The sequence below is a fragment of the Pteronotus mesoamericanus genome, unplaced genomic scaffold (genome assembly GCF_021234165.1).
Source record: "Pteronotus mesoamericanus isolate MK-2021 breed Mesoamerican mustached bat unplaced genomic scaffold, CSHL_Meso_final contig_221, whole genome shotgun sequence".
NCBI lineage: Eukaryota > Metazoa > Chordata > Mammalia > Chiroptera > Mormoopidae > Pteronotus > Pteronotus mesoamericanus.
This window is the reverse complement of record NW_026555092.1, coordinates 5,287,688-5,343,399: the sequence shown is the minus strand read 5'-3', so window position 1 is coordinate 5,343,399 and position 55,712 is coordinate 5,287,688. Positions and strand designations below refer to the sequence as shown.

Sequence of the window (55,712 nt, the reverse complement as noted above, 5' to 3'; positions counted from 1 at the left end):
CCACCATGATCTTAGAACATCTTCATCACACTAAAGGCAGATACTCCCCATTTTCCCCAGAACCCCAAGCCCTCGGCAACCACTAATCTATTTTCTGTCTCCAAAGATATACCTATTCTGACCATTTTATATGATATTGTACAATATGTCACTTTTTGACTGACTTCTTATTTAACATGTTTTCAACATTCTTATTGTAGCATGTGTCAGCACTTCATTAATTTTTATGGATGAAGAATATCCCACTGTATGAATATACCCACATTTTGTTTATCCATTTATCAATTGATTGACATTTGGGTTGTTTCCACATTTTATCTATTATAACTAATATTGTTATGGACATTTGTGTACAAGTTTGTGTATGAACATGTGTCTTCAATTCTCTTGGAGAGAGATATATATGTAGAATTGCTGGGTCATATGGTAACTCTCTGTTTATTTTTTTGAAGAATTGCCAAACTTTTCCAAAGTGGCTGCACCACCTTTCATTCCCACCAGCAATGTATAAGGGTTCCAATTTCTCCACATTGTCATCAACACTTGTGCTTTATCATATTTTTAAAAAAATTATAACCATCCTAGTAGGTGTGAAATGGTAATTCATTGTGGTTTTGATTTGCATTTCCCTACTGACTTATATGGAACATTTTTTATGTGTTATCAGACATTTGTGTATCTTCTTTGGAGAAATGTCTGTTCATATACCTGACTTGTTTCTTCTTTGTTTAAAATAACTTTAATAGACTTTTTAGGAATTGGTGTGTAGAATAATTTTTTAACGTGTTAAAGTTATTATAAATGGAATGTGTGTATAATGTTAAAGGGCAGAGAAGACTAAAATAAAAAGTAAAATGACAAAGTAGAAATTGTTTTCTTCTCTTTATCCCCCAGCCTTACTTCCAGAAACAACCACTATTAACAGTTTCTTATGTATCCTTCTAGGATTTCTCTTTTTTGTTAAAGTATAGTTGACATACAATATTAGTTTCAGGTATATGACACAGTGATTCTACCTTTTGCCTGTTTTTATTATTTATTTTTCTGTTAAATATATTATTTATTTTTAGATAGAGGAGAAGGGAAGGAGAGAGCGAGCTAGAGAAACATCCATTGGCTGTTTCTATGACCAGGGCCCACACCTGCAACCCAGGCATGTGCCCTGATTGAGAATTGAACCAGCAACCTTTCAGTTTACAGGCCGGCACTCATTCTACTAAGCCACACCAGCCGGGACTACTTTGCTTGTTTTTAAGTTGGGTTATTTGTCCACCATTATTGAGTTGTAAGAGTTGTTTTATATATTCTGGATATAAGTCCTTTGTGAGATATATGATTTAAAAATATTTTCTCCCATTTTGTGCGTCATCTTTTCACTTTTCTTAAAATAAAATTATTGAGATGAAATTCACATAACATAAAACCAACTATTTAAAGTGAACTATTCACTGGCATTTAGAATATTCATAACATTGTGAAACTACCACCTGTATCTAGTTCCAAAACATTTCCATATCTTTTCTAATCTGGATGCCTTTTATTTGTTTTTCCTGGCTAATTTCCCTGGATAGAAAACCCAGGCAATATTGAATAGAAGTGGTGGGAGTGGGAGAACTTCCAGTTTAAGATAACGGCAAGGCCCACGTGTTTTCCCTCTTCACACAACCACGTCAAAATTACAACTAAAATATAGAACAACTATCACTCAGAACCATCAGAAATTGAGTTGAATGGGAGTCTGACAACTACAGAATTAAAGAAACCACATCCATCCAGACTGGTAAGAGGGGCATATATGTGGAATGGGCTGGTCCCTCACTCACATGTAGTGGATAAAAATTTGGGAGGGATATCTTAGGAGCGAGGAGTTCCATCCCCACATCAGGCCCCCCCAGCCCAGGGTTCCAGTGCCAGGGAGATATGTCCCCACAACTTCTGGCTATAAAAGCCAGCAGGGATTGAGTCAGTGGAAGAAACTTTTAGAGCCCCAGGCAATTTCTCTTAAAGAACCCACACATGGATTCACCTACTCAGACTCATTCCCTCTGAGCTCCAGCACTAGGAAAGCAGTTTGAAAGGCACCAGTGGCATAAAGGGAGAAACTGAAGTGTCCGGAATCAAAGTGAGCAGAGGCCATTGTCCCTTTTCTAAGCCCTCCCCCCACAGAGTTGGCAAGCCGGAGCCATATCTGAAACTCCATTAACCTGGCTAACACTCTTTGACCTGCCTTGGAGGTCCCCATAGACTTCACCCCACCCAACTTACTGGCCCACCCAAACTGCTTTTCTATATGAATGGCTGGTCTTGGTTCATGCATCACAACTTCCTAAATCCTATCAAACAAACAACAGCTGGCCTCAGTGAGCCCCAGACCCAGTGATAGCAGCGGCCAGCCTAGATATACAGCTTGGCTTCACCTGGGAATCTCCAAGCCCAGCACAAGTAGCAGCTGTCTCAGATTGCTTTATAGCTCAGGCAGGGTGGCCCTGGGCAAAACACAGGTAGGGGTTGACCTTGACCTGCATCACCCGGGAAACTTCAGGGCCAGCGCACCTAGTGGACAGCTACAGACCATGTTGTAGCACCATCACCCTGCCCCTGTACAGCTGATAATCCACAGAGGGTGGAGGTTGGTGGTCAGTGATCACAGCCAGTTCTTGCAGCTAACTTATTGGGGACCACTTTGTGTGGTATCAGGAATTGTAGCCCCTCATGAACCAGGCCCTGAGAGGGGTTTGTAAGCCTCAACTGGAAAGCCAGGAATGCTGGGAGGCAGAAATGCCCCGATGCTAACACTGAGGGTTCCTGTGAGAAATATGTCCTAAGAAATACATTATATCCACTAGAATTTGCTCTGCTTTTCACCACCCTGATAAGGAAAAACCAGGTGCATAACTTCAAGGCAGGAGAGAATTCCTGAGTCCTTGGACCATGCCTTACTGACCATCTGGTGTCGATGTGTCTAGCAGACCTTAACCTAAGGCTGACCTTTATGTTTCTTCTATTGTTATCTGTGATCAATGTGTACTTTGCATCAGCTGTATCCCTCTGACTCTAATTGATGAGTTATGCATGTATGCTGTATAGCCCTGTGCAAATCTCCTCAATAAAAGCCATTTCAGGGAGGGTCTCAGGGCATTCTCCACTAGAGGGAATTGCCACCCCTTTCTCCTGGCAGACCAAGTGTCTGGAATGACTTATTTCTTGATCTGCAATTGCCAGGTGGACTCCGTGGGACGGGGTACCCCCTCGCTGACTGGCTTGGGTAAATCCCTCCCATTGATCTGCCAACAGCAACCAAGTCTCAACTACAAGAAGAGGGTGTACTCAGCCCACACAAAGGGCACACTTGAAGTACTCAGCTTGGGTGATAGGGGAAACTGCACCACTGGACCCTAAAGGACACCTAACTACATTAGGCCATACTACAAATATACAGAGTCAAAGCAGCTCTACCTGATACATAGAAACAAACATAGGGAGGTTGCCAGAATGAGGAGACAAAGAAATATGGCACAAATGAATAATCAAAACTCCAGAGAAAGAGCTAAACAAAATAGAGATAAGCAATCTATCAGATGCAGAGTTCAAAACACTGATTATATGGATGCTCAGTGAACCTAGTGAGGACCTCGATGGCATAAAAAAGATCCAGTCGTAAATGAAGTATACACTAATTGAAATAAAGAACAATGTATAGGGAAACAACAGTAGAGTGGATGAAGCCAAGAATCAAATCAATGATTTGGAACATAAGGCAGCAAAAAACAGCCAATGAGAACAATAGGAAGAAAAAAGAATCCAAAAAAATCAGGTTAGTATAAGCAGCCTCTGAAACAGCTACAAGAGGTTTGACATTCACATCATAGGGGTGCCAGAAGGAGAAGAGAAATAGCAAGAAATTGGAAATCTGTTTGAAAAAATAATGAAAGAAAACTTCCCTAATTTGGTGAAGAAAATTGACATGCAAGTCCAGAAAGCACAGAGTCCCAAATAAGATGCACACAAAGAGGCCCACGTCAAGACACATTATAATTAAAATGCCAAATGTTAAAGATAAAGAATCTTAAAAGCAGCAAGAGAAAAGAAGTTGGTTACCTACAGGGGTGTCCCCATAAGACTGTCAGCTGATTTCTCAAAAGAAACTTTGCAGGCTAGAAGAGACTGGAAAGAAATATTCAAAGTCATGAAAAGCAGAGACCTAGAGCCAAGATTGCTCTACCCAACAAAGCTATCATTTAGAATTGAAGGGCAGATAAAGAGTTTCCCAGACAAGAAAAAACTCAAGGAGTTCATCATCACCAAACCGTTATTATATTAAATGTTAAAGGGACTTATTTAAGAGAAAGAAGATCACAACTATGAAAAATAAAATAGTAAAAAAATGCATATCTATCAACAATTGAATCTAAAAAACAAACTAAGGAAACAAGGGGAACAGAAATAGAATCATGGATACAGAGAGCGTTTTCATGGTCACCAGGTGGGAGGGGGTGTGAGGGAAAGGGTGAAGAGGTGAGGGGATTAGGAGTACAAATAAGTAGTTACACAATAGCCATGGGGATGTAAAGTACAGTGTAGGAAGTGGAGTTGACAATGAACAATGATGGGCAAATTGCTTGAGGAAGTGGGGGTGCTGGGTGGAGGGGAGCAAAGGGGGAAGAAAAATCAGGACAACTGTAACAGCATAGTAAATAAATATTATTTTTTAAAAAAGAAGTGGTGGGAGTGGATAGCCTAGTCTTGTTCTTACTCTAAGAGTGAAAGCAACAAAGTTTTCACCATTAAGCACAATGCTGGTGGTGCATTTTTTGTTGATGCCCTTCTCAGGATGAGGAGTTTTCCTCCCCTAGTTGGGTAAGTGTTCTTTACTATGAAACAGGGTTAAATTTCGTCTGTCACATTACAGACAGGTACATTACCTTAAAACATTTGGACAAACTTTGAAAAAATATCTAGAGATTTTACATTAAAATCCTGATTTTTAAATCTCTAGAAAAGTCTGAATGTGGCAACACTGGTACCTAATTACACTCAGTCGTGGCAAATGGCCCCTGGTTCTCTGGTTTGCCTCGGTTCCCATCCTTCCCTGTTAATCCTGACACCAAGGTTAACTGTCAGGTACTAGCTGTATCTTATTTATTCCTGGACAGCGTTATGTTAACTGCATGGCTACTGTAAGTGTATGAGTTAATACTACCTGGTTACCTTTATTAAGTGTTTGTTTGCTCATCTATAAAATGGGGACATTAATAATTCTTACCTCGGAAGATTCTGAGGAAGAGTAGATGAGATGATTGTGAAGAGATTTGGCATATAAGATGCACTCAATAAATTTATTCTTTGCTTTTTCCTGGCTGCATAGTATTCTGTTGCATGGCCATACATAATATGTAGCATTCTTCTAATGGTGGGCATATAGGTGGACTTCAATTTTTCCATTTCACACAAGGCTGGAAAGGGCATCCATGTACGTGGTATGTAGCATTGCATAGTAGTTAAGAGTATATTAGCTCCAGTGGATTTGAAACCCAGGTATGTGACCTCTTTTTTACCTTCTACCCTCTTAGGATGGTAGAGATGAGAGGATTGGTGAAATGATTTCAGAACTAATTTGAAGGCATATCTGCAAATTTTTCCACAGAAGGACTGGAAAGTCACAGGGGTGTGCAGGGGAAGATGTAAGAGTCTCGAGGCTCCTGCTGCAAGTGTGAAAGCAGGCATGCCCTATCTCAAGATCTCTCTACCCCCAGGTGTGAAGCCAAAGGCCAACTCATTGCATCTGATAGACTGACAGCTGGGCTGTCCGGTGAGATGAGATAAGTGGGTGTCAGGCAGAGGGAAGGAGGTGTCAACCGCAGAGCAAAGTGAAATGAGAGCACTGAGCACTGGGCTGAGCTCCCCACCCTCAGCCCTATCCTCACAGTCACATTCCGCACACAGCTGCTTAACCCGCTGGACCAATGTTGGGCCCAGACCCACCCTCCCTGCCCCCGCCGGATCCCTTCCTTGGTGCTCTTCAACAGTATCCATGCAAGAGAGCTCCAGGTCCCATGCACTGAGCTAACCGGGAGCTCAGCTGGCTGTCTTCAAGGTGGGAGGTGGCAGTGGTTATGGATTGGAGAGTCTCTGAGGTTTTTAAAGAGGAAGTAGAGCTCCTGCCTGTAGTCCCATTTCTTCTGTTACTGCGCAAGCCAACCTAACACCCCTGGCTCTTCTTTGTTTCCTGAAGCCCCACCCTAAAATAATAAGCCCTGGTGGTTGCATACTGTTTTCTATTTCAGCAACACCCCGCAAGCCTTCTGATAACTGGATTGTAAATTCCAAGGTCTGGGTTATGTTCCTATGGGGTGTATTCCAAGCAACTAGTCCAACGCCTGATACACAGTTGGCAGTCAAGAAATATGTGAATGAATAAATGAATAAAAGGTTCTTGTAGGGTGCCAGATGCTAGTACTGCACTCGTTTCCCCTGTCCTTAACTTGGGCCTCTGTCAGTTTTCGTTTTTCGGGGGCCCTTTGGCTCCTGACGGGAATCCAGACTCCACTATACCACATTTGTGGTCCTTTTTACTTCTTCCTAGGTGCCCCTGTAGCAATTTTTCTCTGAGCTCACCCTTCCCCTCTGGAGATGTCACTGCCCCAACTGGGGTCGTGTGACCTTGAGTCAGTCACTTTCCTTCTCTGAGTGTCAGTTTCCTTGCCTCTAAAACAGGAATAATTGCACCCGTTGTTTAAAACAAAATTTAAAATTCCATCTACCTGTCTGTGGGTTCATAGATAAAGATCTGGAAGGATAGCCCTCACCTGTGTGACTCAATTGGTTGGACATTGTCCTGCAAAGAGAAAGGTCGCCGGTTCAATTCCCAGTCCAGACACATGCTTGGGTTGTGGGTTCAGTCCTTGGAGAAGAAACCAGTCAGAGTTTCTCCCTCTCTTCACCTCTCTCTAAAAATAAATAAGTAAAATCTTTAAAATAAATAAATAAATAAGTAGCTGGAAGCATAAACACCAAATAATTTGCATTGATCCCTGGAAAATTGTGAAGGAGGGGAGCTTCCACTTTTTTGTCTATATTCTATGTTGTTTGAAATGTTTAACACTAGTATGTATTATTTTGTAATTGTTAATTACATTGGTTATTTAATAATACTTAAATGTGCAGTAACCCAGAAGCTTGAGGACCCCTGTCCACACCTCCAGCTCTTGTCCCCCACTCCAGATGCAGCTCTTCTTCAAAGGCCTCCCTAGTGACTCCCACTCACTCCTGAAGGCCCCTCAACCCTCCTTCCCATCCATGAGCACTTCCCAAGCCCCCCTGGTCACCGAGGATTTGCCTTAGCCTGGGTCTCTCATCTGAGTCCAGGAAACTCCCAGGTTCCCGGCTAGGAGGCCATGGCTCTATCCCTGTGCTAACCCCCAGGGGATGCGGGACATGGTAACATCACAGTTAAGCCAATGACACCACAGGACCTGAAGACTGACAGGACAGAGGATGTGGCAGGGCCCAGAAGATGGGAGCAAAGAAAGTGTTGGCAGGTAAAGGCTGTTTCAGGTGGAACCCCCGGGGGCTGTTTTTAGCCCGCCTCCTAGGCTTCCTGCCCAGGCATTCAGGAATGAGAGACCTGGAAAACTCCGAGGCCATGTGCCTTTTTTTCTAACCAAGAAGTTGTACAGACTTTTCTAAGAGTTGGGAGCTAACTGTGATGCCGAGAGAGAGTGGCATTGGTAGAGAGAAGCCAAGGTATGTGTGAACCCTCCTCTGAGGTTGGGGGGCTCCCATGGTTGCCCAGCAAGGCTCTTGCCACCTATGATTCCAAAAAGGCTTCAGGGATGCAGGCTTGTGGCCTGGGAGGCTGGGCGGGCTCCAGCTCTTGAGAAGTAGAGGTTTGGTGGTTTGCAAGAGGTACTGTGGGAGGAGCCCCTCCAAAATATGAAGAATATGAGAGGGCAACTGGGAAAAAGGAGGAAGGCTGGGGAGGGTGGTGTGGGCAATGGGAACAGTATGTCGAACAAGGGAGCATGAAGTGTGGTGGAGGGATGGGGTGACATTGCTAAGGGACAGTGGCATTTGAGGGTTGATAATAGAGAGCTCTTGGCTACTTGCTGTGTTACTCTGGGTGAGTTACTTATCTTTCTGAGCTTCTGTTCCTTTATCATATGGATGATAAAATCAACCACAAAGTCTTATTGTGGAAATAAAATAAGATAAAGCTTATGAAGCCCCTAGCACAATGCCAGGCACAGAGTAAGCTGTTTGCAAAGGTAGCGATCTACTCTGATCCTTGGAATATTCCAGCCTGAACCCTGGTGCTTTATCTTCTGTTCTTGGCATGGACTCATATAATACAGGCTTCTTGGTTGTAAGCTATAGAAACCATTTTATGAGGACTTAAGGAGAAAAGGAATTCATTTAAAAGATGCTGGGGAAGCTCACAGAGCCAGGCTTGGATAATAGGCTTCACCAAGGGAGGATGGGAGCCCCAGGACCACACACCCCAGGGCCGGCCCAGAGAGGGTGCTGCAACCCACCCGTAACCCCCTTTTTCTTTTGCTTCCCAGAAGCTGGTGTGACATCATTTACAGAATGGAATCTTCATTGAACTGCCACCTGAGGACCACCGACTTCTGCTCCATACTGTGGATGGGGGCATCCAAATGACCCAGTCCATGTAGTCTACCTGCACTGTGGGATGGGGCAAGGAGTTCAGAACTAAGCATGTGGTCATTTTGGCTTTTATAGTGGGAGGAGCCTTCTGCCTCCCTTCAGACTCATATTGGGGGGAAAGTTCCAAATGTTGGACACCTAGAAAATGTGATACCTGTCTACACAAGAAACGGAAGTGAGTAGATAGGGATCCCTGTCAAGTCACATAGGGGACAATTATGTAGGCAAATAATTATGATAGGAAATGATGGAGGCCACAGTGGAGGTGAGTGCAGACCAGGGGCTGAGCTGGCAGAGAAAACACCAATAACAAGCCCCCGGCCTACAGCGGAGTCTGAGATGCCCCTGTGTGTTTCAGGCTGCCTGGGTGGCGCGGCTGGGGAGGAGTTGGATGACTGGTTGGGGCTGTGTCACATTGGGCTAGACACTGCGCAATGAAGACGCACTGACTGGGCAGGATTTGTGTGAGGCCCCGAGGGGATGCACCTTCTGTTCACAAGAATAATGACATTGCTTGGCCTAAAAAGCTGCTTCCTGGCAACCTTTTTTATTTTTATTTTTTTTTTATACCTAGTTACATCTTACGGGTATTTTTCTGTGTCTTTGGATTGTCTCTTGCCCTGTTGGGTCCTCAGCACTCTATCTGGATTAGCGAAAGGATTCCCAGGATAGGGAGGTCAGAGATGGAACAGGAGGAGGAAGACGCGTTTGCTGTCTCCTGCCCTCTCCTGCGTGAGATCAGATTCCTGCTCTCTTCTCTGTCTCACCCCAGATCCTTCTATGTTGCCTGCTCTTGTCTCTGCCTGTTCCTGTCCCTGCTGTACCCTGTCCTCCCTGTCAGCATCACAGCCCATCTCTGTTTCAGCTGGACCCTCATCCCCAGAAGGACCCCAGCTCCAGCCCTTGAACCCTCTCAGTCCCTCTTCTGCTCAGAGTTCTCCAAGAACCAGAGAGAGCAGCCTCCCACTCCTTCTCACCCCCACACACTCACATTCCAGTGGCTCGCCAGTTCACGATGGTTCAAAAACCAGCATGTTTAATTAATGACAAACACATACATTTGGACATAGTACATCTCTATGCCAGTCATTTTATTATTCGGTCTATAGAAAGTGTTCGATGCACATAAAGCAGCTCTGACCCCTTGTAGTAACTTGGTGTCCCTGAGGGGATATTCAGCCACCGATTGGGAAGGACTGAATTAGAGTTGAAACATGATGTGAAAAGAGGAAGGGATGCTCGACAATCTTTAAAGTGTTTCCAACCGCCCCCCTCCGCCCCCATATCAGCATGTTGTCCGGAAGAGTTGCCACAGGTAGGTCAAGACCGGTGGGTGGCTCCCTTTGTCGGGTTTCACAGAGTCCCCCGCCTGCCCTTTTCCTATTTGTGGCAAAGTAAAACATAGTGCCTTCCTGTCATCTCTCTGCACTCACTGGGGCCTCAGCCACAGGCAGTGGCTGCTTGCCTGCCTACCTCCTTCCTTTTCCAGCCAGAGGGGACTTCAGCGGAGCCAGGTGAAGAGCCTCAAGCAGAAGGCCCCTCCTTTTGGGGTATTTGTTTTGAGACCTGGGACAAGATTGGGAGGAGTCAGGGGAAAAAGGAAAGGAGTCTGGGTTTTGGAGGGTGCCAGGATCCCCAGGGGTACTTGGGTAAATCGGGAAGGCAGTTACTGAGGGGGAGGGGAAGAGCCTTGGGTTATTCACTGAGCTGAGGTGATCCCCGTGCTTGGAGGCTTTCAGTGAAAGATGACAGAGACGCGAGGTGCTAACTGAGCAGACAGCTGAGCACTCAGGGCATCTTCCCAGCAGGCCATTCAGGGACCTGAAGGACTCTTGACCTGTTCTCTTAGACTGACCCTGGTGAGAGAGCTGAGCCGGGGCAGTCTGGGTGGCAGGGCACTGGGGCTTCTTTAGCTGCCCAGAAAAGCTATGTGGGTGAAGTAGAATGCAGGAGCTCTCCTTGGAGAGTTCCCCTTGGCGGGGAGCCTGTGGCTGGTAGAGTCATAGAGTCATGGGCCCCTCCCAGCATGGAGGAGTGTGTCTTCTCAATTACCTGTGTCCCCGAGGAGTCTGGAATATTCCCTCAGATCTCTGAGCTTACTTGGAGCTTCACGAAGGTCCTCCATGAGGCTCCTTCATGAAGACCTTTGTCTCCCCTCTCTTCCTCAGGGATGGGAATCAGACCAACTCTGTCCTCGCCTCTGATTGGCTAGTCTCCATTCAGTCCTCTTCCTGCACCGACTGGGAGCACACAATTGGCTCCTAAATGTCAGCACTGAGAGAGTCCTTACGCATCAGCCAGTCCAACCATCCCATTTCGCAGATAAGGAAACTGAGACCAGGAGACCAGTGACTGCTCGAGGTCACATGATGGTTTAATAGGGAGTCTGCCTTTGAAGCTATGCAATTTCGAGGACCTTTACTGCTCACCTGTGACTGATTTGTCTTCCCAGCAGTAACAGGGGCATGAAGGGGGAACCTGCTCCAGAATTGGGTTCTTGCCACAAGACCAAGCCCCTGAGCAGCACAGGAAGCACCCTGTCCTCCAGCCTGGACTTCCAGCCTTACCAAGGCGGTCAGGTAAGGTAGAATCGCAGCCCAAACTTTGAGGCCAGTCAGCTATGGAGGGAGGGGACATTAGAAGGAAGTGGGGGAAAACTGAAGGGGCCTGGATTCCCATCATCCACTGGTCTTGAGCACCCCTACCTCAGCACATCATGGGGATGGGCCCTTGAGGTGCCAGAGACCCTCTCCCATGCCCTAGGGGCCAGGCTCTCCTGTGGGCCATGAGAAAGGGACAGGGCCATTCAGGGGGCTGGGTTGTATGATCCTGCCCTTGGCCTTAGGGCCCATCTTGTCGGGTTTACAGCCTTGATGAGGATTTTCTCCAAGTTCACCTTGAGTCCATTCAAGACAGAGTAGGTGGTCTGAGACGCACTGGGATCAGGGTGGTCAGGAAGAGAAGTGGGAAGGAGAATGCTAGGTAAGGGTTCTAGGAACGGAGGAAAGGTAATCCGGGGGGAGGTATGGAAGTCTGTGGGGAAAGAAATCTGGATGAGGGAAAGGGACGCCATTTGAGGGACAGGTATGGTGGGGGTGAGTGGTTCTTAGCTTCTCCTCTCTCTTTGGAAACCAAGGTAGGGATGGGCTCTGCCCAGGGACCCAGGAGTCACAGCCCTCAGCCCCTTGTCCCTTGCTCTTCAGGTCTTCACAGGCCATAGGCCAATTCCAGACACAGTGGACATCCATGGCCCACCCCGTGCCAGTTGCCTGCGTTCGTTGCCACTGGCACCAGCCAGGTCCGCCCTACTGTCCTGCACTCAGGGCCTGGACCTCTACCTATACCCTGTGCAGCCAGCACCCCCAGGCACAACCCCATGGGGCCTCAGAGAGGACTCCTTGAGTGCAAGTAAGCCCGGCCATGAGGCTGCACCTTGGTGGAGGCTGGAGATCGGGGGCACTGTTAGGTGTCAGGATGGGAAGAGGAGGGGACCCAGTATCACTGGTAAGGACAGAGACTCGGGCACACTAAAATAACACATCTTGGCCTGGAGTTCTCACATAGGGGCGCAGGGGACTTTAAAGTGGTGACACCTGACCCCGAGGAGGTAGGCGATGGCTTTCTCAGCCATGAGGGTGGGATCTGGTGTGGGTGCCTTGAGGATGGTGCTTGCCTACCTGTTTAGCTGGAGGAGTCTTCATTCTGAGAAAGGAGCACCGACTGGGACTCAGGGAGTTGGCGTCAAGTCCTGGTGATGCCCTTGTAGCTCAAAGACCTTGGGCACATCACTGAGGCCAGTTTCTTCTTCCATAAAAGTAAGCTGTCTCTGTCCCCATGTTTTCGGCTATTGCATTGTAATACACCATTTCCTTATGCCACTGTGACCTCCTGGAGGGCAGGGACTGTGCTGCTGTGTCCTTTGTCACCCCTACCCCCACTGCCAGAGCACAGAGTGAAAAGTTGGTTGAGTAAATAAATGCCAATCTGTGCAGACAATCTACTTTTCACTATTTTTTCTTTTTAGTATTTTACTTTATATCACTCCTGGTCAGCTCCTACATCATTGGCTGTTGCATCTCAGTCTTCCTTGCTAAGCTCTTCTCTTCCTACCTCCTAAACATTCACTGGTTCTGGAACTCAACCAGAGTCTTCTTCCCTTCCTTTCTCTTCCTCCCCCTCTCCTCCTCTTTTCTCCCTTCTCTTCTTCTCCTCTGCTCTCCTTTTCTCTTTATTTACAGTAGCACTATGTGACAGGGCTTCCTGAAATAATGGAAATGTTCTATGCCTGGCTGTCCAATACCATACCTACTGAGCCTAACTGTGGCTGGTGTCATCAAAGAGCTGAATTTTCTATTGGACTTATTTTAATTAATTTCAACATAGACATGTGTCAGGTGTTCGTTCTGGGCACAGCAGATCTAGTGTCATCCTCATGTGATATCATCTGGGCCCCTGGCACTCAAATCTATATCTCAGCTCAGACCTCTCTTTGAAACTCCAAACCAATTCATCCAACTGCCCACTTGGGGGCTCCATTTAGATATCTAACAGGCTTATTGAATCATTTTCTCTCCCTAAAATTGTTCAGCACTGCACAAATACTAGCTGCTTTTCTTGGCAAGTGCAATTGCAGACCAGGAAAGTCCAGAGAGGGGAAATGCCTTGTCCCAGTCAACCCACAGGCTTGCAGGCTAGAGCTCTCTCCCAACCCCGAGTGAGACAGGTTAGAGGGAGGCAGAACTTTACCCCGGCCTATGCGTCCCTGACTGGCTTCCCTTTCCTTCCCAGACCACCAGCCACCAGGGCCACTTGCCGGCTCCCCTGATGACGAGAAGCTAACAGCCAAGTACCCCCTGAACATGGACAAGATGGGAAGCCAGCAGGAAAGAACTGACGAGGAGGCCCCCTGCCCATCCTTCTCTCCTTACAACAGCTCTTCCTCAACCCCCTGGCAGACTAGAAAGAGCCCCAACGCCTTGGCTTTCTGCTCCTGCCCCTCACCGACTCTCATCTCCAAAGAACTCCCGTTCCACCTTCACCCCCTCTGTCCTGCGTGTCCATTTCTCCTGTCTCAGCCTCACCTGTTCACTTATGGGGCCCCACCTTCTGTTCCATGTCACCCCCTCTTCATGCTGCCACAAGACACCTCCTACCCCAGCATGCCCAGCATGCTGATGAGTCTCAGTGAATCTGGGCACCGCAGCTCCCGGGAGGAGACCCTGCATCCCTACCCAGGGGCCTTCCAAACCTCTGGCCAAACCCAACTCTCCCGGGCACGAATTCCAGGCCCTGGAGCTGCCAGGACCTACTCCCAGGGGCCACAGCACGCTGGCATGGTGGTTTCAGCAAAGCGGACTCCACTGGGCTCACGGGCAGCCCTGCCTTACCCGCTGAAGAAAGAGAATGGCAAGATCCTGTATGAATGCAATGTGTGCGGCAAGAGCTTTGGGCAGCTCTCCAACCTCAAGGTATCAGCCTCCTGGGCTCTGCTGTCCCTCCTCAGCATCCTTTAATGACCCCCCTTCCCATCCTGCTTCTAGCATCAAGGACCTCAAAGCCAAAAGGAACTCCTGGGCAGTCTTTAGGCTGTGACCTTGGAAGGTTCTTTGGCCCCTCAGTTTCACATCTGTAGAGGGAAGGTGGCTACCAACGTCCTCTCCACCCTAAAATACTGTCTCTGAGATCATCTAATTTAAGTTAAAAATGGGGAAACTGAGGCTCCTAATGGGAAGTTTGCCCAAGGTCACTTTGATTTAATGGTAGAGTTAGGCCTTGATCTCAGACTCTCAGCATCTAGTGCAAAGCTCTTTCCTGAACAACCATCCTTTCTGGATTCACAGTTAAGCCTCCTCGTGTTTATTTGTTTGATGTTGAGTGGGGAACGGGTAGTTTTTAGTGAGTCTAGATGACAGAACTGATGACCAGCGTTTTTCAAGTGGGATCCCGCATATCAGCACTGGTGCCCTTGGTGTCCAACAGGGAGCGACTATAGGCACATCTCTATCTGTCAGGAAAGACGGGTCACTACGCACAAATTCGCATTGCTGAGGTTGAGGAAAGGTTATGATTATTGGGGGAGATCCTTTCTCGATCCTCTAGAGCATGAGTTCTTAAACTTTACTGAGCCTCAAACTACCAAGAGAGCTAGTAAACATGCAGATTCCTAGGCCCCAGCCCCAGAGATTCTAATTCAGCTGGTCAGGATGGGGCCTGAGAATTTGCAGTTTTAACACAGATGCTGCTGGTCTGTGGACCACACTTTGAGAAGTGTTGCTCAGGACATATGTTACCCATTACCTGGACTTTTGACCACTGCCACCTCCCTTCCCTCAGGGCAACTGAAAGAGAAGGTATCCTGAGGAATGGGAGAGAGGTCCTAAGCAGAGGTGACAGAGAGGCCAGGGGGTTCAGAGGCCTTGATGTCAAAACAAGGTCCTGTGGAGGTGTGGGTAGAGATTCAGAGAGGATCCCAGGCCTTGTAGGGGACTCTGGGCCATTGGCAGCATTTCTCCCACACCTGGTTCAGGTCCATCTGCGTGTGCACAGTGGGGAGCGCCCATTTCAGTGTGCCCTGTGCCAGAAGAGCTTCACCCAGTTCGCCCACCTGCAGAAGCACCACCTGGTGCATACTGGGGAGCGGCCCCACAAGTGCCTGGTGAGACTCTGCTCCCCCTCCCCTGGACTCCTGCAGGCAGGTGAGGAAGGAGTTCCAGGTCCCTTGGGGGGAAATATGGCACCTGAAGCTCCATTCCCAATCCTCCTGAGTAAGTAGAGAGGACAGGAGGCGAGGGTCGGGGTGGAGAGGGATGTGGAGGATGGTGGAAATACCCTTCTTAGCCTGGAAGGTCCAGGATGTGATATTGGAGGTCACTCCTGGGATCTGGAGGGGCAAATAGGATTGCAAGTCTGTAGGAGGGGGATAATAAAGTTGGGGGGTCCTGGGGAGTGGAAACCCATTACCTTCTTCCCAGTGTTGCTGGAGGACACTGCCGATAACATTGGCTCAATGTTAGCTTCCTTTCTTTTTGAGCCTTACCACATCCCTTGGGAGGTCAGAAGGGCAGGCACTCCTTCCCTGTTTTACACAGGCAAAAATGAAAGCAGCATCGTGGTTATGCGTCTGGGCTATGTGGATTCAAATCCTTGCTCTGCCTCCAACTTACTGTGTGATCTTTGGCTAGTGGCTTTACTCCTCTGAGCCTCTGCTTCCTCACTGTCATGTAGGAGTTGTACTAGTACTTAGTCATGCTTCTCCGTGGTCCGGGGGAAGACTACATGAAACCAATTCCTGGCATATGGCTGTTCTCAGTAAATGTTAATTACGCCCACTGAAGCTGCAGCTCCACTCATAAAGTTTCCATGTGATTATCTCATTCAGTCCATCACACTGATGAGGTCAACTATTAGTAGTCATATGTAACCAATAAGGAGAGCAAGGCTCAGGAGAGGAAGTCACTGATACAAGGTCATGCAGGGCGTAAAAGAATGATGATACTAATCCAGGTCTGCCTGGCTCCAATGTGCCAGACACTGTGGTTCCCAGGGCAGAATCCTGGGTGGGGGAGGGGTGAGTGTCCAAGCCTGAATTACCAGGAGATGGGGAAGGGGGTGGGAAGGAGGGGCAGAGATCCTGAGCCAGCTGGGTGGGCAGGACTGACGCCAATGCCCATTCCCATCAGATATGCCACAAGTGCTTCAGCAGCTCCAGCAACCTCAAGACCCACCTGCGCCTGCACTCAGGTGCCCAGCCATTTCAGTGCAGTATCTGCCCAAGTCGCTTCACCCAGCACATTCACCTGAAGCTGCACCATCGGCTGCACGATCCACCGCCCTGTAGCCTAGCTCATACCCACCTGTCTCTGGCATCTCTCACCTGCCTCACCCAGTGGCACCAGGGGCCACTAGATCTTGTGACGGTGCCATCAGAGAGGCAGAGGGGCTGGGATTCAGACAAGATCAAGGTGCCCTCAGCATGTCAGGGAAAGCAGGGGCAGTAAGCCTGAGTGGTGGTGTCTGGGCTGCCCTGGGGATGGTCGGGGCAGAGCAATTAAAGCATTTTGTCTACAAGTTGAGGCCTCTTGAGCTTCAACAGTGGAGGGAGAAGCCACCACGTATTTGTCAGACTTCACATCTCACCTTGGAGCAAGTCAAGAGACAGTCAGGAAGAACCTGTGCTGCCAGACATGAGATGGATGCCTGCAGCCATCTACCTTTGGTGTGGGTTTGGGTTCTGCTCCCTCTCGGGACCAGGCCCTTCATCTCAGCTCACGGATGGACAGTCCTGCCTTCCAGGGCTCTGCCAGGTACAGGCTGTGCTGCCAAGCAGGAGACACCTTGCCCTCTGACTTGTCCAGATGTCTGTCTGCTGCTTCCCACCACCTTCTTGCTTTAGTTCTTAGGAGGCCATAGTGCCCTCTTAACTGGTTTCTCCCTGCCATGCATGTCCTGTACACACCAGGAGTGAGCCCCCTGTGTGAGCAGAGGGGCAGGAACACAGGATGTCAGTGTCCATCAGAACCAGAAGCATGATGTCCAGTGTGCCAGGACCAGTCACCACAGAGGGTAAAGAGCTAGCGAGGTGCTGGGCTCAGGGAAGGGGTAGAGGCTCTAGAAAGACTTACAGGCCGGGAAGGACTGGCAAAGAGAGCCTGGGGAACTGGGGCCCTCCTGATGGCCTTTCTTGCGTCCCAGAGGATCCTCTCAAATGTGCAAGGTGTTCCCTACCCCCACTTGAGAGTTACAGGGGCAGCATCAGGTGGAAAAGAGCCCTGCCTGGGAGGCAGAAGGCCCACCTTATATCACAATAAACGGTAGCTATTATTAAATAACAATAGCTGGACAGCTTCTAGTATGGGGTTCCATTCGCATCCCTGTGAGCTTCACTGCTGTTTCCCCACCCGGGTGCGCGTCTCCAGAACAGAGAACTCTCATAGGGAGCACACCATGGCCGGACAACGGCGCTGTAGGCTTCAGGCCCCACAGGTAATCAAAGTCGGCGTTCTAAGCCCACCCAGGCACGTGACCCTTTGACTCCAAGCTAGATGCCATCCGCAGGATTAGGCCCCGCCCAGTCGACAGGACCTTGCACTTTCCCGCACAGGGCCCCGCCCCTGCGTTCTAGCCCCTCCTTCGTGGGGGTGGGGAAGGCCCTTCACTCAGCCCCGCCTCCTGACTTAAGCTCGTTCCGGCCCCTTTTTCCCCGGTCCACCTGGTTTAGACCCGGCTTAGGAGATACCTACATCAGTGGGCCCCTTGGACCTGGAGGAGGCCTGAAGTAGCGCGGGCAAGGCTGCCGGGAGAGGGGACTCAGGCTCAGCGACCCTAAGGGCTGCAGCCTGGGGTGGCGGCGGCCCCTGCAGAGCGCACCCGCTGCCCCGGGGTATGGGCTGTATCTGGATCTGTCCCCCGCCCGCACACGGGCGGGGCCGCTGTTTGTTCAGCGGGACGGACCTTAGTAGGCGGTTCTTCGCAATTGAGCGGATCCGGGTGGGCCCGACGGCCCGGAGCGGTCAGGTGCCCCGGTGGCCCAAGCTCAGGGCTTTGCCCTTGCCATGGCCGAGCGGCGCGAGGGCCTGGGGGTCCGCCTGGCCCGCCGCCTGGCCGGGTTAGGGATCCTCAGGGAGCGCAGGGGGAAGCGGACCCCAGAGGAAGCCAGAGCCCGGGATAGGTGAGGGGATGGGGTGGGGGGGGGGTGCGTGGGTGTGTGTGTGTGTGTGTGTGTGTGTATGTGTGTCTTAGAGTGTAGTGGATATTCAAATAAACGTATGTGAGTGTCTCCGAGCATACAGATGTGTCGTGGATATTCAAATAAACGTATGTGAGTGTCTCCGAGCATACAGATGTGTCGATTTTGAATATGCGAATGTGAAAACGGCCTTTATAAAGTCCCTGTGCTCTTTTGAAACTTTAAAACAACTTTTGCGATTTCCTAATTGGGGCTAGACGCTTGCAGACAATGATTTCTTCTCCGGAGGAGACAGTTTAAAAGCAAATGTAGTAGCTCCTTTCCCCTCTGTGGACTTTGATTCTCACATCAAAAGAGTTTCCCTCTGGTCTTTGTGTCCTTTTGTCAGGAGTATGACAAGTTCCTGAGTTGTCTTAGGCTGCAGAGCATTTGTCCTTAGACGCCACAGAGAGGTTTTCCCTGTCATCCCAGACAGTAATAACAACCAACCTTTATTTGCCACTTGCTTAGTGCCTTATTTGAATTGTCTCATTTAATCCTCACAGCAGCTCTATGAGGCAGGTATTCCGGGTGATTCAGATATGGAAGTGGAGGTTCAGGAAGGTAAAGTCACCTGTCCAACACCACCACTGGAAAGTGGTGGAGCTGGAATACAAGCTTAAGCTGTCTGACTCCAGGCCCACATCCTGAAGCCCTGGGCAGCTCTGTTGCCTTATAGAGACCACAGGACTGCAAGTCTAGGGGCCAGAGCTCTGTCTTAGCCCTAGGTGCCACTGGCCATGTGACCTGGAACAAATTACTTCATCTCTCTGAGCCCATTCACTGGCAGCTGATGTTGGAGTAGAAGGAAAAAGGCTTTGCAGATGGCTGGGTCAAATGGCTGGGAGGCGGGATTGGTGAAAAGAGGACCCTAGCGGCTCCTGGGCCCCATATTGGAAAAGAGGGTGAGGTGTTTGTGTGTCTATGCAGTTATTCAGCAATTTGTACTGATCGTATCATGACACAACAGTCTTCAGCTCACCCTGGGAGGGATGGGGTTTTGGTGGGGGCAGAGTGAGGGGGAGGGTCTGTACTGCTCTCTCACCCAAAGAGAGGGGGAGGAGAGGGCTTAGCCACTCTGTGTTGGGAAGCCTGGGTGACCTGAGGCGGGGGGGCGGGGGGGGTGCCCGCACCCTGCCCGTGCCTTGCCCTCCCCTGCTGGAAGACACACCCTCTCCCTTTACCCTGTCTGGCAGGAACCTGCCCTGTAGGCCCAGGTGGCACTGCCTCTCCCTTTCCCCACTTGAGAGGAGGTGGGGTTGGGGCGCAGCTGATTCAGAGGTGCGGAGGGAAGGGGAGGGACTGCGCTGGCTTCTGCAGTAGCGTGATGACACACCCCGAATACGCACTTGGATTCCGTTCTCACCAGCCTGAGCGCTGTGGCACAGACCTGCGGTTCCTGCTGGTTTCCTGGGGTGGAGGTCAGACTGCCTGGGGGAGGCAGCCAGGACTCATCTTCCCCTTGCCCCCTGTTAGTGTGGTGAGAGCCAACCAGCCTTTGAAGCGGGATGGTCCTAGTGTCTTAATTCCAAGACTCATTAGCTATGTGACTCTAGGCAAAGTACTTCACCTCTCTGGCCTTCAATTTCCTTATCTAAAAAAAAAAAAATGGGGCACTAATATCCACCTTTCAGGATTATTGTGAGGCTAAAAAAGATCATGCAGGTGCAATACCTAGTGCTAAGCCTAGTGCACCAAATGGCGAGCTTTCGAATTATCAGGGCACTGTACTTTTTCTTTATTCTGGCCCTGATACAGGCCTAGACCCACTTTTCTCCCAAACTCATCTCTGTCTCTTTCTCTCTCTCTGAGAGTGGAGCGGACAGTTAGGGGAGGGAGCAGAGAGGGGGCTGCTGCACAGGCCCCCCACCTTCCCCAAGTTTCAGGAGCTTATCCAGCCTGTGAGCTCTGAGAGAAGTCGGGGGAGGACCGCTGTGTTCAGTCTTTGCGGGGGGGGGGGGCGGGGGGGAGAGGAAGCCACCTCACTCCCTTCCCCTTGTGCTTCCTTTCTAGGCCCTGGGGTGGCCAGAGCTGCCCTGACCTGGCCCAAGGCCAGGGCGGCACCAGCAATGTCAGCCTCAAGGTAGGAGGGAATGCATTGCAAAGGGGAGGGAAGGAGGGGGCTGAAGCTCTGGGAGGGGCAGACCCGGACTCATAAGTCAGACAACCGGAGTTCGCTAGTCCTCCCTCTGCCACTGATTCACTGGGCGACCCTGGGCAGATCACTCCTCATCTCTGAACCTTAGTTTCTCCATCTGCAAAAGGGGAACAATCATGCCTCTCAGAGCAGCTGTGAGAAATGAGTAGTGGGTGTAGAGCATCCAGTATGGGGTTTAAAGACTCAGGAAATAGGAGCTTCCTAATGCCCCGCCCCCAGGGACGCATGTAGGGTCTGCACCTGTTCCCAGGACACCTTTCCCACACTTCCTGCTTTAACTTGACCTCCTCCCATCTTTGGTCCCTTTTCCCCACCTCCTGGGCCAGTGGCTTAATCTTCTGGCCACAGTTTTCCCCTCTGAGCCATGGATTGGGCAGTAGTGAGTTTCCTCCTCTTAAAGTTGGCTCAGGCAGCTGCGTGTCTCTCTGTGGTCCTGAATACCATTAATAATCACTAGCACTTAACTGAGTAGTGGTTATTTGCTGGTGCTCTGCATGGATTATCTCATGAAATCTTCATAGCACTCCCAGAAAGCAGGTACTGTTATTATCACGCCAGTTTTGCACATGAGGAATCTAAGATGCAAGCGGTATTGCAGCTGGGAAGCAGCAGAGCTAGGATTCAAGCCCTGGTTGCCACCTCCAGGCCCCACATGAATCACTCTCCCCTCCCGGCTCTTGAGGTGTTCAGCCTCTGGTGAAGGAGAGGCTGCATCTATTTCATAGATTAAGAAATTGAGGCATTTGGGATCAAGGGTCCCTGCTAAAAGGAACTTTTGACCCCACACTTGGGTTTGACTCCTCTGTTGCCAAGAGCATAAGCCCATCACTAAAAACTGGTGGATTTGGGGAGGGAGGGCGGTGTCTAGTTGGGTCTGGTATCCTGGGCCCTACCCCTTCACCCCACAGCCAGACTTAGTCCCGGTGGAAGACAGCAGACGCAGGTCAGGATTGTCCCAATTTCAGGGAGAGCCTCTTCCCTGACTCCTTTGTGTCCCAGGTACATCTCTCTGCCCGGGTGTGCCTGGGAATCTCATGTGGGAGGGTACTGGGGAGGTGGCTGCGGGCTCTCTGGAAACCTGGAGCGGGCAGAGGCCATGGGCACTGTGGCAGATGTGCCTATGAAGCCCCTAATCCCCAGGGCAGCTGATGCCAAAGGACCAGAGACCTGTGGGTCTTGGGAAAGCAGCAGCTGGCCTGAGAGTTGGGCTCTCACGTGTGACATTACTCATGTCAGTGTTCTCTCTGGGTCTCACTTTTCTCATATGTAAAATGGGAGGGGTGAGTTGAATGCTGAGGGGCTTTCCCAGAGCTCCGCCCTTTCGTCCAGCTCATGGTCCTGGCAGCATCTGCTCAGGGCCGCTCTGCTTTTCCTGTGCCAAGGAGGGCAGTCAAAGGTGATTGGGGTGCCTGGAGGGTGGGGGAAGATGCTGTCACCAGGCTCCTGCCTCTGCTTTCCTTCAGACCCGAGCCAAGAGCTGCTCAGAGTGGGACCTTCAGGATGGGAGCCGTGGTTCCTGGTTTAGGAAGCGACGACACAGTTCAGAGAGTCTCGCTCAGCCCTTGGGGCGCCTACAGAGGCCAGCTGTGGGCAGCGCCTCCGACATGGCCAACTATGCCTTCATGGGCCTGGAGAGGCCAGCGCTGGCAGCAGACCCTGCTGGTACCAGGTGCCCCTCATGCCCGGTGTCAGCTCCTGGACGTTTGGAACAGGGAACTCCAGACTGCACTTGCTCACAACCCCCATACACAGCTCCAGAGGTCCCTCTGAATCCTGAGCCACCTGGCAACGTGAAAGACATGCTGCCCCGCCCAGCATCCTTCTCCAAGGCAGAGGGGACAAAGGGCAAGCCTGCAGCCCCAGGGCCAGTGTTGCCAGAGGTAAGCCAGATCCTACCTGAGCGTCCTTCTGCCAGGAGGACCCGCTACCACATCACTGTCACCCTGCAGGGGCGTGGGCAGACTCCTGGGGAAGAGGGTGAGGAGCCCAAACCGGCCCAACCAGCTCTCCACCCCTTCTGCCCTGAGGAATTCAGGGGCTGGCAGAATCCTCCCCAGGGGCCCCGCCCCATCACGGGGTGCCCAACTGACCCGCCCCAGGAGCCCCGGCTAAGAACCTCACGGCATCAGGAGAGCTCAGCCCAGCAGCAGGAGCTCCTGGCCCGCTGGACACCTGGGTCCCCACGCAGACGGTGAGTACAGGTTGGTCCCCACATGGGACGGTGGTGGGAGGAGAAGCTGGCCTGGCTGCCCTTTCTGGGGTCTCTGCCTCCTCTCCAGACTTCCTCAGCTCCAGGCCCATTCATTCAGCTCCCTGAGCGTGAACTGACTGCCATCCCCTCCCCACCCCGCTTGCCTTCGTCCCCCTCCCGTCACCCGCAGCCTCTGTCCTGGAACCCACTGCGGCTCTCCTCCCCTGTCCACCTGCGGAGAGGGAGAGGATGGGGGAGGGGTCATCTCTTCAGCAACACCCACTGCCCTCTGGTTCTGTTTGGGAGACCACAGAACCCACCTGGGAATAGGCACCAGCCAAGCAGCTGGGTGTCCTGAGGCAAGCTGCTTAACCAATCTGGTCCTAGAGTTGTCGAGTAGATTTGGTAACTGGAGATGAGGTGGTTACAGAATCATGCTTTGAACTCCAGAGAGTTGTGCTGCCAAAATAGCAGAGATGCTTATTAATAACACCTCAGTTGCAGCAATAATTACCCACCTGGCTCTGTGTCAGTGGCCAAAGGAACAGGCACCGAGATTCCCAATCTTCCTCGATTTTTATTTATATTGAAATAACTCTCCCAACTTTGCTTGGTGGGCTCAGAGGTGAAAGGGTGGGTTCCCTAAAGCTCACTTGGGAAGCGGTGAACGTGGCATCTCTCTAGGACCACCAGAAAGGGGCACTCGGCCTCAAACAGGGCTCTGAAAACATCCTAGTGATGATGGTAGTGGCTGTCATTTATGGCTTTCTAAACATAATCCTATTTTATCCTCACAACAGCCCCATGGAATAGGACTAATCCTGCTCTGCACCCTACGCCCTGATTACAATAGGGAAACTAAGGCTCAGAGAGGTTACCTCACTTGCCCAAAGTCAACTAGAAAGTGAAGGGGCCAGAATTGGAACACGGGTGCCTGTGCTCTAACCACTTCTCATCCTGCCTCTCACAGAGGCCTCGTTGGACCTGTGCGGACAGTGAGGGTTGCGTATGGTTGTCAGTCAAACTCCAGGGTTTTCTCTGACCCTGTGGAGGTGGGTTTGGTGGCACTGTGCTAGCAGAAGCAGCCTCAGGGTGCCCAGGCCTCTGGGCAGGAGTCAGGGTACCTGGTCCTATGGCAAGGAAGAGGGAGACGTGGGACCTTGGCTGGCTCAGAGATCTGCCTGGGTGCCCCAGCTGGAAGAGTAGGGCTGCAGAGAGGGAAGGTGGTGGAGGAGGCAGGCCTTGGAGAGAGGGCAGAAGAAGCAGTAGGCTTAGCTGGGGGGACTGGGTCTGTATCTGCCACTCCCTGGCTATTTTGGGCCCAGGTAGATAATGATAGACTCTGGCAGCAGGCTAGGGCTCACTTAGAGAGGAGGAAGTGGACCTCCAGGGACAGCATCCTTCTTTGTCCTCAGGGTTCCTGGGCCAGCATTGGCAAATAACAGGGGGTGGGGAGGTGGGACACTGTTGGGTCTGCAAGTGGGAATGTGGATGCGTTCAAGGGTGTGTGTCTGATCGAGTATAGGTGAATTTCAGGAAGAGGAGGGCTTGGGGCTATGAAGTGACTATGTGCATGTATTATGAATGTGTGCTTGTGTCATTGTATCTATGTGTTTCTGTGTGTCTGTGACTTGGGTGTTTCTGTGTCTCTGTAAGCTCTCTGTGTTTGTGGGTCTGACTGTGTAAGTCAACATAATGGTCTGTGTGTGGCTTTGTGCGTGTGCTACTCTGGGGGCCTGTGCTGGTGCCTGTCTGTGTGTCAGTGTGTGCCAGTGTGACACAGCATGTGTTTGTGAACATGTGGACCTGTAGACTGGTTTGGCTTAGTCTGGGGGTGACTCACAGGTAAGTGAGGAGAATCCAGGACTTGTTGGGTTAGACAAGGCTCTTTCCCACACTCCCCCCGCCCCTTCCTCAGCCTCTCCCTTCCACACACCTTGTTTGGAGGTCACAAGTTACCCTGCCAACAAATCCACTTCTGATATGGGGCCCTGGGAGGGCTCTGGGAATGGGCACTTTTCCTGGCCTACGAAAGGCATCCTGTGTCATCAGGGTGTATCTTCAGAGCAAGGACAAAAAGGGGGAGCTATAGACAGCCAGTTTCCAGGATAGTTTGAAGAACATTCTAGCAGTCATGACTGTCTAGGGATCAGTCAGGTCAACTGTCAAATGATGACTTCCCTGTCCCTAGAGGTATGCAAGCAGAAGCAAATGACCACATGCTTGAGGAATGAGTGACTATCAGGGGTGTTGTCCAGGAATTGGGTTGGGTTGAGAGAGGCATTGCATTCTGACAATAGTTAATCTGATTATCAATGGCTTCCTCCGAAGCTGCTTTCCTGTTGCTTTGCCAAAGCCTATGGGACCTTCTAAATGTGGTTTCTGTTTCTATGTTTAATTCTTTGACCCCTGGACTCCTAGGATACCACCTGTATGGGAAAGTTGGCTTTGGATGAACCTACCAGAAACTAGGGCATCACCTAAACACCATTAGCATTGAAGGAATGAATGACTTAGAACCCAGGCTTTGCCCCTTAATATAATGCCATTAGGGACAGGGAATCTCAGCAAATGGTAGTTGTTATTATTGTTATTCAGAAATTAAAAAGAGCCTGGGGGGCAGGGCACAGCGAGGGGGCGAAGCTCAGGTAGGGGAAATCCCAGCACGAAGGACACAGGTTCTGTTGGAAGAAAGGGGGCTCCTTCGTGAGGATGGGGGGCAGGGAGGGTCAGACCCTCAGTGAAGGGCTATGTATCCAGGGCCTCGGGTGTCTGGCGGTGTCCTGCTCTCAGGAACCCTGCCCTGGGAAATGGACGGGCTCCTTCGTAGCCTGCCGCCTTCCCCAGGCACAAGGCTTTTCTGGGGGCACTCAGACCCTGTCCCGGGCTAGGCCATATGCTGTCATAGTCACCAGTGGTCTCCGAGTCGGGTCAGGCTTCCCTAGGCCTCAGTCCCTTTCATCTCTGCCCCTTGTAAAACTTGAGTCACTGCCGGGGCCACAGGGCAGGGTCAAAGTTCTGGGTTTCACCAGCTTAGGAGAGAGAAAAATAGAGATGGGTGGGGGGAAGTTGGGGTAATGGGTCCGTTTCCGACCTTGACTTCCTTCCTAGTGGTCTAGGGTCTGCCTCATGGAGAGGACGAGCAGACCTGAAGATGAGGTGGGTCTGAGGCTGGGGATGAACACGCTCACTTCATGGGTCCTTGGGGCCGAAGAACAGGACCACCCTAGTCAGCGCAACTTGGAAGTCAGAGCAGGGGCTGCATGGCCCCCCCAGGACTGCTGTGACCCCCTTTAAAAGCATGCCCCCCAGCCCTGAATGGTGCGGTTCGGTTGGTTGGGTGTTGTCCAGCAAAGCAAACGGTCGCTGGTTTGATTCCTGGTCAGGGCATGTGCCTGGGTTGTGGGCGCATCTCCAGTTGAGGCAACCAACCGACTGATGTTTCTCTCTCATGTGTGTCTCTCCCTCTCTTTCTCCTTCCCTTCCCCTCTCTCTAAAAACAAAATATGAAATAAAATAATACAAGGAAACCTCCAAACCATCACGTCTCAGTTACCAGGTAATTGAGGAGTTTGCTCTGGTGGTTAAGCACTTAGGGCTGGGGTTCAAGTCTTGTGTCTGATACTGTGTGACTCTGGGCAAGTTTCTTAGCCTCTCTGAGCCCTTTCCCCCGCCTCATCTGCAAAATGGGAATATTTGTTTATAATTTAATAATTTATTCTTTATGAGGTATCAAACGCATGGGATTCTTTTGAGGGTTCCATAGGACCACGAACATAAAGGATAATGTAAAGCAAGGTGTTTGGCACAGAGTAAGCCTTCAACAAATGGCTGTTGCTGTTACTATTAAAATAGATTCACTGGAGGGTTTCCAGGGAGCTTAGAGGTCTTCTGAGACAATTGTTATTATTATCCCCTATTTAATAAAGGAGGTAATGGAGACCCAGAGAGATCAAGGAGGGTCAGAAAAGAAAGAAGGCTTTGGCCCCACCCCTTACAAAAGTTAAGGTAAGATGCGCTGTGCTGGAGAGGACCTAGGAATAGCTGGATGTGATGAAAGCCGTCATCTCGGGAGCAGGAGGGAGGGTGCCTGGGCATGGATTCAGACATGGCTTCAATCCCCAGCTTCAAATTTGACAGGTGCATCGCCCTGAGTCAGCCAGTCCTCTGACCCTTGGTTTCTTCATCCGTACAATAGGGGAAATTACCATAGAGGAGAAAACTGAGGGAAAGTGTATTTAAGTCCAAAGTACTGGGCCCTGAGAAGCTTCACCAAGGCCCACAGACGCACTCAGACGTGCACCTATGCTCCAACAGTCATGCTACATGCTGATGCCAGCACACGGGTGTCCACACCTGCTAGTATTTGGTCACAGTTCTCCAAGGTGACAAAGCGGAATTTATGAGCCCGCGTTTTAGTTTATAAGGTGACTTTTGTTCTTTCTCTCTTATTGCATCCTGACAATAACCCTATGAAGCACATACTCTTCTTATTACAGTTTCGTGGCTTGGATCCCTGAAGCCGGAAGGGGAAGAGCAGCCTGCCCAAGGTTATCTAGCTAGTGAGCGACGGGGCGGGGGGACCCAGCTCCGCGTGAAGCCAAGGCCTGCCTTTCCTTCCCTTCCTTCTAATGGCAGGAGCAGGATCAGAACAGCTGCCTAGTTTTCAGCTTTCTGGTTTTCCACTTTTGGATGCTTGGAGGACCAGGCCTAGGGCTCCTCGGGCAGAATCCCGGCCCCATCCATAGGCCAGAGTTCAGAACACATGCCTTTTTGCTCTCTCCCTTCCCTCTCCTTGAAGGCTCAGGCCACAGCTTTACCCCTGGGAGGTCCCTGGCATAGGGGGTCACCTGAAAGTGGGGAAGGGGCTGCGAGTATCATACACATTTTACAGATAAAGGAACAAAGGCCCAAAAGATCAAAAGACTTGCCTGAGGTTGCCCACCTGACCTCGGCAGAAGTAGTTATCCAGCACTACAGAGAGCCCTCCTCACCACTCCTGACCCAGTCTCTCTTTTTTTCTGGCACCTCTGCAGGGAGCTGGGCCACAGCGAGCCAAGTTCTCTTCAGGACAGGTTGCTGGAGCCCAGCATGGAGGAGGCAGGTGGGTCCTCGGCTCGGGCGGAGGCCCAAGTGGTGAGTGCCAGACTGATGTGGAAGCAGCGGCCCCCTGCGCAGGAAGAGACCAGACACCGTTTTCACAAGGTGTCCTTGGTGTCAGATACCCAGATGGAAGTCCCCCAGGAGGAGACGTTTGAGTACAATCACCGTGGAGAGGAAGTCAATGGCTTTGCTGCAAGCGGAGAAGAGACTGTGAACCACCAAGGCCCCCGAATTGGGGGTAGCTCCAAGGGCTTCCAGAGCCATGGGCCCATCTTTTCCAAAAAGTACACACTACCCCCCAGGGAGAAAAGGCTGGTGGGGAGGCTGAAAGAGGCTGCGGACGAGGGTGATGGCAGCTCCCGAGACCCTAGGACTGAGCCACCAAGCTTGGGAGCCATGGCAAGGACTGAGCTCTTGGTGCCCCTGCCTGGGCCCCGTGAGCCAAGCCCCCACCCAGGTATGAGCCTTGAGAAACGGCGGGTGATGCGCACTGTGCGGACCACGGTGGTGGTCGGAGGGCATGTGGACCAGCGGGTGAGGAGCTCTGTGACTTTGGAGCCAGTGCTGCCCAGGGGCCGCAGTACTATCCGGGCGATAGTGGTGAACCCCAGGGCTGAGGGCCTGCCCAGCCGCAGTCAGGCCCTGGAGCTGCTAAGCAGCGTTGTGCCTGCTGAGCGAAACCCACCTGCCAGCAGGCTTCCCATGCCAAGGAGTCCAGGTCTGAGCAGCACAGCGGGCCCAGCCCTGGGGCAGCTGCCTGAGCTGGGGACAACAGAGCCAAAAGACAGACCGGACCCAGCCCCTGTAGGTACCCCAGAGGGTGCTCGCCCACCTCCGATCCAAGAGGTCCCTGCAGCCCACCCCGGCCAAGACCAGGGCCGAGGTCGGGATACCAGGACCCCTGAGGTCCCAAGGGTGCAGGGAGCCTCCAACCCCAGCCAGTTCCCTCTCCACACCTCTCAGGGCCACGCACCAGTGCCTTCCTCTCCCGCACTCCAGACCCACACCCCTTCCTTCGGCCTAGACGACCCTCCTGAGCAGCCTGTGGTGCCCACTCTTCCCGGGGTCCAGCTCACTCTTGATCCCAAGGGAACCCAGGCCCTGCCCTCTGTGAGAAAGGGAGGGGTCACAGATCCCCCTGCTGCCACCGTCATGCCCATAGTGAGAAGTGAGGTTGCTATCGTCCCTGGACACTCTCCATCCCCTACAAGAAGGAAGTTGATCCCCAGCCCGGGGGATCTTTCTGCTCCATCTTCCCCAAGGAATAAGGTTGTTCAGGACTCTGAAGAGGTCCCTATCTTCTCCCTTACCCAGAAAGAGATAGTGCAGGTCCCTGGTAGTCTTGCTGACACAGCCCGCACCCAGAAAGGGGCTGTGCAGGGCCCTAGTGCTCCTGCCGCTTCTTCCCCCAAAGCAACCAAGGCTGTCCAGGGCCCAGAAGACAGGCCTAGCACCCAAAAAAATGTTGTCCAGAGTATCGAAGGCAGCCTTGGTCCTTCCTTCACCAAGGAAGTGTCTGTTCAAGACCTGATTGCTCCTGCAATCCCATCCCCCAACAAGGATAAGGTTGCCCAGGGCTCTGAAGGGAGCCCCATCTCATCTCCCACCCAGAAAGAGGTTGTCCAGGGTCCTGCTGTTCTCCCTGCTCCCTCCTCCTCAGGGGGAAAAGTGCCCCCCAGCCCAGGCGGGCCCCCGGTCCCAGGGCCAATGGCAGAGGAGGCCAGCCTAGAGTCCCAGCTTGTCCCTGACTCCACTGAAGGCAAGATGCCCCTGGAATCCTCGAGGGAGGAGGAGGAGGAGGAGGTGGCTCTGGATGCTGACCTGGAGATTTTCCTGGACACTCTGCGGAGCATGGAGTCCCCTGAGATCCTCCGCACTCACCGGCTGCCACGAGCCCCTCGCTCCTCTTACCTGGCCATGTATGCCACGCTACCTGCTATCGAGGAGGACCAGCCCAAGCCATGGGTGCTGGGACCCAGCCCCCAGGAGGGGCCTGCACTGGAAGAAAAGGAGGAAGAAGAGGAAGAGGAGGAGGACGAGGAGGAGGAACCGGAGAACCCCTACCTGAGCGACGATGAGAAGCTCCAGCGCAAGCAGGAGAAAGCTGGGACCAGCTTCTCCTGGGATCCCTGCCCTGCCAGGCCCCCCCAGACCTCTTACTCCCCGCTGGAGATGATGAAGAAGCATGTCACAGATGCCGAGCGCTCCCGCTCAGAGCCGGGGGCAGAGTGGCAGAAGGGCGCGAGGCCCACTTCCCGCCTTGGAGGCAGTCTTTTCTTTGGTGGCCTGGTGACCGCCACCAAGGAGGCCCTTGCCTTGGGATCACTGGGCACAAAACTATCTGCTCTGCCTCCTCATGGGGCACCAGGGCTCAGAAAGGTGCCCGGACAGCTGCCCCTGCTCTGCAGCGAGCGGGTGCCGACAGAGGAGCCTGAACGTGCTGGGCCCCCTGAGGGCTGGGTGAGTGAGGCCTTGGATGGGCAGGGAGGGCGCCTGGCCTCAGCAGGGTTTGGATGGTATGAGGGCCGTGGTGCTGGGAAGCAGGATCTTCAGAAGCAGAGGTTTGGGCGTTAGGCTTGGGCCTGAGGTATGGCTCAGTGTGACCCTGTGCAAGCTGCATCTCTCTGGGCCTCAGTCTCCCTGTCCCAACAGGAAGAGGTTTGCACTGTGGATTCCAAAGGGCTTAGTGGCTCCAATCTCTTGGAAGCTGGGGAAGGGGTGTGATAGGGACCCAGCTCCTGGGACAGGGTGGGCTGGGGACAAGTGCGGTGCCCTCCGTGGGGGTAGAGGTTAATAGGGAGGATGTGGAATGCTCAGAGTGGCAGGCTGTGCGAGGCAGCAAGAAGACAACCCCATAAGACTTATCACTGCCTCCATTCCAGAGCCCAGCATCAAAGACCCAGGGCAAGCCGAACACCAGGCCAGGAAAGGTAGGTGGGTGGGGGGCAAGTATGTGGGAGGGGGCAGCAGGAGGCGGAACCTTGAGACAGAGCCCGGGGACCCCCGTGTGTCTTCTCCAGGTGATCCTCTTCTCGGAGCCCGGCTGCCAAGGCAGCAGCAGGGAGGTTTGGGAGGACACTGCGGATGCCTCCGGCTGGGCCCGGGCGGCCTCCATCAGGGTGCTTCGAGGCTGGTGAGTGCAGCATGCCTGAGGGGGGAGGGGCTGCCTGTGACCCCGGGGGCAGCGGTGGCAGGGGGAAGTGCTCAGCCAACCTGGCAGAAACCCCCTCAGCTATCGAGAGGTATCACCATATCACCGGATATATCCTCTCCCACCCAGTGACCCTGTTTCTCTGTGCCCACAGCTGGGTGCTATACGAAAAGCCAGAGTTCCAAGGCCAGAAACTGGTCCTGCCTGAAGGGAATGTGGAACTCAGAGCCTCGGGGCCAGCGTGGAGTATCAAAGGCATCGGATCCCTGAGGAGGGTTGTCCGGGTGAGTGGGCTGAGGTTAGGGGCTGGATGTTGCCCTGTCTACCCTGGGCCCCCCGCCCTGAGGAGGGAGAGAGCCTCAGGTGCATAGGGTTGGAATCTCTGGGATAGATCGCACTGGGTAGGGGGCAGAAGGGTTAGGGTTATTATGGACCCACCTATAGATTCCTGACCTTGGAGCCAACTGGAGAGTGCTCAGCCTGGCTTGAGGAGGCGGGCCCAGGCAGAGGCCAATCCCCAGCTTGGGGAAGCAGCCGGGGGAAGTTTGAGCTGGCTCTGGAGAAATATTTCATTAGAACAGCGGAAACAGGTGGGGGTGGATATGGCGTTCCCCCACCCGCAGGGCCCAGGCTCTTAGGCCCACAGTAAGGCCCGAGGTGCTTTGGACATTTGTTCTTTCATTGGCTCAAGGATGCTCGATGTTTGCTGTGTGCCAGTCACCACACCAGGCCATGGGGCTGGGGGAGACCTGCTCTCTGCCCTGCTGGACTCAAGCTAGGGCCTCAGGATGAGGTTTGAAGCAGAAGCGCCATATAATAAGATTAGGGATTTATAAACATCACTCTGGCTACCAGGAGGAGAAGACGCTGGATGAGGGTCCCAGAGGCAGGAAGGCCAGGAAGGGCTGTGATTTCCAGCCCAAGAGCACTCCTGAACTTTGAGGGTGGGATGTGTGGTTTGAAAAGGCATGGTCAATATTGTAGTTTCATATCTGTAAAGTGGCGGGGGGTGGGGGAAACAACATTGTTTTTATAACACCAATTTACAAACTACCAAAATTAAGCTTGACAAAACCATCTTGGCCACTCGGGAGAAGCAGAAGAGAAATCAGAGCCAATCAGGCGTTTTGTTTTGTGTTTTTGTTTTTAATGAGAGTAGGAATAACTCCGAGCCCAGAGCTATTGCAGTCCTCGTGGTAAGAGAGGACGAGAGCTGATGATTCTCAACTAGGGCAGTTTTCAAAGCCTCTCCAGAAACACACAAACGTTTGTAGACAATTTATTGTGATCTTCTCATCATTGTGTGGAAGGTAACAAGGTACAGGAGAAAAACAAGGGCTTTGAGGTCAGGTGGACCTGGATTCACTTGATTAATTCGGTGTTGATTGGACACGTAGAGTATTCTAGACACATGGGTGGTACCGGGTGAACAAAAACTAAACTGCTCTTTTCTTGGCCCTGCTACTTATAGGCTGCGTGCCCTTGGGCAGGCTGCTTGACTTCACTGAGCCTCTTTCCTAGTCTGAGAATGGAGCGGTAACTCCCGCTGAGAGGACTAAGTGAGGTGGGGTAGGGCGCCCTTAGCAAAGTGCCTTGCCCTCAGTAGATGCTTCATAAACATCTGATGAAGGAGGGAGTCAATGAAAATGGTCCTGGTGAGGAAGAAACACCCAGAATGCAGAGAGGGCCTGTTGCTTCCTGGGATGAGGCGCAGGTGGAACCAGTCTGGACAGAGGCAGGGATTAGATTTAAAGGAATAGTTGAAGTTAGACCTCAGGAAGCAGCTGTCCATCCCACCTGCCCCTCCAGCAGGCTGGAAGTCAGGCTACCCAGAGGCAAGGCAAAGGGCATGGCACTTGGCAGGCTTCTGCTGAGAACTTTGGTCTCAGGTCCTGAAGGTTCAGGGTGGGACCAGCAAGGACTTTGGTGTTGGGATTGTCTACACCCCTGTCATTCTCTTAGCTTCTGGGGACACAGTCACAAAGGTTTCCCCGAAGCCCCCTGGAGCCCTGGCCGGGCAGACTTGGGGAAGCAGCTGCAGGTGGGGGTGGTCTCTGAGAGGCGCTGCTTTACACTTCATTTTTCCACCCTTCTCCTTCAGGACTACATTACCCCAGAGATCAGCCTCTATTCTGAGGAGGGTCTCAAGGGGGAGCAAGTGAAGCTAACCAACTCCTTGGAGGACCCCCAAAGCCTGAAGACGCCCCTGCAGGTGGCATCTGCCACTGTCTCTGCAGGACTGTGAGTCTGGGCTGTTCTGGAATCCTTTCATTTAACATTCACTGTGCTGGGTGCTGGGGACACATAGGTGACAGACTATAGGTCCTGCCCTCATGAAGTGCTCAGTCTACTGGTGGGGAAAGAGGAATAAGCAGACAGTGGCAACTCAGCATTCTGGGATGGGGGAGCACAGAGCTGCGGGAGTACAGAAAAGCACCAAACCAGCCTGAAGTCACAGAAACCTTCCAGGAGGAGGAGATGCCTCAGCTGGGATGAGTTGGCCCCAGAATAATCTAAGCTCCCTGAGGACAGGGATTGTGTATATTTAGTTTACTACTGTATCCCTCATGCCCAAAGCAGGGCCTGGCACGGGCAGATGACTCTAAATATTGTTAATTGAATGAATAGGGGAAAGATTATACCCAGCAAAGGGAACAACACCTGCAAAGGTCCAGAGGTGAGAGGTCTAAGCTTTGAAAATCCAGTCTGTTCAGAGAAAGCAGCAAGTGGGGAGATGTGAGGCCTAGGAGGAAAGCAGCGGGACAGACTGAAAGGCTTCTTTGTGCAGCTGGACTGTATTATTGGCTAACAGGAAATTACTGGGGATTTTTAAGCAGGTCTGTGTACTAGAGAGAACTCTCCTGCTGTGTGAAACAAGAGAGGGCCAGGCAAGAGGAAGGGACACTGATGGAGTGGCTACTGCAAGAGATTATGGGGGCCTGAAATATCCTCCAGAGTCGCCTTGACAGAGGCCTGTCCCCCAAAACCTCCTTCTGCTCTCTAAGCCTTCCCTCCCATCCACCAATCTGTGTCCCCAGGTGTCTGGGGTGAAGCTACTTCTCTGCCTCCCCCAGGTGGCTGCTGTACCCCAAACCCTTCTTTGAAGGCACTCCCTGCATCCTGGAACCTGGAGAGTACCCCAACTCTGAGGCCTGGGGTACATCAGACCCCAGCGTGGGCTCCCTGAAGCCCATGAAATTGGTAAGGAGTAGGCGGTTCCAAGTAGCCTTGTCCTACAGTCTCAGGGAAGAGGCGGGGCCTGGGAGCTCCTGCTGGAAATGGGACTGGAGGAGACATGGGATCACCCAAGGGGTGGGGGATAGGGAGAACATGCAGTTGGCCATTTTTAGGGGTCTCAGGATCAAGTAAATCCTAGGTGACCAGCCCCATCTGCCTTCCCCCACCTCTGGGCTGGTGCCTCAGCTCTGTCTCCTTTGCAGGGCTGCCCAAGAGTGGAGAAGCCAGGGGAGCCCAAGGTAAGAGTCTGGGTTTCTGGGTCAAAGAGGACCTTTGGGTGGGTTGTGTGTATGTGTGTGTGTGGCTATTGTGGGCTGGACTGGAAGAAAGGAGAGGAAGGTCCTGGGAGCCAGTAGCTGAGTCTTGGAAGGTGGAACCTGATGGGCTCACTGGGAACCTGATGGGCTCACTGGGAACTGGCTGTTGATGTGTAAGGACCAGGTCGGAGATCAGAGGAGACAGGAGTTCAGGCACAGAGCCCAGTGAGGGCGTGGGACGGCTTAGCTATGGGCTGATGCTGGGCAGAGCCATCCTGGACTGGTTGTCTCTGTTCGGGTCCAGATCGCTCCCCAGCAACCCGACCACCTCTTTCCCCAGGCTGTGATTTATGAGGCCCCAGGCTTTCAGGGCCGAAGCTGGGAAGTGAGCCGGGACATCTACAACCTTCAGCAGCCAGAGGACAGCCACAGCCCCCACCTGGCCTCCGTGGGGTCCCTGAGAGTTCTTGGAGGCTGGTAAGGACTCAGGACTCTTCCTTCTACCTTACCCATCCCACTGCTCTGTATTCTAGGGGCGGGAAATGGTCATCTGGGTTGGGTAGGGGTGGGGGCAGCTGTCTTTCACATCTAGGGGCCTTCTCTGACTGAGTCTGCTTGCCTCCACCCTCCCCCAGCTGGGTGGGCTATGAGAAGGAAGGCTTCCGGGGCCACCAGTATCTGCTGGAGGAGGGGGAATACCCTGACTGGTCACACTGGGGAGGCTATGACGAGGCGCTGATCTCCCTGCGGGTCATCCGGACGGTAAGCAATGTCAGTTGGGCCATCCCCCTGCCTCTGATCACAGCCATACTCCCCCACCCGCCTCCCCAGTACAGTTCGTTGAGAGAAGAATTTATGTTCCATCTCCCTCTTCTCCAGAGCATCTGAAGTGTTCCCTGAGGTCTAGCCTCTCTCCCTCCTGCTCCTTTTCTCCAGGTCACACTGATCACCTCACCCCAAAGTCCCCTGGTGGTCTGCCTCCCTGGGGTCTGGTCGCTCCGAGGGGGGTCAGTGGGTGGGCGGGAGAGACCTGACTGTCCCTGGGGCCCAGGACTTCTCGGATCCGGCCGTGGTGTTGTTTGAGGCCATGGACTTCGAGGGGCAGCACGTTGAGGTGAGCGAGGCACTGCCGGACGTGGAGCTGGCGGGACACAGCACCCACACGCAGGCTATCCACGTGCTCAGCGGCGTGTGAGTGACAGCGGGGCGGGCCGGGGCGGGCCGGGGCGGTTCCAGCAGAGGTGCGGGCACCGCCCCGCTGATCCACGCCTCTCCCCTTCTGTAGGTGGGTGGCTTATCGGGACGTGGGCTTCTCCGGGGAACAGTACGTGTTGGAGAAGGGAGTGTACCGCAACTGCGACGACTGGGGCGCAGGCAACAGCGCCCTCGCCTCACTTCAGCCGGTCCTGCAGGTGCGGTCCGAAGGCGGGGCCTCTGGGAGGGTGGGACTTGGAGTCTGTGAGGCGCCCCGCACAACCCGGGTCTGGAAGGACCCTGCTGGGGGCAGGTGGGGGCGGGACTAATGATCTAAGACTTGGGAGAGCTACAGCCAGGGTCGGGAATTTTGAAGCCCGAGGAACTAAGGCGAGGGGCTGGTACCCTCCTTATGTTTTGAAACTTTGATCTCACCTTTCAGGTCGAGGAGCACAATCTGCACTTTGTCTCAAGGGTAAGGAGCTGGTGGAGGCTTATGTCTCTTCCCTCATTTCAGATCTCCGCCCCCCACCCCCATTTTCTCTGGTTCACTCCATTGCCCTCCTTCACTCTTACCTATTCTCGTCTCTGCCCCCAGATTCAGCTCTTCTCGGGTCCCGACTTCCTCGGAGACCACATCTCCTTCGAGGATGACCAGGCCTCTCTGCCCGCCTCTTTCCAGCCCCAGTCCTGCCTTGTCCACGGCGGCAGGTGAGGCTGTCGGGGAGAGAAGCTCGGAGTTGGGGGATCGTGAGTGCGGGAGGCCGGGCGAACCTGCCCTGAAGCATTTAGCTCAGTTTGGAAATTGGAGCTGCGGAAAGGGGGTCTTTATTTCAAATGATTTCCTTACTCTGGTTTCATTGAAATTAGCTATTCTGTCCCGAAACATTAAATCTTTAAAAAAGCAAAGCAAAGTTTTAATAGAAATGTAAAACTTGTAGATAATATAGTATGAAGAACCCCAATTTTGTTTTATCTATCCCTTTGCCATTTTTTTAATGGAGTATTTAAAGTTTCTGGCCCAACATAAAATTTCACAGGTAAATACCTAAGGATGTATATCTGGTAAGAAACGACCCCCGCCCCCCCGCCCCGCCACCGCCCCCACACACACAGCCACAAGTTATAACATCTAATAAAATTAGCAATAATTAATAATACCTATTGCCCAGGCCATGTCCAATTGCTCCCGTTTTTTTTTTAAATCCTTTTAAAAGGAAGAAGAGAAATATAAAAAACAAAAAAGAGCCTTTAAAAAAATTTATTTATTTGAGAGAGAGAGAGACAGACAGACAGATAGACAGACAGACATTGATTGGTTGATGGTTATATGTGCCCTGACCAGGGATACAACAACCTTGGCATATCTGTAAAACATTTTAGCCAACTGAGCTACCCCGGCTAGTGCAAAAAATGCCTTTTTAAATTGGTTTGTTTTTCTCAGGATCCAAACTAGGTCCACATGTTGCATTTGGTCAATTTGGTCTCTAGTGTATAACAAGCCGGACCCCCTTCTTTTTTGTTTTACACCATTTCTTTGTTTGAAGAAACCCTATAATTTGCCCTGTGAGCTTCCCTTCTTCTGTATTTGGCTGATTGCTTCCTAGCCTTGTCTTTTAACTTGTTCTGTGCCATATATTCTGTAAACTGATAGTTAGATCTGGAGGCTTGATGAGATTAAAGGTGTTTTGTTTTGTTTTGTTGGCAAGATTATATACATGGTACTGTGTACTCCACTGCATAACATCAGGAGGCCTGTGTCTGCTTGTCCCACTTTTAATATCATAATATATCATAATCATATCATAATAAGATTTCCCATTTACCTTTCACCTAATGGTTTTAGTATGTATTGCTAATTGCCTAGATCCATTATTTCTTTAGAAGTTACAAAATGATGATTTTCTCATTTTTGTTATGCTTTCTACATATATTAGCTGGAATACTAAGAATTACTCTTTTGAACTATTTGTTTACCTATACAAAAAAAAGAAAGTAGTTTGATTTTTCAAACCCAAAGATCAATGTTTGCCCCCTTCTCTTGATCAATTTTCAGGATAATTTCTGAATTGGTGCTCTAGCAACCTCCAAAGCTGACCATTGAAGGTTTATTGTTATGAACTCATAGATTTTTTTTTTTTTTTTTTGTATTTGAAATGCTTCAATCCATTGGAGTCACTGTTCTTTTGTGTGCTCAAATTGTTCCATCTCTGGCCAATGGGAGCCCCTTCAAGTTGCCTCCTGGCAACTTGATGTGATTCCAATAGTTTTTGTTTTTATTTTTAATAACTTCCTTGTTTTTCTGGTACAATAAGATGCTCCAGGATAATTTTGCCCCCTCCCCCAACACACACATTTGAAATCAGCCATTCCCCAAGGAACTCTGGCTCCTTTTAGTGGGAATAACTATTCAGAGACCAAAATCTGCATGCTAGGTGTTTTAAAATTATTATAGTAATATTACTACTAACAGTAAAAACCAGTAAATGCTGTTTGAGATTCCTCTGTGGTTCTTTATGTCCTTGGGACATTCGCCTACATCCCATTTGGCATGTACAGTTCAAATTGTTCTGTTTTCAAGACATTTGAAATAACATGTAGTTTTTCTTTGGGGGTATGCTACCCACACGATATAAAATTAGGTTCATTTATTTTATTTAATTTATTTTAATTTTTAGAAGTATTTTTCATTTTTATTTAATTCTGTTTTTTAATTACATAAAATATTTACAGTGTTCCTGTCCTAGTCAGCTTGGGCTGCTTTAACAAAATAGCATACCCTGGTGGTTTAAACTACAATCATTTACTTTCTCACCGTTCTGGGGCTGGGAAGTGCTGACCGATTCAGCTCCCTGGTGAGGGCCCTCTTCCTGCCTTCTAGCTATGACCCCACGTGGTGGAAAGAGAGCTGCTGCCTCTTCCTCTTCTTTTAAGGACACTAATCCCATCATGGGAGCTTAAGGCTGATGCCCTCCTTTAAACCTGTTTACCTCCCACAGGCCATTATTGAAGGTTAGGGTCTTCAACCTATGACTTTCAGGGAGACACAAACATTCAGTCCACGCAGTTCCAAAGTAAAGACTTGACAGTAGTCTCTGTCTGTCCCTGCTACCTTTTCCCCTCTCTCCCCATAGGTGAATTTTTTTTTTTTAGTGTTTAGCTTGTTCATCCATTGTTTCTTTTTGAAAATATAAGTAAATATACACTCATAAGTTTACACATAACTATAGGAACCAAATATATTTTGCTTCCCTCCTTCCTCATTTTCTTACACAGAAAGAGGTATACTACAACCTGGTGAATGTACTGAAGAACACCAAATTGTGTACTTGAGGAGAGTGAATTTTATGGTGTGCAAATTACACCATACTATACTATAAATTACAGTAATACACTTCGTGTTTTACTTAACAATTTGGAAGTAACTTTATATCTCTTTAAGAGGTCATCCCCATTCCTTTCTACTGCCATTATACTCCACATTCTTTGTGTATTCGGCCAGTCCCTTACTGATGGATATTCGGGCTGCCTCCACTCTCTGCCATTGCAGACAGTGCTGTAATGAATGGTTGTGTGTACATGTGTTATTTTATGTTCCTGGATGGGGTCCTTGGGATAGATTCCAAGAAATAGGATTGCTGAATAATTGTACATAGAGTTTTGCTTCATATTGCCAAATTTCTCTCCTTAGGAGCTTTTTTCTTTTTAAAGATTTTATTTATTTATTTTTAGAGAGAGGAGAAGGAAGGGAGAAAGAAAGGGAAAGAAACATCCATGTGTGTGAGATACATCAATTGGTTGTCTCTTGCACACCCAACTGGGGACCTGGCTTGCAACTCAGGCATGTGCCCTGAATCCAACGGACGAACTTTTAGTTCGCAGGCCAGCACTCAATCTCCTGAGCCATACCAGCCTGGGCCTTCTTTTCCCCTCTCTCTCTCTTTTTTAAAATTGATTTGAGAGAGAGAGAAACATTGCTTTGTTGTTCCACTTATTTATGCATTCATTGGTTACTTCTTCCATGTTCCCTGACTGGAGATCAAACCTGCAATCTTAGCATATTAGAACAATGCTCTAACCAACTGAGCTACCGGGCCAGGACTCAGCCAGTCCTTCCTTAAGTCTGACCTCAGTCCCTGCTGCTGCAGTGCCTGTTCACCCTTGACCTCCCCTGGATTGGGGGGTCATGATCAAGTCTGCATTTACTCTGTTGTATCTCAGAGGGCCTGGGCAGACTGAAGAGAAGGCACGCTCAAATACCCATCCACTCAAGTCCTCCCACCCTTCCCCTTTCCCAGCTGGATCCTGTTTGATGAGAAGAACTTTGAGGGTGACCAGCACATTCTCTCCGAGGGCGAGTTCCCCACTCTCACGGCCATGGGCTGTCTAGCCTCTACAGTCCTGGGCTCCCTCCAGAAAGTACCGCTGGTGAGTGCCCCTGGCTATTTCCAGGCGATGCCTGAGGCAAGGGGTGTGGCTGGGGACATCCTGAGCCTCTTCCCACTGCTGAGTGGGCTGTTGGAGCTTGAATCCAGTCTTCCTCAGAACCACGCCAGATCCCCCTGACCCAGGGCTTCGAAGCCGGTTCAGTTTACTAGAGATGGATTGAGCAGTTCCCAAGATAAGTCCTGGGGACAATGAAATAAATCAGACATAGCTCTGCCTTCAAAGAACCCACAGTCACATTGACATAAAGATTGCAAGGTGTGGTGTGCCCAGATACAGAAGTGGTGCAGGAGCAGGAAGGACTGGCTCTTGGGTGGGCTGGGCGGAAGGGGCCAGCCTGCTGAGGCCGTGGTTCCGTGAGGAGGGGAGTGACATGGAAAGATAGCTTCGCGGTCGTGTGGAGAATGAGTGGGTGGGGGCCAGGCAACAGGGCTGTTCCCACGGTAAGCCAGAATAAACCATCATGGCCTGGGCCAGGGGAGAGATGGAGAGAAGGGACCTGGCCCATATGAGAGAGCTGAGGTCTGTAGGACTTGGTGACTAGCACTGGGTGGGCCAGCAGGGGCAGCGGGAGCAGAACAGACAACGTGTACTGAACACACACCGTGCTCCCAGCTTTTTCAGAAAGGCCTTCAATCCTTACCACAACCCCATACGGCTGGCAACAGGCAGAGCCAGGTTCTCCCCCCGGCAGCCAGCTCTTGAGACCAAACTCTTTACAGCTGTGCCCTGGGCTCTGCAGGCAGATAGACGTGTTCCGAAGCCCATCTCTAGGGGTTTAATCTTCTCCAGCCTCAGTTGCGCCTCGGCTAAGCAAGGATAACAATAGCACCTACCTTATAGGGTTGTCGAGAAGTTATAATGAGATCAGGTAAAGTGCTTAGCACAAAATCTGGCATGTAGTAAGCCCCAAATATATGAGAACTGCTATAATGAACAGTATTGTTAATATACTATTCTTAGAAGTGCCATTTACTGGGGGGAAGGCCTGAGGGGAGATGGGGGCCCAGCTTGGCACCTGCTGTACCTGAGACTCTGGGAGTCACCCAGCTGGCAGTGCCCAGGAGTAAGGAGCCCTGTGGGGTGGAACTCAGGAGGGAGGAGAGCCTGAGATACCCATCTGGGAGGTGGGGGGCTGAGTCTGGAGCCAGGGCTTTCTTGGGTTCACCCCTTCTCCGTGTCCTGGTCCCCCAGCACTTTTCAGAGCCCTCCATTTTCCTGTATGGACTGGAGTGCTTCGAAGGGAAGGAGATTGAGCTCAGTGGAGAGGTGCGGAGCCTGCAGGCCGAGGGCTTCAACAACCACGTGCTATCCGTGCGGATCCAGGGGGGCATGTGAGTGGACTGTGGGCGGGCTCAGGGTACTAGGGGCTGCTAGTAAGTGCGGGCTGGGTCGCTGGCTTCTTCCCTTCCCCACTTCTATTCCTCTCTCCTCCCATCCAGGAGGGAGGTAAAAGTGGACTGAGGAGGGGCATTGATTCCCAGGGCTTGGGCTCCAGCCCAGGGAGGAAGGGGCTCTTCAGGGCCCTCCTCTGCCCTGCAAACCCCAAGTCCACTTCCCAGCCTCTCTCTCCCCTCTTGGGACCCTAGCTCCAGGCAGAGGAGCCCCAGCAGGAGAGAAAAGGTGGAGAATGTTCTGACACTCTTGCCTTCTCCGTCTCTCTGTCTGTCTTCCCCTCGGTGTCTCTGGCACTTGCTGGGCCCAGCTGGGTGCTGTGTGAACACAGTGACTTCCGGGGCCGCCAGTGGCTGGTGGGCAGCTGCGAGATCACCAACTGGCTGACCTACAGTGGGACCCAGAGGGTGGGTTCCCTCTACCCCATCAAGCAGGTGGGTAGCATGATGTCCTGTCTGGGCGTGTGTGTCTGTATGTCTCCCATGTTTCCCAAACTCAGCATTTGTGTGCTTTTATCATAATTTTGCCATGTCGTCACTCTTTTTTTTTTTTTTAAGATTTTATTTATTTATTTTTGGAGAAGGGAGGGGAAGAGAGGGAAACATCAGTGTGTGGTTGCCTCTCGTGTGCCCCCTACTGGGGACCTGGCCCACAACCCAAGCATGTGCCCTGACTGGAAATCAAACCAGCGACACTTTGGTTTGCAGGCCGGCACTCAGTCCACTGAGCCACATCAGACAGGGCTCATCAGTGTTCTTGAACCATTATCTACTTAATATTTTTCTCTAAATCGATTCACCTTTTTTTCCTATTCTATCCTTATCTTAAGGAATAATATTCATAAAATCATGAGTTTGATGAGGGTGTGTGATTTTTCCTTAATAGACAATATAATAAATACATTACTGTTAAATTTTTAGCAGCAAGTTTATCCACGCAGGACTGAAAATTATCTCATGCACTACTCAGCAGTAGTAAGCACATCTCACTTTGAGAAACATTGTGTCCGCATGTCTGGACATGTGTCTTCTTACATGTGCATTAATGTGGAGGCATGGTCCAGTGGTCTGTGTGGGTGTGTATGTAGTTGTCTGAGAGTATTTCTGTGTCCGTGAAGTCATTTGTGATCATGGGTCTGTGTAGGTGATCTGTGGTTTGTGTGCGTACACATCTGTGAGTGTGTTCATGACCACATGTGCCTGTGACACTGTTGAGAGTGTGTGTGTCCTTGTATAAGGATATCGTGTGGTCTGTACAGTCACAGACTCTTATAACATCAGTGCTAGAAGAAATCTTGGAGATTATCTCCAACTCCCACACTTTACAGATGGGGGAATAAAGGCCCAGAGAAATGGACAAGTATTTGCTCTGCAATCTTGGGCAAGTACTGTACCTCCATGGACCTCAGTTTCCTCATCTTTAAAATGGGGGTAATACACATGATGGAGTTGGTTTGAGGACTGAAGATTAATAATGTATATAAAATGTATATAAAGTCCTTAGAACAGTGCTTGAGTGGATAAGCACTTAACAAATGTCAGCTGTGATTCTTGTTCCTATCACTGCCATCACCCATCTCCGAGGTCCCCAGCTGATTTGAGTCAGAGCCTGATCTGAGGTCTGCCAGTGCCGTGTCTGCCCTACCATGGTAACCCTTTAGCATGGGTGTGCACGCACGCACCTGTATTTCTACCTGTGTCCATAGCAAACATAGGTGCCTTGTTGTGGAGTGGCTGGAGGGACCTGTGCATTGGTTAGGGTGTGTGAGTTTGCATGGCTGTGAGTATCTGTGTGTCTGTTGCAAACTTCTGTGCAGCCATGTAGACCTTGGGTTTATCTGCCAGTGTGTCCCTCTGCACACGTCTGTGGGTATGTATGGACATGGAGCTGTATCAGTGTGGATGTGTGCTTTAGAAGTGCCCTTGGTATTTGCATGGGAAGCAGGGGTGACTTAAAGGAAGGCCAAGGAAGGTTTAGGAGCATGAAGGAGGGCTTGGGAGCTTGGGATACTGGAGGGGTGAGAGATATGGGTGTTGGGGGCCCAGGTGGGAGCATCTCTGCCCAGGGAGCCCTGACTCTCAGCATCCTCTGCTCAACAGCGCCGGGCTTATTTCCGCCTCTGGAATGCGGCCCTGGGGGGATTCCTGGCTGTGCCAGACCACGTGGAAGACATGAAGGCAGGCCGTGTGGTGGTCTCTCAGCCTGCAGCTGGAGGTAGCTGCATCTGGTACTACGAAGATGGACTGCTGAAGAACCAGGTACTGGTTTAGTGGCTGGGACAGGGACACCAGGGCCCCCGACATACACAGGCTCACCTTGGGAGTCCCAGCGCAGTCAGTCCAGGACCCACCCTTGGGCCAGAGAGACACACAGAGACACCAAGACGCTGGGGAGGTGGAGAATGCAGGCTATGCACCCCTGGGCAATTCAGGCTCAGTCCCTCATGTACAAAACAAGAGCATTGAACCAGATGCTTCTAAGGGACTTCCCACCTCTGATATCCTTGGCAGAACTTGGATCCGAGTAATAATGATAGATTCACTGCACAAACATTTCCTGAGCACCTACTATGTGCCAGACCCTATTTTGGGTGCTGGGAATACGGCAGTGAGAAGACAGAAATGACTTTTGCCCTCCGAAGCTTATATCCTATTGGGGAGTGGCAGAAACAACCTAAATGAGTAAAATATCTTAGTACCCTAGATGATGCAAAGTGTAATAGAGCAGTGATTTTCCATCTTTTTCATCTCATGGCACATGTAAATTAATGACTAAAAATCTGCGGCATACCAAAAAATATATTTTTTGCTGATCTGACCAAAAATAGGTATAATTTTGATGGATTTACAAAAAATAATAACATTAATTACCTACCCTTTTTACTCCAAAGTGACTTTTTAAAAAATCAGGTGCCTATACTTGTATATAAGCATTTCTGGTACCACAAGAATTAACCAATCAGATGCAATCTTAGCGATGTGACCAGTACGTTAGAACTCTATTACATGACCTATATATTTATGGTGCAAGACGGCATCAACATCAGACAACTATTGTTGTGTTGGCTATTGTCATTTTTTTAAAAAATAATTATTTATTTTTAGAGAAAGGGGAGAAAGAGAAGGAGAGAAATATAGATCAGTTGCCTATAGTATGCGCCCTGACCGGGGACCAAACCCAGAACCCAGGCATGTGTCCTGACTAGGAATTGAACTGGCAAACTTTCATTTTGTGGGATGATTCCCAGCCAACTGAGCCACACCGATTAGGGCATATTGTCATTTTTTATTTGACAGTCTAAGGAAAAAGATGTCAGTGCCCCTGCCTGAATAGTCAGGTATTACATATTTTAAAAGTTCTTGTGGCACTTTGATTGAAAATCACTGCAATAGAGAAAAAAATGAATGAGTAAAAGAAATAGGAATTATTAGTAGCTCTGACAAGGGGATCCCTTTCTGAGAAGGTGACGTTTGAAGGAAGCAGCCAAGCAGATGTCTAATGAAAGTGGTCCAGATAGAGGGAACAGCAAGTGCAAAGGCCTGAGGCAGGAATATGCCAACATTTTCCAGGATAGCAAGACCACCTGAATGGCTGTATTGAAGCAAGTAAAGAAGGAAGTAGCAGGAGATGATACCGGAAAGATTATGGAGATGTAGGTCTTTGCAGGCTATTAAAAGGGGGTTGTCTTTTAATTAGATTGAAAGGGAACACTGGCCATGTACCAGCAGTGCCGTGTTGAGCCTTTCACATGAATACCTCTTGTAATCCATAGAGGGCACTAGGGACAGATTTTATTTTATTCTCCATTTTACAGGTTAGGAAAGCAGAGCACAGAGAAGTTAAGTAAATGGCCGAAAGTCACACAGTCAATAAACTGTCATGGCTTGTCTGATGCCGAAACCTGTGTTTTGGGAGTCAGTCATGGAAGGTTTCCTAGAGGAACTAATATTTTTCCAGCCTTCATCTGATTTCTCACACTGAACTTTCACAACAACCAGCACTCAGGGATTCCCATCTCCAAGGAAACCAAAGCTCAGAAGGATTAAGAGATTTGCCCAGGGTCATAGTCCCTAAGGATTCAAAGCTGGGTGTGTCAAGGGTGTCTTTCTTTGGTGGGATCCCTGTGAAGAGGAACAGTGCCTGACAACCTCCTGGGGGCTCAGGTGGCCCCTACCATGAGCCTGCAGGTGATTGGGCCCCCCAGCATAGGCTCAAAGGTGGTGCTGTGGGCTGAGAGCCGCCTGCCTCGTCAGACATGGAGCATCAACAAATCGGGCCACATCTGCAGCCAGATGTTTGAAGGTCGGATTCTAGATGTGAAGGGTAAGGTGGAGATGTGTGTGGGAGAAGGCATCTGAGGGGGCTAAGGGCAGTGGTATCCCCAGCTTGTTCTGACTATCTCCCCATCTCTCTTTCCTCCCCCAGGTGGCCGGGGCTACGACCGGGACCATGTGGTGCTTTGGGAGCTGGCCAAGGACAGGGCTTCCCAGATCTGGACAGTACATGTGCTTTGACACCCCACTCTCCTAGTCCTGGGGGCTTTCTCTGGGATGAAATGATTTTATAGTTTTTTGTTGTTGTTGTTGTAACATAAATTGTTTTCTAATATCCTCCTTGGTATCCTCCTCTCTGTGCACTTGATATTTGGGGGTGGGATTGAGGATTCATTCACTTTGCTTCTTCCCTCTACACTCAGTCTTGATTCTTCCTACCTGGCTTGTCCTGGGGCTCAGGTGCAAGGCCTCCGTCTGCCACCAGAGGGAGACCTGGGACCAGACTAACTGGTGAGTGCGGTCTTTACGCAGTCCAGTCACTCCCAACGATGGGTTCTGAGAGCCTGCTCTGAGCTAGGTCTGGCACTAGGCTGTGGGAGCACACATGGGAACCACGTCCCCTGGTCCCGGCCCTCAGAGAACTCACAGGTTCCGGTGGAGGATTCTGATAGTGAAGATGGCAGGGCTCAGCAAGGCAATCCTAAGGGGAAGGGCCTCAGCATTTGGACTTCAGAGCAGGCAAGCTGGGTGGGAACTCCCTGGCACAACCTCCTGCTGATGGGGGCATAGGAGGCTCCTTGGTGCTGCTGCAAACCTGACTTTTGGGGCCCAATAATGTCCAGTGACCACGCATAGGACCCTACTTAAAGTACAGGAGAACTTTAATGAACCCAGGCTGGGTGATGCTAACCCCTTCCATATCAGTACCTCCCTGTGTCGGCGTTGCCCCCGAGGCACTTCCTGTCACCACAACTGGCAATATCTGATATCAGCGCCTCCCAAGGGTTGAGGGGAGGAGCTTCTCTTGGCAGCTATCTCAGAGGACACAGGGCTAGGGCTGAGGCATAACCTCAACTGAGGTGAAGGAGGTGGATAAGGGCGTTGGTCAAGATGATGAGGACGTTGACACTGCCCAGGCTGCTGAGTGCTGCGGCCCCACCTGCGTGTTTCTTGGAGGCGGCGGCGGCGGTGGTAGTGGTGGTGGTGGTGGTAATGATGGTGGTGGCGGAGGAAGAGGAGGAGGAGGAGGAGGAGTGGCGGGGGGCCTCGCCGCCGGTGCTGGAACTCGCTCCTGCGCTCAGGGTGACGGTGTTGGTAGCGTTTTGCAACATTCCACTTTGTATCTACAAGAAAAGTGGGGTAAGCGTAGGGGCGCTTTTGAATCTCATGTTTGTTTAGAGAAAAGATCCCCTACCCAAACACAATAGTCTTCAGTTCTCTGTCCCATGATCCTGATTTCTGCCACCAGTTCCCATGGAGACAATTAGCTGTTTCCTGCCTTGGCATAAGCAGGGTCACAGGCAGTCCCTGGCCCACCTCCCACAGAACTTTCCTGTCACCTCCAGGCCACCAGCTCCTCCAGCATGTGGAAGATAGGGGAACCTGTGGCCCCAGCCTCTGACCTTTCCAGTTGGGCTAGGGATTTAGCCTATCTGAACCTCAGTTTCCTCATATTCTGAATGGGGAGAAAAGCACACCACAGTTGGGGGCGGCGGTCACATGGGACAAGGCTGGTGAGAAGGCACCTGGCACAGTGTGGGTGGGGAGATGGATAGGTAGGGAGGGTATGATTTTCTCATTTTCTCCCTGAGTGCGTGGCCAGATGGTGATCAAACTGTCCTCAATGCATGATCAAGCTGCAACTAAAGCTGCCCTTGATGGAGATTAAGCTGTTTCTGATGGTGCTCAAGCTGTTCTTGATGGTTGATCGAGCTGCTCTTTATCAAGAACTTGATGGCTCCCTCTCTTATGCTGACTAGAGCCCCCCAGGCACATAGGATGCTGCTGAAGGTGCCTCCTAGAATAGCAGCTGATTTTGAGACTTCACCTCTTTCTGGAGTAGGTGATTTCTGTCTTCTCTACATTCCCAAACACCCAGGCTTCTCCTCTCCCTGGGGGTTCCCTGCCACCTCCAGAACAGGATCAGTTTCCACTTGAACGATTCCTGGCTGCCTCCTAATAAGACCATTTCCCCAGGTTCCTTGTGGGTTGATGCCATCCTCACTCAGGGCTGTCTTCGCAAGCCTCTAAATTCACTATTATTCCATAGCACCCCTTGGGTGCCTCAGTGTTCCTGGCACCCTGAAAATGCTCTCCTTCCTCAGGTACAGGCTTCTGTTCAGGGGCAACCCTCAGGCAGTGTGATCCCAGCCAGAAGGGCTAGAAGACTCGGGGCCAGGCCCACCTTGGTTCCTGGCTTGCCTGCTGGGGCCTTTCTGCCTCTGTTCCCATGGGAGAAGACTGGGTGCCTGAGAGCCTGTATTTCCTTCCTTACATACCAGGCAGGTCTGGGGAACCTGGGCGGTGGTGCCAGGGACTCTGAGGGGCTGGTCTTACCTGAAGCATAACCAGGAGGCTGATGGTGAATAGGAGGAAGAAGAAGCCCTTCATCTTGGAAGGATTGTGGCAGCAGCGTTTGGAGATAGGCTCAAAGCTGTCTGCAGGCTCCTTAAGACCTGGCTGTTCTTGAACAGGGAGGCGGGGTGAAAGGGAGAGGAAGGAGGGCCTATGGTGTAGGGTGGGGTGTTGCTTCCTTTTTACAGATCTCAGGGTTGAGGATACTAGGCCCTAGGCCCTGGAGCCCAGGCTGATGATGCATTCTGGGTTGGGAGCCAGCAAAATCCCAAGGGATAGTAGGTGGGCAAACCAAAAACCAAAGGGGCAGCTGTGGGGCAATGAATGGGGACCTGGGCTTGGAGTCATGTCTATTGGGGATTGAATTTTGGTTTAATTACCTATCAATTTTGCAGCCCCGGGCCAGATACTATACCTCTCTGAGCCTTTAGTGAAAGAGCAGCCAGAGAATGAAGTGCAATATAACCCATTTAAATGTGCCAACACATAGTAAATAATAATTTTTTAAAAAAAAGAAGATTGGGGCAGGGTACAGGAGCTGAAAGAGAAAAGGTTGGGATAGATTGAGGTTTCAAGGTAAGGATGTATTTGGCTCCACAGGTCCAGAACATTAATATTTGGGTTTGGGGGAGGGATAGTAGATTTCTGTGAAAACAAAGGAGCGCTGCATTAGTATTCTGGGAACCCAGCTTCTAGGGAAGCCCACTTCCTTTGAGCCTCATATTGCTCACTTTCATTGAGAAGACTAAAGTGAATTATTTCTGAAGTTTCTTCAGCCCTAGAATTTTGTGATTTGGGTAAAGAAAATAGCAGATGGGTTGTTTGTGTCAATATAGGATGGATGGGATGGGGGCTGGTGGAGAACAAGCAGGTGACTAAACTGCAGTGGAAGGGATTTGGAGTGGGCGTTAGCTGTCCCAGCGAGGGGTGGGCATAAGGTGAAACAGAGACCTACCTGGACCATCCTCCATTCTTTATTCTTTATATATTCTCTCACTTTATTGTTTTGGTGGAGCCCTGCAGTAGGTCTTATAACTATTCTCATTTTCCTGCTGAAGAAACTGAAGCTTAGTTACCAGCTGCCTGGTCCAAGGTAATAAATGGTGGAGCTAGTCTCGTTCGAACTTGAATCTCCGTCTGTCTGAAGCCACAGTCATGGATGTAACCTCCGGGGCTGCCCTAGAAGTCTTGATTTCCTGCCCCGCTCCTTCCTGGAAGATCCAGGTGTTGGCTCCGTGGCCCAGCTCCAGCCTTACCCACTCTCCCTTTCATAGTCTGTTTTGTGTCTCATTTGCATACCAGGTAGTAGAAGAAAATGCTCTGTCACTTCCGTTCTATGGTTTTGGGCCTCCTTGTTGCAGTGCTCCTGTTACAAGCCTCAGGAAACCCTGAGCGGGCCCGTAGGGACCTACAGCTCTGGCTAGAAAGAACGGGGAGTTCACTGGTGAGAGGAAGTGAAGAAAGTGCAGAGGAAAGGGGCAGGAGTCTTGAAGACCCTGGGGAGTGGGCGGGGCGGGGGGGATGGGAAGAGCTCTCAGTTACCAATCACTGCCCAACCCCATCAGCTTCTTCTCCAGAAGTCTTATTCCCACCCAGATGCACGTATCAGCTTTTTTAAATTACACCTACGGGGGCGGGTGGTTGTGGGGGTCCATAAGAGTTGGGGAGGCAGCATGCGCTGGGAGGGCACTGACCCAGGAGACAGGGGGCCTATGTTGAAGTCCAAGATTGCTCTGCTGAAAATTGGCTCTGTCACATGGGACAATCTTCTTTCCTCTTATGAAGAGGCAGCTGGACAGGCTGAGCCCTGGGGCCAGCCCTGTCACCCATTTTCCATGCTGGGGATGCCTATGAGGATACTTAAATGTCAGACTCCTATTTGTAAAACTTTTCTCATCCAAGAAATTTCATTTTCACATGCTGAGCTTCTGTGGTGTGAGCCTTGTATGTGCTGGAAGGGTTTTTAAGGGTCATCAGGACTTGGGGTGCGGATGTCTGGGGTCCATCAGTACCTGAGAGAAGTGGGGTTTCACACCATTACCTCTTCTGCCCTCTGAGCAGTTTCATTCTGTCCTGACAACATCTGGATAGACAGAGCCCTGGTCACAAAGTTTAAAGAGCCCAGAGAAACTCCCATTTTGCAGATTGGAAAGCTGAGGGCCCAAGAAGGGCAGATGAATGGCAGACCTGGAGACAGAACCTAGCCATCCCTCAACTTCAATGTCCTACTGTACACCTTCTCCAAACCTGAATTCGGAACCTTAACTAGCACAGGAGAAAATCTCAGTCCACAACCTCTACAACTCTGCCCAGAGATAAACACCAACCTCTTCAGCGTGACATTCAAAGTTCCTGCCTTTCTTCCCAGTCTGGTGTTTTGGGTTACATAGCATCCCTCCCCCATCCTCTAGCCTTCAGACACATCCAGCTTGCATCTCCTCAGCTTCTCCAGGCTCTTTTACGCCCCATGGGTTTTCTCTGCAAGCAAAGCCCTTCTCCAGTTTTCTCTTTCCTTTAAATCTGGAAAACTTTTATTTGTCCTTTAAGACTTATCTCAGAAGCCCCTTCCCTGGGAAACTTTCCACTTCCCTCCCAGGAAATTCCTTCAAAGAGAGGGAGTTCCTCAGTATTCTCAGAGCCCCTTCTGCTGGTCTTTACCCTAAAGATTGTGTCAACTTAGAATATGGGCTGGTCCTTTGAGGAGGTACTAGGTCTTGCCACCTCTTTAACCCAGCATAGCACAGAACATGGTGTAGAGTAGGTGTTAGAGACAGCTGAATGTGACTAGAAGGTGACCACTCCCACCTCCAAGCCTGGCATGCCTATATTCAGTCAGTTAGACATATTATGGGCATCATGGGGCAACAGCAGACAAAGTATTGGACGGTAACTAATGCAGGACAGAATTAAGGGGAAGAGGGAGGTGAGCCCTTCATATGGGACTGTTTTTCCCTTAAAAGTATTTGCCCCTTCCAGAAGAGACAGCTGAAAAACTGAGCAGAGCTTTCTACAAATTTATGAGGCTAGGAGGAGAAAAACTATATAGTTCAATAAGAAAGGGGGGCCGTGGTAAACTCCCTCACCCCCCACAAGGCTTTGGGTCGGGACCACAAAAGATTATACCTAAGGAATAAGAGTAAAAAGGAAACAACAGCCCAGCCCTCACTGAAATGATAATAGAAACAATCACATAAAAGATCCAGATAATGAAATTATCAACTAAACTTTCAAATAACAATGCTTAGTATATTCAAAGACATATAAGACAAGCTTGAGAACTGGAAATTATAGAAAAGAATCAAATGGAATTTCTGGTACTTAAAAATACAATAATAGAAATTAAGAACTCAGAGGTATTTTTAAAATCAGATTGGACACAAAAGAAGAGAGAATTAATGAAGTGGAAGACAGACCATAAGAAAATATTATAGCACAATATATTTCTTAAGTGTCTACCATGTGACAGGTACTGGTCTAGGCAGTACCTGACTAGGCAGAACAAAAAGGCAGAGACCCTGTGCTTGTGGAGCTGACATTCAAATGGGGGAAGACAAAAAAACAGTAATTTCAGATTTCAATAAATGCTATGAAGAAGTCAAGAGGGTAATGAAAAGAGAAATGCGAAGAGCATGTATTCTAGATAAATGTTTGGGGAAGCTCGCTCAGAGGAAATGTTTGTGTTGAGACCTGCAGAACGAGAGGGAGCCAAGCATCCAAAACACCTCGGCCCACTCCCCATCCCAGCTTCACGGTATTCTTTAATGACGGTCATAGGGCCCATCAGTTTCACATACGGCAGGTTCTCAATATGCACGTGAACTCAGTGATGGAGCGGAATACTGCAAGGATGAGGGGAGAGGAAAGAGGTTGCAGCATGCGTTACAGGATGCTCTGCCCTTCATTTTTCATCCCCACCGAAGAAAGGCTGTGATCCAATAGCACTGCAGAGCTCTCCAAGGTAAATCTTCATCCATCCATCTGTTCGTCCATCCACTTCAGGCAACTTATTGATACCTACTGGCAAGAGGAAGGAGTGAGGGTCCCTTCCCTGAGGAGTTCATAGTCCAGGAGGGAGACAAGTACTGAAATAATCACAAAAGTGAATAAGAAATGCTATAATGACAGCAGGTCTTAAAATGTAGAGAGTGTATTTCTGCTTGGCGGTGGGGTGGGGGTCTTCATGGGGGAGGGGTCATATGAAGTAATTCTCGACGGACTGAGGAGCATTTTCCCAAGGGGAAAAGGCGAAGGAGGATGTTCCCGTTGGAAGGAGAAGTCTGAACATAGGAAAGAGCGTTAACAGTTTCTGGAACACTGAGAAGAGTGGAGGGCAGAACTCATAATACGAAGGCCCGAAATGTCATGCTAAATGAGGGTTTGATCCAAGGAGGCGGTGATGTGAGTGGAGAAGAGAAGCAAGCTGGTAGAGCTAGGCATTTATTCTGAAGAAATGCGTGGACCTAGAGGACTTCTCTGTCCTTCATTGTTCACTTTCCCCCCCTGAGCTGCTAGGTCCCAATAAACTCTTTAGTCCCAAAGGGGTCATAACTGATAAGGATCTTTCAGGAAATGACCTAAAAGCAAAGTAGACTACATCTGTTCTCAAGAATAGGGACTTTCAGAGCCATTTTACTCCAGGGCTGGGGCTCCCTTCCTCATCCTACAGATGAGAAACAGGCCTAGAGGATCCTTGTTTAGAACCCCCCTCTTCCCAATGCAGGACCTTTCCACCATTGACAGGCAGTGGACATCCACCGTGGGACAGAAACAAGAAGAGGCCATGCCCTGACCAGTGTGGCTCAGTTGGCTGGGCATCATCTTGAAGACAAAAAGGCTGCGGGTTCGACTCCTGATCAGGGCACATGCCTGGGTTGTGGGTTCGGTCCCCAGCTGGGACACATGCAAGAGGCAATCGATTGATATTTCTCTCTCTCTCTCCCTCCTTTCTCCTCTTTCTGGAATCAATTTTTTTAAAAAAAGGCCAGAGGTAGAGGGAATCCTGGGTGACCTTGGAAGCTGGACAGATTGACCTCCAATGTCCTCCCAAAACTCAAATCTGATGTGAGCCCACAGAGCTGGGAAAAGTTTTCAGAACCCATTCAAATAGAGAAATATAGGTCAGAAAAATAAATAATAGATGAACATAAGACTCTTGTTTTCAGGAAACATTTTTTAAAAAATATTACTGTGACAAGGTTATGAGAAATTTAATTTACACAATAATCCTGTGAGGTAGGTTTTTATTAGAATCTCTATTTACAGATACAGAAAGTGAGGCTCGGATCAGTGAAGTAGCTTCAGCAGGAACAGCCAGCAAGTGTCAGAGCCCAGCCTCATAGACTTGTGAAATTATATTGACCCATAATATAGTCTCAATAAATGATAGCTATTATTATTTGCCAAATTTCTACAATGAAAATGTGTACCTTTATAATAACGCTGTGACTTCCCCCAATAAAAGTTGTTTAAAAAAATAATGAACTGGCCCACCAGGTTAGAGGGCTCTTACCTACCTCACACGAAATTAGATGTTTGCTGGGCGCCTGCTGCTGAGTACGAGCAGCGCCCCGGGGAGGAGGAAGGTGTGAAGCAAGTCCTGACGCCTGGGGAAATGCCAGCTCGTGCTTCCCAGTCTTGCTGAGGCAGAAGGTAGTGGACAGAACACAGCAGGTCTCATGAGGCCAGAGCCGACTGCTTCCCGTAACTCTTGGTCCTTGCTGAAGGAACACGAGCAAGGTGACAGTACAAGGTCGCTAATCCCCGATCATAGCTCCAACCTCTCAAAAACACTTGGCCACAGGATGACCTCAAACTTTCTCATCTCATACATCAAGCTTCAGAGAGCTCAGCAGTAACAGAGCTCTCCCACCTCCAACTTCCAGTCACACTTTCACCTGAACCCCTTACTTGGCAGTGGGCATGTACCACCTGCACCTTGGCGTCTCTTTGCCTGCCTGCTTTACTGAAGTGGAAGCTTCTAGAAAGAGCCCAGACTCTAGAGAGAGCACAGTTCTGGGTTTTAATCTACTACTGCTTTCTATATGCATAGCCTTAAGCAAGGCATTTCACTTCTCTGAGCTTCAGTTTTCTCATCTGTAAACCTGATAATGTTGGCAGCAGGTACTTGGAAGGCTCATTAATTGGTAGCTCCCTTCGGCCTCCAACTGGTGTGTAAAGAATGCTCAGTTTGTCCTCCTGATACGCCAAGTTTGTGGTTCACTGTCAGGGCACATACAAGATGCAACCAATAAATGCATAAACAGCAAATTGATGTTTCTCTCTCTCTCTTTCTAAGGGGGGGAAAAAAAAAAGTCCCAAAGAGCCTGGCCTCCTCTGAATGTGGTAGATTAGAAAGTCAAATGGAAAATATTAAAAAGTGCAGTCTGAGACATGCAGAGAAAGATTTTTTGTGGTTGCGCCCAGGCATAAAGAAGTGGGCGCCTGAAATCAGAAGTCATAGAACCCCAGGTCATCACAGCTGAAGACTGAGGGATAAAGATAATGGCATTTAAAAGCAGGAAATGTTTCTTAAAATTTACTCCGCATGGTGTCGAGACAAGTACTTTGTATGCATCATCTCATTTAATCCTCATAGAAACTCTGTAGGATGGGTATTATCCCCATTTTATAGATGAAGAAACTAAAGTGAATAACTTGCTCAAGGACACACAAGTCAGGAGCCAGGACTCATGAGGCCAGCGTCCATGCTCTATGCTCTTAACTGAACTGCTTAGTTTCTCTAACCTAATCTAACACCTTAATTTTACAGATGAGGTTCAGGGATGGGAAGTGTCTCACCTGAACTTTTACATAAAGGAACTGTAATTTGAGCGGCCCTTCAGAGCACCATCCGGTCAAGACGTTCGCAGAGAAATTAAGAATTTATTAAGTACTTGCATCATTTCAATTCATGTTCAAAATAGCCCCCACCAAATACTGATTAGATGGGGAACAGGCTCAAAGGGATACTTTTTCCAAAAATCAATTTAGCAAAACTATGGTACTCTCGGTATTGCACATTCAGGTCCAGAGTCTTCCAGCAGCTTGATGAAGTCAATCCCAGGTTATCCGCTTTCTGGGTCTCCAGGTGGTATAAGGTACTTTCCACTTCCCTAGCCCTGAAGTACGGTCAAACCGGTGGATTCTGGGATTTACACTACCCCGCGAAGATTAAACTCTATTGCCCAATAGAATTAGAGCATAGATAGCTGTACCTGTCTCCACTGCCTGCTTGTTGCTCAGACACCCCCTTGGATTAGCCAATGAGAAGCGGACGGGTCTTGGTCGCCTGGGAAACCGCGTGACAACAAGATGGCGCCGCGGGACGGCTCCGTGGCGCTG

The 55,712-nt window shown here is 50.4% G+C and overlaps 3 protein-coding genes across 3 annotated transcripts; 2 read left to right on the top strand and 1 right to left on the bottom strand.

Annotated features, from left to right (window-relative positions):
- The first annotated feature begins 11,132 nt into the window (after positions 1 to 11,132).
- On the top strand, positions 11,133 to 22,877 carry ZNF683 (zinc finger protein 683). Its single transcript, XM_054572196.1, is given in 12 exon segments — positions 11,133 to 11,246; positions 11,871 to 12,075; positions 13,456 to 14,135; positions 15,194 to 15,322; positions 16,347 to 16,653; positions 16,656 to 16,673; positions 18,199 to 18,334; positions 20,405 to 20,474; positions 22,013 to 22,211; positions 22,302 to 22,429; positions 22,649 to 22,740; positions 22,829 to 22,877. Coding segments are annotated over 12 exon segments (2,127 nt in total).
- A 4,939-nt stretch (positions 22,878 to 27,816) lies between these two features.
- On the top strand, positions 27,817 to 46,037 carry CRYBG2 (crystallin beta-gamma domain containing 2). Its single transcript, XM_054571493.1, has 19 exons — positions 27,817 to 30,303; positions 30,726 to 30,773; positions 30,864 to 30,976; positions 31,149 to 31,278; positions 33,096 to 33,235; positions 34,069 to 34,195; positions 34,435 to 34,470; positions 34,829 to 34,965; positions 35,124 to 35,250; positions 35,540 to 35,679; positions 35,774 to 35,900; positions 36,125 to 36,157; positions 36,281 to 36,393; positions 39,981 to 40,110; positions 41,323 to 41,462; positions 41,834 to 41,957; positions 43,623 to 43,781; positions 45,687 to 45,846; positions 45,949 to 46,037. Exons 1-19 carry the CDS (start codon positions 27,832 to 27,834, stop codon positions 46,035 to 46,037), a joined length of 4,545 nt encoding a protein of 1,514 aa, XP_054427468.1. The 5' UTR covers positions 27,817 to 27,831.
- A 599-nt stretch (positions 46,038 to 46,636) lies between these two features.
- Positions 46,637 to 48,503, bottom strand: CD52 (CD52 molecule). The gene is made up of 2 exons (XM_054571492.1): positions 48,354 to 48,503; positions 46,637 to 47,140 (listed from the first exon to the last, which is right to left on the bottom strand). Exons 1-2 carry the CDS (start codon positions 48,405 to 48,407, stop codon positions 46,868 to 46,870), a joined length of 327 nt encoding a protein of 108 aa, XP_054427467.1. The 5' UTR covers positions 48,408 to 48,503; the 3' UTR covers positions 46,637 to 46,867.
- Between the last annotated feature and the right edge of the window lie 7,209 nt (positions 48,504 to 55,712).

Coding starts and splice junctions, on each gene's coding strand:
- CRYBG2 (XM_054571493.1), top strand. CDS start 27,832: ATGGAGGAGGCAGGTGGGTCCTCGGCTCGGGCGGAGGCCCAAGTGGTG. Junction 34,471..34,828: donor AGAAGCCAGGGGAGCCCAAG/GTAAGAGTCTGG, acceptor CTCTTTCCCCAG/GCTGTGATTTATGAGGCCCC. Junction 41,463..41,833: donor GTGCGGATCCAGGGGGGCAT/GTGAGTGGACTG, acceptor TGCTGGGCCCAG/CTGGGTGCTGTGTGAACACA.
- CD52 (XM_054571492.1), bottom strand. CDS start 48,407: ATGAAGGGCTTCTTCTTCCTCCTATTCACCATCAGCCTCCTGGTTATG. Junction 47,141..48,353: donor GCCTCCTGGTTATGCTTCAG/GTAAGACCAGCC, acceptor CTTTTCTTGTAG/ATACAAAGTGGAATGTTGCA.